Source organism: Carya illinoinensis, chromosome 1, assembly GCF_018687715.1.
Source record: "Carya illinoinensis cultivar Pawnee chromosome 1, C.illinoinensisPawnee_v1, whole genome shotgun sequence".
In the NCBI taxonomy this organism is placed as follows: Eukaryota; Viridiplantae; Streptophyta; class Magnoliopsida; order Fagales; family Juglandaceae; genus Carya; species Carya illinoinensis.
This window is the reverse complement of record NC_056752.1, coordinates 26490719-26562807: the sequence shown is the minus strand read 5'-3', so window position 1 is coordinate 26562807 and position 72089 is coordinate 26490719. Positions and strand designations below refer to the sequence as shown.

Below are 72089 nucleotides of genomic sequence, written 5' to 3'. Positions count from 1 at the left end.
GCAACATGTACAATGGTGGTGCAGTGGCTTAGACCTAGATGATAGAAGGGCTGAGGGAGAAGTTGATGATGGAGGCTAAATGTTGAGCGGCAACCCTAGCTTGCGGAAGAAACTGTTTATTCCAACATGTGTATATATATATAACTGCTACTGAACTAGTGAGAACAAAAACGTGCATGGTGTGAAGACGTGCATGGCATGGGGTCTGACCCTTGGTTCTCACGGGCTAAACTAATTGGAGAATTTATTGTAAGTCCACGAATAAAGGTTTTAGTTAGCTAGGATTTTTTAGTTAAGTCCAAAATATTAACCAGTTAAATGAAATTTCTACCTAAAAAAATTCATATTCCACCAAAATAAATTTTTGAGCACATGGCCTATAAAAAATTAACTTCCCATACATATTAACCTTACAATATTTTATCAAACTCGCGCTTGGCTTAGGCTGCATAAAATACTTTTGAAGATTACAAATTATTTTCGTATTAGTTTACACTTGAGAGTAATTAATAAGTCCCCTCTTTTTTTTTTTTTATGAACCGTCGTTGAAGTTCCCCTGTAGTTTTGCAGTTAATAATTCAGCATATTCTTTCATGAATTCTTTCACGTAATTCATGTAATCAGTATATCTTTTGTCAATTGGAGGATCCTTTTACATGATATGCTGCTTGTCACTTGAAATGCGAGATTGAACTTTTATAATTTCATGGAAGAGATGAAAATATAGCTAAATGTCTCTATACATTGAAAGAAACGATGACCAAATTTTTTGCATACGCGTGATTAGAGTTAAAATATCCAACAATTTTATTTTACTGCAAAGCATAAAGTGTTAAAAGCATTTTATCCTACAATATATTTTAATGAATAAAAGGAAAGAGTATAGTGTCTCCACAGTGCCATCAAAACAGCTAAAGTAATCCTGCCTCATAACAAATAGCAGAATATAACCCACATCACTTTAGAAATGATTCCAAAGCAATACAGAGCCACTTGCTCCATACAGATTGGTGGGGAATAACTGCAAACCATCTAAATAATTGAGAGAGAGAGAGAGAGAGAGAGAGAGAGAGAGAGAGATTGGTTTCACTCAATGATTTTGCATTGAAAAGAAAATCCCGACTTTACAGTGACTGGTAGATTTTTTTTTTTTTTTTTTTTTTTTTTTTTTTGGATTTTTTGTTTCAGTAAAAGAAAAGGGTCATATGATCAGAAATTTGCCTCATCTTCAGCAAATTTCAACAAATACATCAAAATTGAAGGCCTAAGCTGATCTTTCACTTTTTCTTTGGTTTCGAAAACACCCTTCATTATACGTGTGTAAAGCCTTTCAAGCTGTGGAACGTTGTAGTTAGCAGTACGCTCCAGAAAAAGCTGCTTGACGGGCTCCACTTGGCTTGAAATACCACCATCAGACATTGTAACTTCTTCGGATCTGCTCCCATCGGCATGACCAGATGGTTCGACAATAATATCAAGCTGATTACCATCAGCAGAAGATGTTTCGGGCCTCTCCGGATTTGTATTGCTTGTCTCAGGTTCCTGGGATGACTTTGCCGGAAATGAATCTTGATACCGTGACTTGTCTTCTGGGATTGAAGCTGATTTCATCAAGAAGTCTAGCATTAAAAACTTGATTTTTCTAGTTTACAGTAGTACTCGATTATGAGAAGTTAACTACAAGTGTTTCCTAGGACTAATCCAATGCTTTTCCATCTATGTTCCTAAATTTCTAGCAGATGCAACAAGATTTGTGAAATACTCAATATTCCAACCAATTTCATCAATTCCCATATCATTTACAAACACTAGCCCTAATTTCCAAAACCCTAGAATCCCCCCTTTTGATACTACACCATTCTGTCTCTGAAGAAAGATTTTCATTTCACAAGCCAACTGATAGGGGTCAGCATGCATGGTCTCCAAGGAAGAACGATATCCAGGTTGCGGATGGACACTGAATCAAATGTATCCATATAGTATGTATCAAAAGAGTCAAATTCAAAGGGTGGCATGAGAAATGGAAATAACAAACTAATGAAGAGCTGATTTCAATACAATGCACCAGATTTGATTCGTTCATAAACACCATGCATTGAGAGAATAAAGTGCATATCCCTCTATATTGACAGCAAGATATGTACTGGAACAGTAAACAGCACAGGTTCCAACAGAATATTAAAGTCAAAACGGACCATACAGCAAGAAGAAAACCAATTACAAAGCGTTTTTCAAAATAAACACTGAAGTGTGTGCGTGAGCGCTGATTGTTCTTTTTTTTTTTTTTTGGGTAAGTCATGACATTGAAGTAAGTTGAGGCATTAAAAGTACAGAATTCGATAAAGGTTTCAATACCTGCAGGTGCAGCATCAGCATTTTTCTTTGGCCGTTTAAGTACCTCGTAGCTTTGATCTAGATTAACCTCTGGCTGGACATTACGAAGTCGAGCACTTGCTCTGGTAACTGTTCCAAGTTGCACAACTGGGGTAGATGGGAAAGTAGATCCCTCCATATCATCTGGCATGTGCATAGGACCACCCTGAGCACCAATCTTGTCACAGCAGGCAACCAGTGCAGGGTCCATCTGTGATAGCATCCCATGCACCTGAGGGGGGGAAAGTAAATGAATAAGTTCATAGCATATAAGGGAGGCCCCAGAAACCTAAAAGCAATGAACAAATAAACTTACTGCATCTCGAAGTTCATAAGCTCTACTAACAATCCTAGCACCGTTGTAATCATCCCCATTATAAGCCTGAACCAGGAACAACAGAATCCATCAATTTGTCAAATGATAAAATCATAACACAACAACTAAAGCATGACTTTTGATAGGTAACTAAAGCATGATTACAATGAACTTTCGAGTTAGGTTTTTGTGCAAGATATTCCTCTGTTAGAACTTCAGACATTGACAGAAATTTCAATGGATCCTGTTTCTTTGTTCAGACTAGTTACAAAAAAAATGCAATAATCAGTCACAAAACAAAATCAATAACACCCAGTTTCTGTCTTAGAAATAAAGACATTGAAGGGACTTTTATGTACTCTCATGAGTGACTAAACATGGACACGTAACACGAATAAATTGCAATTCTCAAGCAACTTTAGTCTGCATTTGGTAAGGGTGATAGAAAAGTGGAGGATTACAAATTCATCAACAAGAGAAAAGCGAGAAGAAAATATTCATGTTATGCAGGTATTTGATAAGAAAGAAGAAAAAAAGAATAAATGGAAAGAAAAACAGCATTTATAATTTCCATTTTACCACCTATAAAATGATATACACAAAAAATAAAATTTTTATTAAGTATATATAGAAGGAAAAAGATCTCAATAGATAACACGTATATTTTGTGTTAGTCAATGTGTTACACCTATTCATTTTTGACAAACAAAAATATTCATTAAATTTTTTATAATGTTTTCTTTGAAGTTTCCAATGTTGCATCTTGGTTTGTTAAATTTTTAATTAAATGAGAACTTTGTGTTTCTATCTTCTCCAATTAGCTTAAGTTTTTGGGACGAGGAATTCCAAAGAATGCAAACGCAACATATCTTTTAACCGGTTAAACTCCCGACCTCGTGTAACACATCCCCATCGCACGAATCAAGTAAATCATTGGATTTTCACCAACGGTACATTCCCTAAAAATTGTTTTCACCAAAGTGTTCGAAGCTTCAATCTAAAGGGAACAATTATCAAGACCAAGCCTCTTACCACGTGAGCCAACCCTCGAGATTAACTAAAGAGTCAAGAAATCCACTTCAACATACAAAATATCAATCTCATTTGAAAATAATATAAACTATAATAAGATTCTTCTTTCTATATAGATCACTCCTGTATACTTGTTGTATACTTGGTTGCACCTTTTGCACTTTCTATATTAAGATCCTTCTTGCCATTGCCTTGCTTGAAAAATTTGTATGAACTCAATAAATGAAGGGAAAAAAATGAACACAAAAGCAGGTGAAAACTTGAACAACCCTAAGCAGCAAAATGTTAGTTTTTCTTCATCCCTCACTCCTTGCTCATTTCCTTTCTTGTTTTCCACCCATACCCAGGCAAATAAGAGTTGGTAGGCCTGTATGGATGATAACAATACCCTCATGACAAGTTGGCCTCGTTTTGGTTTTTTTTTTTTTTTTGATAAGTAAAAGAGATTATATTGATCCACGTAATAAGGTAAAGCCCAAGTACACAAGGAGTACATAAGAAAGAGCCTAATTACAAACTACATGCTACAGAGAGTAGAGTAAAAGTCATTAAAACTCGTTCCACTCAATACAATAGAAGAAGCCCAAAGCAACAATGTATGAAAGAAAAAGGTCCTAAAACCATCCAGAGAGCGTTTCCTATTGTCCAAACAGCGACCATTTCTTTCGTTCCATGTGCACCACATTAAGCATAGAGACACCATCTTCCAAACAGCTGCAATGTGACAATTACCCCGTATCCCTCTCCAGCATGACAATAAGTCTATCACCCTCCTCGGCATTATCCATGCAAGGCAGAGCCTCATTTTGGATTTTAAGATCGGCTCATTAGTGTTATTAAGCGACTTAGCCCATGAAATTATCGGCAAGCCTTAGAATTTAGTTGGACCAATTAAATGGACCAACCCATTTGTTAAGCCCATACACTGACCAAGAAAACGCTAGGACCTATGAGCATGACCCAACCCATTTGCAAGACCCAAAACCCATAAAAAGGGGCCCAAAGACCATGACCCATCATCTTGAAAACCCTAGACCCGAACACAGAACAGCCCTCAGAACCACATGTATATAAGCCTCCTTCATGCACGTAGGACATCAACCAAGGGCTGCCGCTCAACCTTCCTTCCTTCCTTCCTTCTCAACCCTCCACCGCATGCTCTTCCACGCTGAACCATACATTGGTCCGTCCAAAAAATGTCCCAACCACGACCAAACTGAGAAACAAGCTGCACCTCCATGGCACAACAATCACAAAGAGCCATAGCTAGGCTACGACAACAAATCATCACGTTAGCCAAGCACCCACGACAGCAAAAATCACAGAGCAACCCCACATATAGTAGCTCCTCCACGTCTCCTACCTCTGCCATCATGCACCACCGAACAACGCCATCAGAAGTCAGGCATCATGAGCAGACTTGTGTGCACCTGTTTGGTTGCACTCCCCGACAAATTGGGAAGCAAGGACAAACAGAGCCACCTCCCTCAGCCACAACACATGCTAGCCAACCACCAATTGAGAGCCACGTCCAATTGCAAATTAAAGCTCCTCCACGTTCAGCCAACGAAGCCCAAAACATGCCGCACATTATTCACGTTGATCCAACCATGAACCACAACACGGCGGAACATCCCTCACCCAGACCACCACGAGCCACCCACTAAGTCATTAGTATGAAAAATAAATTTTAGGGTTAATCCAATTTTAGGGGTTATGATGGCTTTAGGCTTTATGAAAAATAGGTCATTAGTATTTCAAGTTTTAATTACAAAGTACATGCTTAATTAGACATTTATTTACAATTGAAAAGTTACGTAAGTTACATGCCTATTTTATAGGTGACGATTGATATGCACTTGGCATTGTTGTGAGGAAATTAGAGATGTTAAAAGGTTCAGGCAAGCGGTGCTCCTATGCTAGACTTTGCCAAAGACTGATTGAGGTTGATTTTGTGAAAAATTTGCATATTTGTTTTGAAAACAGTCTTGATCATTTTCTGCACTACTCTCTGTATACGAATATTGCAACGTGACATTTAATCGTGACTAGTGTAAACATGATCAATTTTTGTACTCTATTTCTCTACTGCATAAAATGTGAATATGGTGTCAGAAATTTCTATCTGATTACATGATATTTATCTACTTAGTACTCTATTATGATATGACACTGCATCCGTAAACCCTAAGAAATAAGATTCTATTACTTTGGTTACAGGCTCTGCCACGGGTTATAATAGTGGTCTTTGGCTCTACCACGGGATATAACAGTGGCCTTTGATTTCTAACCCTGCCATGGGATCTAATAGTGGCCTCTATTTTCAGTGCACTCACTTTGGTGAGAAAATAGTGATTTATGTTTTGCAACCCTACCACAGGGATAAACATGGCCTCTATTTCTATTTCTGATGTTATTTTAGTTATGTTTGTGCCTAAGGTCTTTTGTGTGTGTGTATATATATATATTTCATCGATAAACAAAATTTTATTGATAATAAAATAGACAAAGGCCAAAGTATACAAGACATACAAAAGCATGACCGATGCATGCTAGTTTAACGATATAAGTCATGAAAAGACATGCCATTAAAATAAAATACAATCAACCAATAATATTGAAAAATAAACTTCTTAGCTCATCCATTGACCGCTTTCGATATTCAAAACTTCTTGCATTCCTCTCCCTCCAAATACACCACCATAGACAAATTGGGACCATCTTCCACACTTGCAGCCTAAGGGTTGCCCGAATGCCCAGCCAAGAAGCTAGGAGGTCGATTACCCTTTGTGGCATCACCCAAGCTAAGTCCGTCCCAGCAAAGAAGTCATTCCAAAAGGTCATAGCAATCTCATAATGAAGTAATAGATTACCTACGAACTCTCCGCTCTTTTTTTGCACGTACAACACCAATCCATCACTATGATGTGGTGCTTCCGTACGTTATCTATAGTAAGTATCTTTCCTAAGTCATCCATACAAAAAAACAAATTGCCTTCAGGGGAGCTTTTATCTTCCAAATACTCTTCTATGGGAATGGATTTGTATTATTGCGTGGTCATGGCTTGATAGTAGGAGCAGCGCCGGGGGGGGAAGCAGTGTCATACAAGTAGAGTACAGTACAATAACTCATAGAACTCCAAAAAAGGGCAACTTCCCAATCCTGTGCATTATGAGGAATGTGACATTCCATTGGAGACTTTTCAAAATTACCACTTTATGAAATTCATGAAAGACACCCACTATATCTTCTTTAATCACTTCCCAACAAGTTTGGATAAAAGAAATTGAAAACCCATCTGAATATGAAGCTTTGTCACCCACCATGCTTCTTCACACCTTTCTGATTTCTGTTTCTTCAAAAAGCCTTTCAAGCAGTCCTACTTCTTATGAATCGAGCACCAAAGTGAAGCCCATCGAGTCTCGGTTTCAAGAGAATTATTCTGAAAGAAAACTCTTGCAATAGTTGACAATGTGATATGTGATCTCAGTTTGGTTAGAAGAAACCGCTCCCTCAATCATCAATGTCTCTATTGGCCTATGGCATTGTTTCTCATATGCGAGTTATATTATCATTGAAAAAGAAATGTTCTTGAAAATATCACTGCTATATTTTAGAACTACTTGTTTCTACATTCTGTAACTAGCTCGTGCTTACACACTATTATAGATTTGCTGCATACTGAGTCTGTGGACTTACCCCTTTATGTCCACTTTTTTTCAGATGACTTTAGTGGTTGTGATAGTTGGAATAGATGGCACGTGACATAATTATAAGAGAAATGTGATATATATAAGTGTCAGGTGGCATAAGTGGATTTGTTTGAGTTAAGAGAAATTTTACTAGCATTTAGTTTATTTTACTTGGAAGATTTTTTTAGACATTGGATTTTGGAGGACTTTTGTATTTAAGTCCTTATTATTGTCAAGTTTATAAAAGGGTTCACCCCCGGGTACAGGGTGTGACAGCTCAAACCTTAGACATGGAGGGAACATACCACCAAGACCAAAGCTCTTACCACTTGAGCCAACCCCTATGAGTTCAATACCCTAGAATATTTAAAATAAAAAATAGAGAAAATGATTACTGAATGTGGTGCAGTGAAAACACAGCAAACTCTCACATGGAAGAAAAGGTTCTCTTTACACAGCGTCATAAAAGCAATCTATTTAAACAAAAAGTTCTGTAACTCAATAAATTTTGTATTGCACCATTTTTTTCCAGTAACTGAGAGCATAAGATATCTTTTTTTTTTTTTTTTTTGATAGGTAAACGATAGTATTAATACGAATAGGCATAACCCAAGTAAAACAAGAAGTTATACAAGAGATAAAACCTATCTAAGTTGCTAAAGAAGATAAAAGAAAATCGTGCATATTTTGACCATTAAAGTCTACAACAATGGCCCAAAGGACTATAGAAGTGAAAAAAATAGAGCGAAGCTCCACTAGTGTCCGCTCCTTGTCTTTGAAAATCCGCTCAATACACTCTCTCCATATGCACCACATAACACAGATTGAAACCATTTTCCACGCGGCTTTGATCTGTGGTAATCCACCCGGCATCCCCCAACTGGCCAATAACTCAGTCACCGTAGCAAGCATCACCCAGTTTAACCCGATTCTGTTGAACACTTCGCACCACAAGGCTCTCGCTGTCTCACAATGTAGCAGTAGATGATCCAAGGTCTCTCCGGCTTTCTTACACATACAACACTAGTCTGCAATAATTACCCGGCATTTTTGCAGAGTATCTGTCGTCAGAATCTTACCCAGGGCCGCTGACCAGACAAAAAAGACTGCTTTGGGAGGTGCCTTATTCCTCCACAATCTTTTTCCAAGGGAACTGACTATTTGGTGAGGTTATAAGGGATTTATAGAATGAGTGAACCGAAAAGTTCCCCTTACCCACAGGTGTCCACCACAACTTATCCTCTCGCATACCATTCAGCTTCGTGGAATACACTAAGCTGAAAAAAGCCTCGAAACTGTCTACTTCCCAATCTGGAGCTGCTCTACTAAAGGTGACATTCCATTGGACTTGATCCCCTGACCGAACCAGAAAATCCGCCACCGAAGCTTCTGGCTCACATGCCACAAGGAACACGATTGGAAAAGCATCCTTTAGCGCCGTCTCCCCACACCAGATGTCCCTCCAGAATTTTATACCGGTCCCTTCCCCCACCAAAAATCTAGTGCGGTTAGCAAACACTCCCCATCCTCGTCTAATGTGTTTCCAAATCTCCACCCCATAGGGGGCATTCCCATCTCTAGTACACCAACCACCCCATGTTCTCCCATGTCTGCGGTCAACGACTAATTTCCATAATGCTTCCAGTTCCATATTGTATCTCCAATGCCATTTACCAAGAAGTGCTCGGTTAAACGTCTTTATCCACCTGATGAGAGTGGTCTGCATACCTTGTCCCACTTAACTAAGTGGAATTTGAATTCATTCCCCATCCCGCTCCATAAGAAATCCTGGTAAAATTTTTCAATACGTGAAGCCACAGAGGTTGGGATTGGGAATAAAGACAAGAAATAAGTTGGTAGATTAGAGAGAGTACTTTTGATAAGAGTCACACGACCTCCTTTTGACAAGTATAGTCTCTTCCACCCTGCCAATCTTTTTTCCACTTTCTCAATAACTGAATCCCAGATTTGTAGGGATCATGAAGTAGCCCCCAACGGTAGCCCCAAATAAGTCACAGGGAGAGAACCAACCTTACAGCCCAAAGTGTTAGCCAATTGCTGAATAATATTGATTCTACCGATTGGCACTAATTCTGATTTATCAAAATTCACCCTTAAACCCGACGCTGCTTCAAAGCATATAAGAAGGGCCTTTAATGCCCTAAGATGTTCTTTATCTGCTTCGCAAAAAATTAGTGTGTCATCTACAAAGAGAAAGTGAGAGATAGAAATAAAGCCCCTATTCGAGTCGCCCACTGAGAAACCAGCCATAAAACCTTGGCAACCAGAGCAGTTAACATCCTACTCGGAGCCTCCATGATGATAACAAAGATGAGTGGGGACAAAGGATCTCCCTGTCTTAAACCTCGAGAGCTGTCAAATAAACCCTCCAGGCCGCCATTAATAAGGACTGAAAATTTTGCCGTTGAGATGCACCATCTGATCCACATGCGCCATTTCTCCCCGAAGCCACATCTCTGCAATAGATATAGGAGAAAGTTCTAGTTTACATGGTCGTAAGCTTTTTCCATGTCTAGTTTGCAAATGATCCCTACAATACTAGATTTTAGTCTACTATCCAGACATTCATTGGCTATTAACATGTAATCCAGAATTTGACGACCCCTTACAAAAGCATTTTGAGGCTTAGAAATGATTTTTCCTAAAACCTCCCCTAGTCTATTAGCCAACACCTTGGGCAGAATTTTGTAGATTCTGTTGATAAGGCTAATGGGCCTAAAGTCCTTCACTTCCGAGGCCCCAGATTTCTTCAAAATAAGAGCGATAAAAGTAGCATTCAGGCTTTTCTTGAATTTCCCAACATGGAAAAATTCTTGAAACACATTCATGATGTCTTCTTTCACAACCTCCCAACACGTTTGAAAAAACCCCATCGAAAAACCATCTAGTCCTGGCTCTTTATCTTTGTCCATTTTCCTAATCACATCATGTACTTCATCTTCTTCAAAGGCTCTTTCTAACCATGATGCTACTTGTGGTTCAATAGAATCAAAGTCAAGCCCATCCACTGTTGGCCTCCATCCCTCTCGTTCTGAAAAAAGATTTTCAAAAAAACTCACCACATGTTCCCTGATCACTAGAGCGTCTGTGCAGTCTCTACCATTGATTTTCAACATCTCAATGGTATTATTTCTCCTATGTGAGTTGGCCACACTATGGAAAAATTTCATGCTTCGATCCCCCTCTTTTAACCAAAGGGCTCTTGACTTCTGACGCCAAGAGATCTCTTCTAAAGATAATATTCTTTCTAATTCTGAAACCAGCTCTGTCTTACGTGATAGTTCCTCTGGGGTGAGGACTCTGTCTTCGGTGATTCTATCAAAATTCTGAATCTCCTCAGTCATGGTTTGCTTTTGTTCTCCCACATCTCCAAAACTTTGAGAATTCCAAAGCTTTAAATTGTTCTTTAGAGCTTTTAATTTACCTGCAAGAATAAAAGAGAGTGCCATAAACTGATAAGAAGACCACCAATGTCTTACCTTGTCCACAAAGCCTTCACTTTTAAGCCACGTGTTTTCAAACTTTAAAGAACGCCAACCACCTTGAATACCACCTCCATCCAGTAAAATGGGAAAGTGATCCAAACATAGACGTGATAATCTCTTTTGAGATACCTCCTGGTAATGACATTCCCAATCCGGCAAAATTAGGAATCTGTCTAGCTGAGAGTACGTCCGGTTGTTGGACTAGGTGAAAGGGCCACCTACAAGTGGGAGGTCCACCAAATTCAAGTCAAAAATACAATCTCAGAACTCAGTCATGGCTGGGCTTAGGAGACTGTCTCCCAATCTTTCACTAGGTAATCTTGTGATGTTAAAGTCACAGCCTATGTACCAAGGGAGGTCCCACCAGCTCCAAATTCCAGCTATTTCCTCCCACAAATGTTTTCTGATGTTGTCAGCATTGGGCCCATATATACCTGCAAATGCCCACATAAAATTGTCTTCCGGCAACTTAAAGGATACAGCCACTGAAAAATCCCCTACAAACTCCTCCATTTTCTCTATCACCCTCTTATCCCACATCACAAGAATTCCACCCGAGGCCCCATTGGAGGCTAAATAAATCCAGTCTACATACGGAAAATGCCACACACTTCTCACTAATTTTTTGTTCACCAATTTCAATTTAGTTTCTTGTAAACAAACGACATCCGCCCTCCATGTAAATTTCTTATGCGAAGGCGTTTATTGATCTCATTCAGCCCCCAAACGTTCCATGATAAAAATTTTGGCTTCATAACAAATCAGCATTACCCTTCCCTTTGATTCTATCACGGCTTGAGCTCCCCTCGTTCAACGACCAGTCAAGTCTCTTGAGCTCCCTCTATTTCTTGGAGCCATTTTTTTCGTATGTGCATGACCCACCTCTATTGCCGTGAGAAGCGCCATGAATTGTTCTCCGTAACCCACACACTTTATTCCCACAACATGTTGTATATCCTCTTACCTTTTCGAGGACCCAATCCGACATCTCAAAGTCTCTGGGTAATAAGCAATTCAAAGGGTAAGGGTTCCTGTCACCAACCTCATTATCATCCCCAGATAAATTATTTCTTCCCCATTCAATCATGGTGTCCACGTTATTATCCTCTTCAGCAGCAACCATTTGAGTATCTGGGACCATAACGATGTCTGTCTGATTTTGCGAGCTCCCTTCTGATCTATCCTCTCCAATTTCCAAGTTCCAGTCATCGCCACCTTCTGAAAAAAAATCCAGATGTTCACCCAAAATTACAGGGGCCTCCACTTGGGGTGACATTGACTCCTTACCCATATTCAGCATGCTGTGTGTTAAGGAGCTCACCCGAAGCCACGAGAGCCTCCATCTGGCCTTAATGAAGTAAGATGCCCCCTGTCGTTACGTTCTGTGCATGAAAATCAGGGAGAAACGTGTCAAGGAGCTCGCCCGAAGCCACGGGAGCCTCCATTTGGCCTAAATGAAGTTCGATGCCCCTTGTCGTTACGTTCTATGCATGAAAATCAAGGAGAAACGAAGAAAAATGCCTATTATCCTCCTGTTCGGCGTCCCTTGACAGTAAAATCTGCTCCACTGTGAGCGCTGGCGTTGTCTGTTCCACCTGGGTTGGGTTCACCATCGGTATCAATGCAACCGGTACTTTCTTCTTTGGAGCATGTCCGACGAAGCTAGTCGTTTTGGTGCAACCGTCGGTGACAGACGAAGCTAGCGGGTCGTCGTTTCGGATTCTCCATGTGGGAGCCTGCCCGCTGGGCCGAGAATTAAGGTTGGGTTGGGACTGGCGTATAGTAAGGTTGGGCTGGGACGGGCCTATACTGGGGTTGGGGTGGAGGGAACCCATATGTTCCGGTGTGGGTTTATCTAGTTGCAAATCAGATGCCCCATTCGAGCCCAAGGAAGGCCCATAACCATTCGGCCCCTTTTCTTTCCTTATTAAAAAGTCTACTTTAGCCTACAAATCACATAACTGAGCCTTAGCTTCCAGAAGAAGCCTCAACATCTCCCCTTTTGTCGCGCAACCTTCATTTCTGCACCCACTACCCTGGCAAATTGTTGGACATCTTTCACTGTCAGAAGGTTGTCCCGTATTCAGACCGTTGTATCCTCTCTCGCCTTTGTTTTCAAACCAATGTTCAATGGGTTGTACAACCATCAATGCTTCCCGATAGGAACAAGGTTGTGGCTAAGCTTCCGTATGTGTCCTCTTCACTCCTCCATTGCTATGAAAATTTCTGTTGCCGACTAAGGACTCCCGAAATGCCTCCCCCATTCTCCTCCATCCATTATCCTCTTCCTCTGGGATAAAGATAAAATTCCTCCTCCCTCCACCACTAAATTCCACCACAGCCAAGTAGCGGCCTCTTTCATTTGAGCACCGCTGGGCAATGAAGCTTCGGTTACCTTCCCTTATTGTGGTGTAGAAATCACTTTTCTTAGATTTTGAACATGAATCCATGGCCTTGGCCAGCCATTGTATCGAAGCAGGTCCCAGTGTAACCATAGCCACCACCTTCCAAGACCTTTCTGTGATAACCAAGTTGACCCCCTCTTTTGCAATTGTAAACTGCTTAAGAGTCAATAACTAAGGGCAGGTTTGGTAGATGAGAATTCTCATCTCAAACTCAAAATTCTCATCTCATAATTACTACTTTCTCAAATCCCCACACAAAATATAATAAACAATTCAACTTTTTCAAATCCCAAAACAATAATAATACTAAAAACAATATTTTAAACTAAAACTTAAACTTGAATGAGACCCATGAAGTGTGTTGCCCCCAGGATATTAAATAAAAAAACCGTCGCTAGCCACCCAAACTCAGCGGTGAGATTAAGTGTTATCATCGTCGATAAGAGAAAAGGTACAAGCTAAACTCGGTTGTTTGGTATTGACTTATCTGCTGACTGGTAGATATCTTATTTTCTTCAGCATTTAAATATAAAAAGACTCCCCTGATTAGCCCTCCATATCAAATCAAATTATCGGTGGCATTGATAATAATAGAAATAACAGACATTTCTTTTCAAAGCACAAAAAATTTCTTGAAATGATATCTGATTTTTCCAAACAACCAATTTGGTTCAACAATTCTAACCAATATTTTTTCATAGTCATTAATTAATGATATCTTTAGTAGGCTGGTTTTTTCACATAAAGAAGGTGCCAATTTATGCAATCCTTGACGGTAGTCTATCAAATATAAACTCAGGATGCACAAAATTTTTTGTTTTTTGATAGGTAAATTAATAATATGATACACGGTGGTTTTTTTCATTAGGTAAAATAATTGTTGTTTAGCAAACTAATATCATTTCGTTAAAGCAATTAGTCTTGTAAGGTTAAACACTGACCAAGAAAGGCCACTAAGTAGATAGAACATCCTTTTTCTCCTTAATAGGGGGAGTTATGCCACTATAAAATGAGATTATTTTTTTTTTTATCATCTCATAATTAATAATTTCATTTCCGAGATTATTAGTTATATTGCTTACAAAAAGGAGACAATGCAATGAACATCTAGTAACATGCATAAAAGCAAGGGCAGCACACCTTCGCATTGGAAACAATGAGGTCCACATCTTGCAAAAATGCTGAACATGTAATGTACTGCCCAGAATCAACACGCTGAAGTAAAGTAGCCATGTCCATAGGGTTTTGAATGATTGAGCGATAGTTTGGAGCATCCTCATCCATGACTGGATAATGAAAAGCACTAAACCTTTTATCATATAAAATCCTGCGAATACAAGAATAACAAACATAGACCGAGAATGAGCGAGAGAGACAGAGTAGTTATAATGTTTCTAATGCTGAAGTCAATACGCAAAATGCTCCTGATTGCGTGTTAAAGTCATAGCCTAGTGAAGCCAACTACAAGATATTAAATTTGGTTTGGTTGAAGTTGATAATATTTCTTTTCAACCAGAAATAAGCTAAACCATTCTTGCAAATCAAGAACCAGATTAACACTTTCCATTAGCATGAGCCAAGGCCTAAAAAAGAGTAGTACTTTTTTGGCATGAGAGTGAAAAAAATTAACAGAAATAAGCAAATAAGATCTCATTTTATTTTTTCCATTCAGCAAGTCAACATGAATCCACAACTTAATCACTTACATTATAAGATACTATGGGATTATTTTATGTACATGATAAGTGATTTCAAGGAGATGGTGTAGCTGTATAGCTTTTTATATCTCCTCCATACAATACTCAATATTAGCGAATGGTAATCATAAGGGTTTTTTACTTGTTCACGTGGTTTGTGTTGGTTTCTATTGTCTCCACTTCTTTTTGCCATTGTCATGGAAACATTTAGCAGAATGATTTCTAAAATTACACAACTGGGACTTATTATCAGGTGTTTTGTGAGAACAAGGTATGTAAATGGGTTGATTATTCCACTTCGCCAGTTCTATCCACAGATGTTAAGCCAAATTTAAGGCAAATCCTGATCACATTCTCTCACTGCAATGTTTGTATTTTGTGTTTTGAAGTAGTGTTTAGTTTGAGTATCAATTTCTCTAAATCTGAGCTGTTTTCCATTGGCCTGTAAAGAGTATTGATGGGCTGGCTAGTATCCTTGAGTGTGGGTTCTACTCATTGCCTATGACATGTTTAGCCCTTCCTTTGGGAGCCTCTTTTAAGACCCAAAAAAAAAACAATTTGGGATATTAATATTGAGAAGACGGAGTGTCTTTTGGCAGGGTGGAAGCAGATGCATTTGTCCAAGGGTGGAAGGATAACTTTGAGCTAGAGCACTTTGTCAACTTTACCCACATTTTCATGTCATTGTTTCCTCTTCCAAAGGGCATTGCTAATCATTTGGAAAATCCAGCAAGATTTCTTGCAAGGTGTGAACAATGAGTTAAGATCTCATATGATAAATTGTCTATGGCTTGTTCTCCAGCTTCCATGGGTGGCTTGGGGGATTTTATTTTGTGTAATAAGCCTGTTGGGAAAGTGGTTATGGTGTTATTCTTCTGTGTATGTGTGTGCACGAGAGAGAGAGAGAGAGAGAGAGAGAGAGAGAGAGTTTACAGAGGCTGGTGATGGATGCAAAATATGGATATGATTGGGGTGGATGTGCCTATCGAATCTTGTTCAATTGAGAGAAGAAAAAGAAGAGGGGGATGCGGTGGGCTCCATCAAAGATATTTGAGGTCAAATCACTTTATCAGGAAGGAGTTATCTTTTTCAATGGAAAGAATAAATAGAGTAAAGCTCCCTTGGGAGCAGCTTCCCTCACTTAGGTGGTAACATCAAGGAAAATTCTTACAGTGATTAATGTAAGGAAGCGAAAATTTATTGCAATAAATTGGTGTTGCATGTGTAAGAATAATTTCTATTTTAGACACCTTTACATTGAATGAAAGCATATTTATATTTTCCACTTTCATTTTTCAAGAATTTTTAGAACTATGTACTATTTCTAGCTAGGTATATCTGCTATATGCTCCTACTGTATTCGAATGGTCTTTGTGCCCATTGATAAAACTACCTTAACCAAAGAATTTACCCTTTACATTTGTAATTCATCATCCATCAGAAGGATTACCTACTACACAGCCTGTGTACTATTCGTGTCCCTAAGTATTCTTATTAATAATCTACTACTCACTCTATTTATCCAAAAATTACTAATCTTCTACTTGTCAAAAAATTATCACCCCCATTGCTTTCATATATGCTACACTTTCATTCACAGTGCTACAAATGCAATTGTAACAGATCATCATATTAATGCAATTCCTAACTTAAGCTTGATCGAGTGTAATATAATCTCATACTAGTGTACCAATTGACCTCATGATAAAATTGTCAGGGTACAATCTAGTGGTCAAAGGACGGTATTAGGATGATCTACAGACTCAAGACATGTTGGGTTAGATTCCATTTTAGAAGTGATGTTGGATTATCTGATACACGGTTTTAATTGATGGAATCATATATCCAGGGATGGCTCAGAAGGGAGCCCTGTCTTGGAGAGGTTCCACGTCATCAAGAAAAGATTGAGAACTTTAGGAGAATCTTTTATGAAGAAATGCAACTATATGTTAAATCCCTCATGTCATAATCTAAGAAAATGCAAGTCATGAAAAAAATCAAGACATGTAGTAGTATCAATTAAGAAATAACCAATCTTTATCGAATGGACTAGGTGTAGGAAAGGAAAATCTGACCGGTTGCAAATGTCTCTGAGGCACATCCGCAATCGGCGAAGGGCATGTTGTTCAGCTTCTAACTTGGCTTTTAACTCAGAGGCCTTTGGACCACTTGCCACTTTTGGGGCCCTGGGAAGTTCAGGAAGAGAGGCAGAATCATGGGATTTTTCGGTCACGCCATCCAACAAGACCGACAAAGCAGCTTCAATTAAGCGGTCAAAAAACAATGATTTGTCTCCATTAGACGGTTCACCAACTTCGTAGCTGACCAAAAAATAAAGCATTAGTCTATAAAAGTAATTTTAGCCATGAAAAGCATTTCAGATATGATAAAATTGACTTGTCAATTAAAGTTCTCTACAAACTAAAGCTTTGGGAAGACACTTCAGAACTTTATGTCCAATTCTGACCTCTATAAATTGTATTACATTAGAATTAGAACTATCAGTGTTAGAGTCTGCTGTGTAAGATTTTTTGAAAGACAATTAAAATCAATGGTTTTTGTACACAACAGCCCCAAACTTCTTTTGAAAAAAAATTTTTTGATAAGTCAAACTTCTTTTGAAAAATTACTCGTCAATGTACAGAAAATGCATCAAAATGTTAAAAACATCAGTTATGAAATTTGCAGATTGCTTACAAAAAGACTGAAAACATACACAGAACAGTGAGTAAATACTGAAGAAGGCAAGTCCTCAATTTCAGAAAGTGGGACTGCAGATGTCCCAAGTAACAATATAGGCAAGTCAGAAGGCAATTCTTCCAGTAAAGTCTGCAGGACAGCCCTCAATTGTTCATGTGCCTGAAATGTTAAACCTATCCAATTAGATAAGAGGAAAAGTAACAGAGTTAATGAAGGATTTTTTTTTTTAAAGTCAAATATAGATTTATGAAGCACACTTAAGAATAAAACATGGATTTTGAGCATGACCAATTTCTTGTTTAGAACTTCAATAGAATCAGATATGAAAAAAGCATGCACTCACAGTTTCCCACCAAATGTTGAACTGAGGCAAATAGAGTATTGACGGTGTTGTTCTTCTTGCTTCGCCAAAGATATGTACCAGTGCCTCCTCAGGTGTCTTTGCACTAGGATCTGAAAGAAGAGATGGCAGTCCTAGAGAATGAACAGGAAATTTCTCCAGTTCATGTAAAATTGCAGGCCCAATATGATCCTGTTAAACTGAACCAGTAAGTATATCTCATTTGCAGTTAATATTGTCAATTTATCAATATCAATATAAGTTCGATGATATTTACCAGCCCAGTACCTTCACCACCATGAAGCAGAAGCCGAGGCCTATAGACAAGAGGAATAGCAGAACCATAGGAAAGCATAGAAAGCTTGGTCAACTCTGATGAGACTGCAACCGCAGGGAATATATCTGATATAGTATTCATGGCTTTCAGGAGATGTCCCTGTAGACATGGTGCAACTACTGAAGACAGCGGTCTAGAGTGCACGAGAGCGCCCCGGTGAGCAGCAGGAGTAATTGTTGACATGGCTTCGACAAAGTGATACTTCTCAACCCTTACTGAATCAACATCTATCAGAAATTTGTCATCGCTAGTGTATACCTGAGGGTATTTTTCACGAAAAGCACGAATGGCAGCTTCAGTGCATAGAGCTTTTAAATCAGCGCCACAGTAGCCTACACAACTTGTTGCAAGTTCTAATTTTAGTTCCTTTGAAGGAGGATGCTTCCATTTGCGAGTGTGAATGTCCAATATTTCAGCACGAGCCTCACAGCCAGGCAAAGGAAAGTTAAATTCACGATCAAATCGACCAGGTCGGCGCAATGCCCCATCAATTGCATCAATCCTGTTTGTTGCTCCAATTAAAACGACTTGTCCACGAGAGTCAAGGCCATCCATTAAAGCAAGCAAAGTGGACACAATGGAATTATGAATTTGCTCTTGTTTGCTAGACCTCACAGGAGCAAGTCCATCAATTTCATCAAAAAAGATGATGGAAGGCTGATTCCTCTGTGCTTCCTCAAAAAGTAGTTTTAACTGTCTTTCAGCCTCACCAACCCACTTGCTTAAAACATCAGCTCCCTTGCGCATGTAAAAACTGACTTTCTGGCCAGCCTTTGATGCAGCACAGGCTAATGCTCTAGCAATTAATGTCTTTCCAGTGCCGGGAGGACCACATAATAGTACACCTCTTGGTGGGGTGATGTGATAACTTGCAAAGAAATCTGGATATAATAATGGAAAGAAAACCATTTCCTTCAAGGCATCAATATATTCGGAAAGGCCACCTATATCTTCAAAACTAACACTCTCATCAACCTGTAAAGGTTGGATGTCTGCCCCTCCCTTAGAACTTGGCCCAGCAGTTTGAATCCCAGAAGACAATGTAGCGAAAGCATCACCCTGATGACCCCAACCTGATGCAGCAATATTCAATCCCCATGCTGTTGTACCATGCATGTCCGGTCCCCCAAAAAGCCAAGGTGGTCCAGATCTGCCCCCACCTCGCCCTAAGGGAATTGCAGGGCCTTGGTCTAACTCATCCACAAGAAGAGAATCATCAGAATCTTCAGCTCTCGTCAAACGATGACGCTTATGTACTCTTGATCCACCCTTCCTTACATCCCTACCAACCTTAGGCCCCATTCCTTGGTGTAATACCCTTCGAGGAGATCTCGGTCTTGGCTTACCTTCTTCCATAGACAGCCTTCGAACATCTGCACGATTTCGAAGATCATATCGCCTTCTTCCCTCCTGTTCTTCACCCTCTTCATCATCACCATCTTCCTCTCCATCATCTTCACCCTCCCCCTCATCTTCTGCCTCACCGTCATTTTGCCCATCATCTGCATCATTATAGTCATCATCATTTCCATTTACCATGTCATCTCGACCAGCCTTCTCCAGTGAAGTACCTTGCTCATCATCAGACTCTAAACCCAATTGTTCTCTTGCAACTACTTTTGAACGACGTGGTCGAAGTCCCTCCCGCCGAGGTGTTGTTTTATTCTTCACAATTTTCCTACGCTTGGGAGACGATAACTCATCATGACTCACACTGTTGCCAACCTGGTTCCTCAAAGGTCGATATGCAGGTCTCTGAAATAAAATGGTACAATTTTAGCTCCCAAAACCAAATCATGTATTACAGAGCTGTTATATTGTTGAAACCTGAACCCTGTTGAAGCCAAGCTAATAAAATGAAATATAAAGTAGCATGTTTGACGGTGATAAACCTCACCATCAAATCCTCATCCTCTGTTCCAGAACTATCTGTGTAATCTTCCAAATTTACAGAAACCCTTCTCTTTCTTGTAGAACGCCGAAGATTGGTTGCGACTGACTGCAAATATACCCATGAAAACCATATATGAGAATTTCAAACCATGTATTTAGCAAAAATGTCATAATGCCCATGACTGAAAAAACCTGTTAAATTAATGTCTCACTATTATAGGGATGCAATGCCTTACAAGCATAAAAAATAAAAATAAAAAAATAGGAAAAGCAATTATCTTTTACCATCATAAAGGAAATTCAGAATATTGCATAAAGTCATGCTATCACTATGGTGGCCCACCTAAATTATATATATTCAGCTTCCTTCCTGTATTTCACTAACAGGAGATCTCCTATCAGCATTACCATGTCACTACCTTCTCAAATAAAGGGTCAGGACTAAAACCCAGTATAAACCGAAATAGGAGGCTAACACAGTTTCCTATATACAGTCAATTTAGGAGTAATCTTCTTTCTCATGCAAAAGATCAAAGAGAAAAGAAACAACAGTAGAGAAAAGAGATTGCCAAACCCCAACCAAATCAAATTGAAATTTCAATCTACCTTGTCACTTCATAGGATTTTTTCTTTATAAGTAAAGATATTTTATTGATATAGAAATAGACATAGCCCAAGTACATAGGAAGTATACATGTGATTACACCTTGTTAGGAACTAGCAACAGTTACAAGGAAATCATGAAAGCTGAGACCATTAAAGTCTATAATAACTACCCACATAAATAGAGTCTTCCAGAAAAAACTCTGAAACTCTTCCAAAGAACGCGCACGATCCTCAAAATTTTGGTCATTCCTTTCACTCCAAATACACTAAAGTAAATGGGAGCCATCTTTCACAAAGCTGCGATCTGTGGTGTCCCCGTGATCCCTCTCCATCTTCATAGGATATTTCCTTCTAACTCTTCTCTTTAAATATGCCCATAAGGTAGCTATAATCCATTCTTCCTTTAAGTTCTTCGATTTGGTTTCAAAGGGATGTCATGTAAATCTCTCTTGGAATGGCTTAAAAAAGTGTTTTTCATTGTGAGAACTACTGGTTGAGAATAATAAGAGAAGAAAAACAAGCAGCACGATAGTCATTTCCAACAAGTTTGTAGTTCATCAAAAACCCACTAGGATCCCATTGGTACACTAGATTGCAAACAAGCAACACGATAGTCATTACAAACAAGTTTATAGTTAGTAAAAAGTTCAGAAAATTCTTGTCGGTATAATTATCCCAAATTTCAGTGAAAAGTTCTATAAAAATTTGAAGAGGACTGTATTTCAACCATCTAGCCTAAATCATTGCATCCGGAGAAATGATGCCAAAACAGATGCTTGAAGAATCAAATATTTTGTTTGTAATTTTTCTCTTTTTTGTTCTTCCCCTCTCTCTCTCTTTTGCGTGCTATGCAATTTTTTTTTTTTTAATGAAATAAGATTCTTTATGGAGTATAGCTCTTCTTTTATAGAAGTAAAATTTTTTATTGTCAATAGGTGTCGCCCTAGTACAATTGACGTATACAAGAGAAACCAACTAGCTAGGATCAAGTATAGTTGGTTATGAGGACAGATATTGATGCACGCACAGAGTCGTTCTTCAATCATTCCTGTTTCCATGCTGCTCTTGGGGCAAACAATGCTAAACTTTAGAAAATTTTGAATGAATACGTTAACTTTGTGTTAAAATTTACAGGAGATTATGTGTTTTAATCTTTACCCTTTATATGAAAACAAAATAACATGGAAATGATAACAGAAGATGATCCTGTTAGTGAACAACTGGAGGCAAGCCGAACACACACATAATTGACCCAAAAAAGTACATAGTAGAACTTTGACTTTGAGGTGCATTAACACTGGTGGTTTTCCATACGCTAAAGCACACCAATCACACTGCCATCAACAAAATGAAATTTCAATAGATTATGAAAATGTTTAAAAAAAAAAAAAAACCCTCTTGAAAATCCGATGAGGTAATTGCATTTTACACCAAACAAGAATCCGTACAAATTTGTCAGTCCATTTTTCCCTTTAAACATTCAATTAAACACGACACTAGAAGAAGCTCTGACCACAATGCTGGTTAAGAAGTATCGCATTATGCACAAACCACTGTTTCCAAATTCAGGTCCTGTCTTTAAAATAAGTGACATATAAGAAACACACAGCCTTAAAATGATACTTGCACCCGATAATTATGGATAATCAACAACATCCTCCTCGTCCGTTGCTTAATCAAATGTCCGAAAAATCAAATTAAACAGTATTCAACATACATCGCATAAGAAATGTTAATAAATATCACTTACATCACTGTTCGGTGCTCGCACGCACAACATCTTGGCAATCTGAGAAGCGGCGGTCCTGGTCTTGCTCTTGCCCTTTCCTTTCCTGGTGCGAATGATGTTGGTGTTATAATACAGGTACGCCCGTCCATAAATCTTTGGCCGTCTCCGAAGCCTATCGCTGGTGCGCACCGGCCTCGCCTCCGCCTCTCCATCCCCACCTTGCCCAGTTTTCTTCGAACTATGCATGCCAATATGATCACAACAACCAAAAAAGATCTAGCTCCGCTCTTGATTGCACCAATTCTGCTCCATACACTGCACAGAGATGTTTTTGTGTTAGAACAGCCATCAATTCCACCGATTAACGGAAAACTACGCATGCAATGCAACTTTTCAAAGAGAGGGTAGATATGAAAATGTAAATCGTTTGAGCTTTGTACATGGAGAAGGCAAGTGAACGAAGAAGGTAGAGCTTACCTGAGGAATCTTTAACATTATTGCAAAAAAAAGAAAAAAAGAAAAATGGAAGGAACCTAAAGATACAGCGTCGTGAACATCGCAATGATAGGGAAGCGGACGTTGGATATTTACCTGATTAGAGATCTGGCGGTAGCAGACAGCTGAGCTGAGCTCAGAGAGCCAGAGAGGTTGAGAGAAAAGGGCTAAAACCCCAACTATGGCAGTGAAGGAGCTGCAGACATATATATATAAAACCTAAGGGTAACGAACAGGGTGAGCCGGGAACGAGTCGGGACAGTGCGAGTCACGAGGACGAGCCGGTGTTTTCAAGCCTCTGGGACCCACTCGTGTCTTCTTTCTGTTCGCCACGTGTACAAACAATGAAGTGTGTGCGCTAATTCGTATTTTGCCACATCAGCCAAAGTTGGGCGTTTTGATCACGTTGGAGTCCGTAATTTTTGCTTACGTGGCGATTCATTATTGGGTTTTTCTGTAAGAAGGTTTCAGAAGTCGGAGAGATCTTTTGTTTTTCGGTTTTTCTCGAACTAATTACACACAATGGCCGAGTTTTTCTTTGGATGTCACCTGTGTTTTTGTTTTCACCAAATTTTTATGTGTAGTTATTTTTATATATTTTAATGATATAATTAGTTATATATTAAAAGAATTAATCCAATCAATTATATTAATAGAATATAAAATATACAAAAATGATTGTACATATTATTACTCTTTTCTAAACCTTTTTAAGATTAGATTTTGAAAAATAAGATGGAAAATTTTCAATAATTTTTTTATGAAAAATAAGTTTTGTAATAGAGTTTATGAAAGTTAATTAATATAGAGAATTAAAAATTTGGTTTGAATATAATTTTTTAAGAATATTTTTATTTTGAAGTTTATGCAAAAGTCACATTAATTTTTTTGTTTAGATAATGATTAGGTAATAAAACTCAAATAAAAAGTTTTTTAGATTTAATCTCCAACTTTTCTATTTTTTTAATTCTATAAAAAGTAAGGGTAAAAAAAACCTGTGAACTGGTGGGTTTGATTCGGTACAGTTTTATTTTTCTCAAAATCAGTTTGGTTTTAATTTTTTTTTTAATACCGAATTGGACTGATTTATATATATATATATATATATAATTTTTTATATATTTTTTATAAAATATTTTTATATAATTTTTTATATTATATATATACTAACTATATACATATGATAAATTACTAATTAATATAATATTAAATTTTAAAATCCTATATAAATAACTATATATTAGCACTATAGTCTATTATATTAACAATTATACTAATACTATCTCATTATATAATATATCACTATAGTCTATAATATAATTATGATATATATTATAATATACTACAATATATTCCTACCAAAAAAATATACTACAATATATTATCACTAGATTATTATATATTATATTATATATACTATATAATATACTGAAAAAACTAAATCGAAACCGATAAAACCAGAAGTACATGTTTAAGGGTGTAATCAGTCTGGTATTGGTTTTTTAAATCTCAAAATTGGTATATATCGATTCAGTTCTAAAACATATCAAAACCAGACCGAATCATACCAGTTACATCTCTAATAAAGAGAATGTACATATGGAACTTAGAACTCACAGTCTCCTTTGCTAGTATAATCTAAACATATAATTAAACTATATAAGTCAACTAATTATATCTTAATAATCTTGAAAAATGAATGTCAACTCTAAAATATAAAAATTAAGACGAGCTAGTAATTGCAACAAATCTCTACTCAATTTCCTTTCTTATATTTTGCTAAGATTATTATTTTTTAGTTAAGCTTTCCTTTTCACCTTCTAGAAAATAACTCAAAAGAATCTGTCCATCCACACTACTTGGAGCTACCTATCCCTTGTGGGTTGGTTGTCAATCTGTAGTTTTTTTAATTGATATATAGTAGGTAGTCTGTGAAAATCTTTCCACTGGTTACTAGTGTGTGTTGGTTGGGCAGAGCTGCCCACTGGTTGATCTTTGGTTCTAAAGTTTATATTATAATAATAGATTTTTTCTTATATTCCACTTCTTGTGTTTTGCAAAAGATTAAACAATACCTCTATCGTGTCAATTTGGGTTAGGTATAGCTTCATTAACTGCGTATACCATTGGCAAGAGGTTTCGAGTATTAGAGGTTTAGAAAGCATATGATGAACTTGGGCAAACGGTGGTAAAAGAACTTCCATTTCTTACATTAATTGGTGCTGTCGAATGGGATTTTATGATTTTTTTTAACAGTTTTGGCTTTGTCAGCAAAAGAATTTTTTCTACAAATTGAAGTTTTTCCAGCAGAATTTGCATTCCTCCATAAAGCACCATTGAACTTGGGCAAACGATGGAAAGAAACAAAAGCATTTCTTGCATTAATTGGTGCATCGTCGAATGTGGGTTTTATGATTTTTCTACAATTTTGGTTCTGTCGATGAATGCATGTTTCTACAGACTAAAGTCTTTCCATCTATACTACAGTTTTTTGTTCTATCACCAAAAAGGTTCATTTTTCTACTGAAATTACATTTTTATTCCCGTAGTTTAAGAATTCGGTGGACAAAATTTGAAATAATTGAGATCAATCTATTAACTTTCCTGCAGTTTTATATCCATCGAAATTGCGTAAGTTTTGTTGATTTTTTTTTTTTTTTCCACCAATAAGAATTTGTTCTTTAAAAGCAATCAAATGGCCTAGCTTTTGAAAGTAATATTACAATTACAACCGTTTGAAGTTCCATTTAACATTCATTATTATTGGGACTACCAAATAGCTATACAAAAAAAAAAAAAAAAAATCAAATTTTCAGAAATATCCTAAAACTATATGTAAGTTACTATTTCTGAACCTTTCAAAAAAAAAATTATCATTTCTGGAAATTTATAAAATCCTATGGTATGAATTGAATTTCTAAAAAACAAGAACTATTTCAATATTCATATGGTACTCTTGTCTCGTAGCCCACATTCCCCAATCCAAAATCATGGTATGGTTGTACATTATATAGACTGAACTGCACATCATTATATATTAGAAACTGCACAAGGTACTTAGTTCTCCAACATATACACACATCTAAACTTATAGCAGCATAATGTTTTTTAGCATATTCAACTTATATTCAAGGGCAACATAACCAGTTTGTACTTGAACTAATACATGGAGTAGTATATATCGTTGTTGTAGGCAGCTTTTCAAATATTCAAGCTGTTGCATAGGCAAAAGCATAGATGGAGGTAATTGAGTTGTACGGGCAATTTGGTCCAACACATTCAGCTCAATCTCATCAATTATCTATAATAATAAATGGCATAGTCATCATTTTCCAGTAACCAAGATTTCCTATCTAATATTGGTACGATAACAATTAAATACAAGCCATAACTCTTGGATTAAAAAAAAAAAAAAAAAAAACCATAACTGTCAATGCTATAGACTCATTTATGCTCTATTGATTCTATTAGATGTCAACTATAGATAAATAATTTCAAACAAGTATTCTCATCACACATCAATTCCATGTGTATAATATTTATACACATGCTTTTGCTAAAAACAAATCTGAAAAACATGCATTATACTAGTGCATTGACCACTTGCAACTAAGGTTGATTAAAAAAAAAAAAAAAATCCATCAGCAGGATAACTCAAAGAATTTAGTCCAATTCAACTATAACATCATACTTCATTATACTCCCTAATTATATCACAACATAACCTCTCCCTATATGTTATTTTTATAAATATGTATCAATTTGCCTATATGAAAATAAAAAATCCATTGTTTGGTAGCCATGCACACTCTGAACATTTCTAAACTACACAAAATTAGAAAATTGGATATATGAATCCTACAATTAACTCATGTCCTCATTGAACCACGTATTTTTAGTTTTGATAAAAAAAAAAACACCAACTCTAACTACAATTCGTGCTAAGTATAAACCATAACCCATCATATATTTAATATAAGAGAGACAAACAAACATTTAAACCATGATTTTATCTAAGTTTCTGAAAATACTAAGTCAAGTATATATGTGTGTGTAATTAAAATTGAATTTCAGGAACTTTTTCCCTTGAGAACATCTTATCATACCCAATAAATGAAAACTAGTAATAGAGAAAAGCAACTTCACATATGGTCAAAATAACTATAATCTACTACCATGAACATATTGGATACATTACCTCTATAGGCAAGTACTTGATGTGTTGCCTAAAACCCAGCTCTTTATTCAAACGAATTGACCTTCTTGATTCCAACAACCCCACAATGCACAAAACTATGCTAAACAAAAACTCTTTCGTCTATGTTCCTTTAAAGCTCAGAATTTCATCATGGCACAACAACAACAAAAAACTCCTAGCAAAAAGCCTTCCAAAGGCAATGAACACCTAAATGACTCCCAGAGTGTCTCTTTGAGACTCTCTTTCTGACCTCAGTTTTGACATATTTCTGATTACCTGTTACTCAAACTCTAACATGTGGGTCCACATAGTCAGGAAGTTCCATTCCATCTCCTCAACTCATTTCTTTTATTCTTCAGCATTATTCTTTCTTTTTTTTCTTTTTTTTTAGCAAGGCGTTCATACTCCTCAATGCTTATCTAGGATGATGGAACTCCTTTATGAATAATAGAATGGCCCAACCCATGAAAATAGCCTGACCGATGCCCTAAGACATCCTTGAACACAGTTGTTGCTGCATCATCAGTACGACTCTCTGAATCTTTCTTATTCAAAATCAAAACCATCTTGTTCTATAATCCAAGGACATTAAACCATGAATACTTTGCAATAATCTTATTAAAAAAATACTTTGTAAATACTCAACACAAGAATGATGCACTTACTATCTACTAAATTCAAATGGTATACAATAATTTCATTGCTACCACATGGGTCATGTAAATGTAAGCAACATTTTACTCTAGCAAGTGGAATATAAACGATTTCTGATCCTTAGTAATGAAAGTAGGTTTTTGACATACAAATAAAATTTAATCTCTCAAGTTATTTTAACTCTACCTTGGACATCTATTTAACTAGTGGCTATGGCTAAAACATATAACAATGATTATTCAATCACAGCTACAAGAAATGCCCTCAGAAATATACAGCATTTGGGCATACTCACGTAATTTTCCTCTATAGTTGGTGTGATAAATTTTTCCTTCTTCTTTGACCAATGTACATCGTTATAGAAAAGACACTAAGTGTAATACCCGAGTCTTACTACATGGGTCTTTACATCATTTTATTTTAATCCTTAAGTTAAATATTTTCATGTAAAGATTTTATTATTTTATTAATTCATTTTATTCTATTTTAAGATGTGTGTGTTTTTATTTTATGTGAATTATTAAAATTTGTTGAGAGCATATTTTTATACCTTTAATATATTTTCTTTTAAGTCATTCACTTTGAATTATTTATTAATTGGCCCATTGAATTTACACCATTGGATTGAGGTAGGTGCAAAATTTATCTTCTTAGGCTTGACTTAGAACGTTCAATATTCATCTAATGAGGATAAGCTTTGACCAAACTTCTTTCCCTAAGGAGTTCCTGTCGGTTAGAGGCCAAAAGGCTTGTAATTTCTTTTCACTTCTTCAAGCCAACATCTATTATCATTTCCTCTCATTCTTCCTTCATCTTCTAATTCAAGAGAAAAACCAAGATTTCTTCCCATCATTTAAACCGTGTGAGCTCCCAAAAGGAAGAAAGAAATTTATTTTTTCCAAACCGTGCCCTATATCTCTTTCCTTACCACTTTGAGGTTGCTTATAGTTGGGATTTTCAATTTGCTTTCATCTTTCAAGAAGTGAAAAAATTGGGGGTAAGAGGTTCCTAACTCATCTCTTTGTGTAGGTGATATATGGATTTTGAAATACATGAACCATCTTATATATGTGTATGCGGTTTTGAGGTGTTGTTAAGGTCAACCGAATCATGTGTGGTATTTGTGTCAGTTTTTGTTTTATTTTTATCTCTTTATGTTGTGATTTGGTATGTATATATGTGCATGTGTTCTGTTTTACTAGCCTAGTGTATATAAGGTTGTTTTAAGGTTGTGTTTCGTGTAAATACATATGAAAAACTGTTTTGAAGTTTTGGTTCGTGTATATACTTATATATGGGACTGTTTTAATGTTCTGTTTTGTGTGTATATATGTTTTGTTTTAAGTGATTAAATATATATGGGGTTGTTTTAATGTTCTGTTTTGTGTGTGTATATATATATACTCTGTTTTAATTGATTAAATGCATATATGAGGCTGTTTTGATATTGTGTTTTGTACATACATATATAAACTCTGTTTTAAGTGATTAAATGCATTTATGGAGCTGTTTTGATTTTGTGTTTTATATATATGTCCTGTTTTGAGTGACCAATTATGTATGGGCTGTATTTTGTAGTGACTTTCATATATAGATATTTATGGACTGTTTTGGGTAACCAATTATATAAGGAGATTTTGTTGATGTGTTGCTTTTATGTATATTTGAAATAAAGGAGAGTTTTTAATAAATGAACTTATTTAAAGTCTTAAATGATTCTTGGAATAAATTGGTATAAGTATTTGTGTAGAGGGTTTGTTTTGAAAATGATGTTATGTTCCCTTCCCTATGAGATTAAAAGTGTTAGATTATTTGGATTATATGTAATCTTATAAACTTGTTTTAAAAGAGATGTTAAATAATCTAATTATAAACTTTGAGGTTAAGGATTTGAATTACTTAATAGGCTATTTTAGTTATTTCCTATGTTATGCTTTACTAAATAATGTGTTAACTAGGTTAATTATTTCCTTATGTTACTCTTGTAAGGATTAGTCGAGATGGTAGTTATTTGAAGTAACGTTAAGGGTAGAAAACGACGTTAAATTTATAATATTTTAGTTTATCGTTAAGAGGAGGTTTAAAGGATGTTGGATAAGTATTAACACACTTGTTATTTATTAGATTAGGATTTACTAAAGTTAAAGGGATTGCAACGGATCGAGGTAAGTAGCTATGACCATGCTCCCACGCTAAGTTCTCTTGTGAAAGAAAATATCTCTATCTCTTTCCAAACGTTCCTCTAATTAAAGAATAAATAAATTTATATTATGTATAAGCGTTTCTTGGTAGCCTCTGTTAAGCGCCCTATCGATTATAATTGTTTGTATGTGTATAAGGTAATGCATGCACGTAGATTCTAAGTCATGGAATTTTCATACATGCTCCTTGAAATAACTAAGGTTCTATTTATATGTAAGCATCACATAAAATGTTATTTTCCAAAATAAATCCATATGTATTGGACTAAGAAAGATACTGAAAATGGTTGATTTCAAAAAAAGAAAAGATATGAATGAAGGTTAATGTATGAAAATATGTAATGGCCATATGAATGGAAAGGGTACCAAAGAAATGGGCATATTACAATGCTGGGTAAGTAGTACTGGTAGTGCACCCAGTGCTGCTCCCTGACAGAAAGGGGTTCCTAACCTGTGGCCACGAGTGGAATCCAGGTCCAAAAGGACCGCTAACCCCAACACACGGGACGTAATAGTGTGCCGGCCAAAAAAAAGTGAAAGATGAAATTAAGTGTATGCATGAAAGTATGATATATAAGTATATATGAAACTAAGAAATAAAGATTATGCATGAAAGTATGAAGTAAGTATATGCATGGTAGTAAGAAGTAACTGTGTGCATGAAATTATGAAGAAATCGTATGCATGAAAGCATGATTAAACTTTTAACCTATTTATGAATGAAAGTATTGTCAGAATTACTAATGGTTTATGGATGCATGTTTTCAAAAGAAAATACTACATACTTATTAAGTTAACAACATGGTGTACTACGTACTGAATATTAGACTCACTTTATGTTTATGTTTTAAACATCCAGGTACAGACAAAACTGCTGAGGAGCTGGGTAATACTAAGGAGGGAGGGGCCGATGTTTAGTAGTCCCTGGGTAGTTTAGTTTCTTTCGGTGACGACATATGTTTCTTATGTTTTGATACTAGACCCCAAATAGGGATGTTTGATTGAGTTAACTTTTAGACAAGATACATTCGGGTATAATGTATATTTTATGATGGGGTGATGAAAACCCCTTCTGCTTTAAGTTAGTTTTCTTTTGTAAAGACTGTAGGGACTGAGACCCTTTTTGTTTAAAATAGTTACGTTAAATGAATGGATGACGGACTTTGAGAGTCCTTTATAAATGAATGTAAATGTATGTCTATTAGGTGTTTTTTTTAGTTTAGAAATCTAGAGTTTATGCGTGATGCGTTCGAACCCGTCACGTATTATCTTAAAAAAATACTAATAATAATATGGGCATTTATTTATAATAATAATATACAGTTATAATAGGGAAAAGAACATGTACGGGATCACAGTCTCACTCTTGATAGGGTGGGGTTGTGACACTAAGTTGGTTGTTTTCTGTACATTCATCAAATACCCAAATTAAACTGGCTCTTTGAATCATAAGATAATAAGCACACATCAAGATGCAATAATATGTTGAGAAAAATTATGGCCCTATGTTTCTTTCCATCAATACAACAAATGATGTCCTTCCACCTGTGTGGCATACTCGTTGGTTACGCCTATTTTTAATGTTTTGTGCTGATAATTTCTAAAATTTAATGAATACAAAAACCAAAGTTTATAGTTAACCATAATAGAAAAAATGGGACAGTTGGTTCAATTCTCCAAAATGGAATTGCAAAAGACATGAAAGACTGATATCATTAAAAGAATCTAATATCATCCACAAATTTAGAATATTGGTTACCTTGAAATTTTCACTTGCCCATCATTTACATAACCATTCCCAAACTGGCTTCCTAACCAATGTTGTCCCATCTGCCATTGCCTCTTCATGGCTTGCATATCTCAAGTAGATCCCATGTAGCTGGTAATGAAATGCATTGTATACTTGTAAAAGTTGTTTTGTTACTATTGCCCGATAATTTTTTTTTGTCCACTCGAACACAAAGTCAGCCTATGGATATTGTAAATTTCAAAATTAGACTCTAAAATGAATGAAAAGTCTATGTTAATGAAATATTACAGGTTTATTTCTTAACCCATACTCGAATATAATCAATAAGCTCATCTTGCTCCTTGACATCAACATTCTTCCAGCTTTTGTGCCTCATTTCTACATAATATTTGACAATCCATGTGACCTTTGTTGTAAATACAACAACATTCTCGCATAAAGGAGTTGTCTTTCCATTTTTTATATCCAATGGTATCTTCCCCAATCTCCTAAGCCTATTAAACTATGTTCCCTTTGCTACTCCCTTACCATGCTTTTGTGCAAGGGGAACTATATTGCATAGAATTAGTCATCAATTTCGATATACTATAGGAATAAATCATTTTTGCATTAAGTACCAATTAGTTTATTGTGTAAAGAGTACATTTATACAAGGTTGAAGATAATTACCTTCTCCTTGTGCGTTTGTATGTGCTTGATTAGCAGAGTTATCAAACTCAACTTCAAATCCATCCGATTATTACGTAGAGTCATCCGATGAATGTTCAGTTTCATCTTATAAATGTAAAGTCCATGCAGAGGATTGTGATGGTGGGGCTCTTCCTATTGGACCCAAGTTTTGTCGTGAGCGTCCACCTTTACCTATCCCTCCCCCTCTTACATTTAGGGCCACGTTCAACCAAATGAAGCAATTTAATGTTTTTCTACACATAGGTGGCAAATAAAGAACACAAAAAATCAAAGAAACCTTAATTCTCTATTAATATAGGGCACAAGGCAACTTAACTAGCAGGTTTTCTGCACATACAAAAAAGTAGTGTACTAAATTTACAAGAAGTAGTGAACTAAATTAATTTTTCAGCAACAATTAACTAGCATGCTTGACACCAACTAAAGATGTATTTTGAACTGAACATCTTTTGCCATGTTCAACCATAGCTGTAGCTTGATTTTTTTTATAAGTTGGCTAGCTTGTGAATAATTACTCACAAAAACACCTATTTTTATAGTTTAATTCATGTTAATACAAGTTGCAAGGCGACTTAACACACATATTCCTGGATAGTAAGTTTTTTGTACATGGTTGAGAACAAGTAGTGTACAAAAGGAACAAGAAGTAGTGAACTAAATTATTTTTCCTGCAACAATGAACTAGCATGCTTTGACACTAACTAAAGATGTATTTTCAACTGAACATAGGCTATGAGGCATCATATTGAGCATCTGGTTATACCTTAACTTGAGCATAGACACTATACTCAAAAGCATTTACACATTTATGAACATTGCACAAAATATTCATATGTTTTCATCTATACGTATGAGATAAAGAGAAGATTTCTAGAGGGAGAGAGAGAGAGAGAGAGAGAGAGAGAGAGAGAGAGAGAGAGAGAGAGAGAGAACTTTGAGGTATTTCTCTATACAGAGATTTGAGTGAGAGAGATTTCCACAAAGCCTACCATTGTGGAATTACCTTATTTGTTAACTATTGGTTTAATGTTGAATTGTAGGAAGCTTAGAAATAACTCATAGTCATTGCCATTAGTTCTTCCTCAGATGAAAAGCTTTGCTACTGGCAAAAATTTGGACCATGAGGAAGAGAGTTAAAGAGTTGTATAGGGGCAAGTTTTAAACCTCGGCTTAAATCATGGACACAAGATTTTTTGTGGTAGACTAGACAAGTACAGGGGCATGTGTCTCCATGCTTTTAGCTTTGTGAAATTTTACATAGGAGCTCAATTTTGGTGCCTCAAAGTTTCAACTCCCACTCACAAAATAAACACACCTAAAAAGCCCTCTTGGCAGAACATGGTTTGCAGTTGGATTCAACAACACTACTTATACAGCTAAGTCTACTACATCAAACCATCACTTCAGAAAAATTAGAAGCTGCTAATTAAATAAAGTACTGATTAGGATATACTTTCAGCTCATATTTGGCAGTGGACTTTACTATTATAAATTAAATAAAATACTTTATAGTAAAAGATTTTCATCAGCCATAAGCTAATGTTGTTGGGCATGAGGACTTGCAAGCTAATGTAAATATGTATGGGATTAAGTAAAAACCTGTTGTTTCAATTTCTCTTTGCATTTCAAACCTTTTATATATGACCAATTTTTAGATTTTATACTTTCCAAATTTCTTATACTCCCTGGAAATTGAGTTTGATAAATATTATGTTCAAGCAACGCCATAGCCAAAGGAAAATTTCAAGATTATTACTATTATTCACCTAAGCATATTAAACTCTCATCTCAACGTTTGAAATGTTGAAAAGATATCATGGATGTAATTTTTAATGAACGGGTTTTTTAATGTGTTCCTTCATTCTAAATGGTTGAAATAATTGTAATTTTACGGAAGGCCTTATGGCTGATATGAGCAATATTTGTGTGACCATTTCATTCTATTTGTAAAAAGATAATATATACTTTTCTGTATTAATTCCCTACACAGATGTCAAGGTGTGGATATTCTTTAATTAGATGCTTATTATATTCTTCCCTGTAGGCATCTATTCCAATTTTAGATGGGACTATTAGAATGGTGTACATGCAATGGTAGGACGAAAAGGCTCCTACTCAATTACTCCCCAATAATAAATATTGAACCAATAAATATTTACATAAATTCCATCATCTGAGTTGTACGAGCAATATTATATCATTATAATATGGTACGTAGTAACTTGTAATACTCCCCTTCTAGGATCACAATGTTGTTGTACTACATATAAGGTCATCTTTACTTGATGTTGTCTACTACTGCCAAATAAGTAAGGGCTTTGAATAGCTTGTAATGCAACTCTTTTATTAACCATTGCACACATTACCAAATAAGTTAAGAAAAGAAATAGAAGAAACGCCTCTTTTAATCTTTGATGGGAGAATGAACTAACTACATCTGTTTAAATTACTATTATAAATTAATATTTAACAATATAAGATATTGCCTAAACAATAGTAGATAAAGAGTCACTACACAAATTTCCAACTTCCATGTGAGCTAATCCCAAAGTTGCCACCTAAGTATTCTCAAATTCCTCAGACCCTGCGACATGTAAATGAGTAAAATGTCATATCAGGCTAACCATACCAATTGAGATGTGAAAGTAAAAAATGACCATATTGTAGAATATGAGAACTAAGAAAATGATAGTACATAAAACCAAAATGTGGGAATGGTTGCAAAGACCCCATTAATACCTTTATTGGAATCAGTATTAAAGTTCGTGTCAAGGTCATCTTCGCTTGTATCTTCCTTTGGCTTATCAGAATCGTCCCCTCCTTCATCCATGTAATCATCATTAATAAAGGGCTCATCTTCATGATTGGGAGCTGCAAGTTCTAATATTATGGATGCATCAATGTGGACCGGTTCACAATCTGATCTATGCAATGAACATATCAGGTCACCATCATCAACAGCCATGGATGTCCCAACGTAGGAAGAATCATTCTCTTGGTATGCATCATCATGCTCCCTAATTTCATTGTACTTGTCAAACATCAATGGTATTGATGGAACATTGTAATTGTTCCTAGGGGTTATCTTTTGAACCACTTGCCAATTACTACCCAAAGCAGTATCTCTATGGTAAAAGACTTAACATGCAAGGACGAACGGCTCATCTTTATACCATGTTCGAGCTGTATTGACACTAACGAGGTGGTCACTAACACGTATCCCTCTTCTCCTATCACAGACATCAAACCAATCACATTTGAATAAATATACATTACGCCATCCCATGTAGCATTATTTCAATATATCAACCAATTTGCCATAAAAGTCAACAGGCATTGATTGGTGTTCTCTAGTAATAACCACTCCACTGTTTTGAGTTCGATGATGTTATCCACGATTCTCGGTGTGGAACCTTTAATGATGCAACCAGAGTAAAATGTAACAAATGGGTCTAGTCCACATGGAAGCGCATATATTTCATCAAAGACTTCATTAGGCTTGGTTGAATGCAATTGCATAATTTGTACTTTTAAAAAGTTGTTAGGCTTAGTAGAAGGAAAAGTGTTATTATAAAGTGATTTTCTTATGAGATTAGAGAAGGAGAACATGTGACGCCCCCAAATCCCCATGCACGGATACGGAAAAATCGAGATGTCCGGATGATGACATCACGGGTCATCATCCTATCGACGTGTGCCAAGTGTGTGCATAAGCGACGAATGTGCACGAAAAATACGCAGCGAAAAGCAAGTCAATAACTAAGTACTAGAATTTTTCTTGTTTAATACAAAGCTGTTCAAACATACATAAATAAATATTACAAGACACAAACATAATTTTAAACTAAATACAAAACATAAACTTCAGCATCCTGGCGGAGCCGCATCCTCGGGCTCAGCCTCCTCCTCCTCATCCTCGATCTCTGCACCAAAATCTACGGTACCAAAAATGGTGCCGCAAGTAAGTAAAATCCAAACACCACCAGATAAAAATATATAGAACTCAAACAATATGCATGAAGTGATGCCAATGCCCAAAACCCATAAAATCATACTTTTCCACACACGCCAAAAATCTCATTTGGCCCAAAAACATAACCTTCCCAAATATCACGCCAAAAGTCATATTTGGCCCATATCAAACTCAAACCGTTTACCAATTAAACTGTATGCACCATGACCTCCCCTAGGGGTCATCCGCACACCCTGACTCCAGTGCCACACCCGCAGGTAACAACCACGCATGTGACACCTAAACGAGCGATGCCCAGTTCCACGCCCCGCGCGTTTGTAGCCAAGCATCCTCTAGCCCTCGCCAGCGAAGGGCCACGGAGTCGGTGCGTAGAGCGATGCCTGGTTCCGCGCCCGGCGCTTTCGTAGCCAAGCATCCTCTAGCCCCCGCTCCCGTCGTCGTCCAGCGACAACTCAGGGGACGTCACTCAGTTTATTACGCTCCCGAGTGACCAAAGGAGCTCCACCAGAATAATACCTCATCCCGGCTTGGGGTCGTGATACACATGCACCCGAAAATCCACTTACGTCAATAAAACAGGATTTTCTCAATTTAAATAAAACGCACACGCATGCACCATGTAAATGCGATTTCAATGCACAAAACAATCAACCAACCATAAATCAATAAATCAAGCAACTCCGTCCTCCATCCATCCGACCCCCGAACTCCTCGGACTCAGTCCGGAATCAGCCAACCAACAACAATTAATTATTGAATGAGCAAAATATATTTAAATCTAAAAGTAGGGTTTGTAAAATACTTACAGCGCTATATGGTATTTTTAGAAAACACGCGGCGTTGCAAACGGCAGAAGGAAAGCAACGTAACAGTGAAATTTCACTGTGGCCGTGGGTAGTAAAATACCCACTTTTAAATGGGGACAAACCAAGGCTCAGGATTGATGGGGAAGAGTCTAAGGATGTTTATGAAGCTAGTGGAAGTGGAGTTTGGCCGTGGGTGGCGGCGGAAAAGGCGGAGGAAGGGTCGAAATGCCCAAAACGGAAACTAGCTCGTGGGAGCTGTTCCGGTGACTGTTAGAGACCGGAAATGGATGGATTAGGACGGCAAGGAGTCGGTGATGAAGTGGTGAAGAGGTGGTGGCCAGAGGTGGAGCGACAGTGGCAGATCGGAGCAAAAACTGCTCGGCTTGGAGGTGAATTTCGGGCTAAACGGCGGCTCCGTTGGTGGTGAAAATTGGTAGGATGGTTCACCGGAAGGAGGGGAAGATTTTGGTGAGGGTGGTGTTCTGCACGGTGGCCAGCGGTGGTGGGTTTGGGCTGATGAAGTTTCCGGCGTGGGAGAGGAGAGAGAGAAGAACGGCGGGGGTTACGCGCGGGAAGGGGAGGGAAAAGGAAGAAGAAAAAAGAAAAAGAAAAAAAGAAAAAAGAAAGAAAAGAGAAAAAGAGAAAAAGGAAAAAGGGAAAAGAAAAGATTGGGGGAAGAAATGAGGTCCAAACCTCACTCCAGAAACCAAAACAGATCCGCCGAAAACGACATTAAAAACCGTAAAATGACTAAATAAATTAAACACCGCATCAAATAAATAAAAACCAATTAAAATACATTAATTTAAAATAAATAAACCAATATATTAATTAAATTAAAAACAACACTTCAGTGAAAATACACGTAAAAGCGGGTCATCACAGAACATACATATTCATGAAACCAATTTAGGAACTCAATCTGATGTCTGCGCTCAACATTCATAGTATTGCTCTCTTTGATCATGTTAAAGTGCTCTCTACATGATAAAGAGAATCAAAGATCAAGAATAATAGAGAAATGCACTGACGAATTGAAGACATCTAATCTATTTAATACTTACTGTACGTATTTGTCGATTGCTGGACAATTATTAAGCACATACCATTTAGCCCTTGCAAAGAGAACATCATCTAATTTATAGGATGATGGTGTCCTGAACATACATATTTTCTATGAGAAAATAGACAGGTCCCTGAGTTATGTGCATTATCGTCTTTGTTTCATTCCTCTCAATGGTATCTAGTCTCAATATAGTGAAGATATATTGAGCAAAAGATCAAACATTCAAGATGAACGTAGGCCTCAGCAATTGAGCCTTCTGGGTGGGCTTTATTTCGGACGTAATGCTTATATTCGTCCAGATACCTCTCAAAAGGATACATCAATTTGTATTGTACTAGTCCTCCAAGAAATGCCTCGTGGGGTAAATGAATAGCGATATGAACCATAATATCAAAGAAGGCTGGAGGAAAAATCATCTTTAATTTGCAAAAAATAACCTCAATGTTAGATTGCAGTTGCTTCACCACATCTAACGTCAATGTCCGTGAACACAAATTCTTGAAAAAAGTACTCAGTCAATGTAAGGCGAATATTTGGTTTTAAATAACCAGCGATTAAAGTTGGCAGTAATCTTTACATGAAAATATGACAGTCATGACTTTTCATTCTAGGTATCTTTCCATCATACACCGTAACACATCTTGAAATATTTGAGGCAAACTCATCAGGAAATTTCTCATTTGCCAACCACTGACAAAATTTCTCTTCTCATTTACATCTAACATGTAAGTGCCAATCGTCATGATGCATCTACGACCATCATGATGTAAATGTAACTCCTTTCTTAGTCCAAGATTGGCCAAATCCTTATGTGCATTGGGTGTGTCTTTGGTTTTTTCATCAATATTCAATAATATTCCCAGAATCTTGTCGCAAATATTTTTCTCAATGTGCATGACATCTAAATTATGTCTCAAAAACAACTTTGACCAATAAGGTAATTGGAAGAAAATAGAAGATTTTGTCCAATTCAACTCCTCGACTACGCGCTTTCTCTTTCTTGAACCTTTACTGAACTCAGTAGGTATAATGTTCCATAATTGCTCAAGTGCATCCTCTCCCATGACCTCACATGATGACATGTGATTATCTTCTCTACCATCAAAAGCGAACTTCTTCTTCCTCCACACGTGCCCAGTTGGCAAAAATCGACGATAACCTATATTACAACCACATGTAATCAGTATTAGCATTACATAATGAACAAGCAATTTTCCCTTTATACTCCACCCAGAAAGATTGTTATATACCGGAAAGTCATTAATTGTCCATAGCAATAGCGTGTAATTGAAATACTTGACCCTTCGAGGCATCATATGTCTCTACACCTATTTCCCATAACTCCTTTAATTCCACAATCAAGGGTTACAAATAGACATCAATATCGTTTCCTAGTGCTTTAGGACCAAGAATGAGCAAGGACAACATGAAGTAAGGGTCTTTCATGCATAACCACGGAGGCAAGTTGTATGGCACGAGTATCACTGACCATATACTATACGGTTTGCTCATATTATGGTATGGATTAAAACCATCACTAGCAAGACAGAGCCTAACATTGCGGGCATCTTCAGCAAACCAACCATGGTCTCTATCAAAATCTCTCCACATCTAGGAATCAGTAGATGTTTCAAAGTACTATGATCATCAACACATTGTTCTCGATGTCATCGCATGACTTGTGCTGTATTCTTTGACATTAATAGCTTTTTCAGCCTTGCCTTTAATGAAAAGTATCGCAAGAACTTTTGCGAAAATTTTTCCTTTTTACTAGTGGTTAACACCCAACGAGATATATTTCATTTAGGATACTCTTATTTGTTAGAATTAATTTTTCAATATAAAATACAATCATTTGGGCAAGTGTGGATTTTCTCATAACTAAAGCCCAAGCAACGCTCCAAGCGCCGCGCATCATTATATGAGCTTGGTAGGGGAATGTTAGGGAAAGCATCTTTTAATAGCTTAATAACCATATTAAATGACTTGACACTCTAACCACTAATTGTCTTGATATGAAGTAGTTTAACAATAAATGAAAGTTGAGAAAAATTCTCACAACTTGAATACAATGGACGTCGAGCCTCCTCTAGCAATTGGGCAAAAGTTTCAAATTGATGTTGGCTGAAATTGTGGCCTGAAAGACTACTATGTTCCCTGCCCATATGGTTCATAAATGTTCCGACCCAAATGTTATCAATCATCCAATCCATATCATCAATGTAACCATCCCCATCATCTTCATCGGATGAATTGTGAATCGATAATTCAGGCTTCCCCCGTGAAATATCCACTTTGTATAAAGTTTGGTCAATCCATATAGTGAACAAATGGTCTTCCACATCACTTACTGCTATGAGAAGATCATTCGACATCTACAACATGGACCATGGTTTTTAAAATCGTACCGTACTGGCCGGTACGGCATACCGGCCGTACCAGCCACTGGACCGGTACAGAAATGCTAACTATTTCGTACCAATCCAAATACCGGTCGTACTAGCCTATGTACCAGCCCGTACCGGCCGGTATTTCAGCCTCAACTTCAAAAAGCATTAGTTTATGATATTTTATGGTGTTTTTTCTCTCACTTTCCAAAATTCACTAAAACATTTGAACTTAAAACAATTTTACTATTATTCACAATATTCTGAGATACTCCAAGTGTCCAAACTAGTCTTAATTAATGTTTCTTAAGCCTCCATTCTTTCCTGGCTGTATTTCCCAGTTCTAATAGTTAGAGCCATGTGCCTACAGATCAATTCCTTGATGCCATGGTGTTTTTTCCCCTACGTCTACACAGTTGTGGCATAAGAATAACAAGAAAGGAAGAAGGAATATCTTTGAAATAATAAATTGAAAAGGTTACATCTAATTTACATGGAATAACTTGAAAAGGTTACATATAAGCATGTAAATCAATATTAACAATCCTTGCCAAACATCCAAGTACGTTTCTGCCAAAGATCAACTATTTTCTCCAACGCTCTTCCTGCTCATTTCATCAATTTTGCAAATATGGTACATTAAAATCTAAACAAACTGGAAAAAGTTTTATAATTACTTCTAAATAATGCAAAAACTGCCAACTGCACGGGGACGAGAAAAGAGTAAAAAACAAACAAATTGAACCAATTTCCCGTATATGTTCTCATTGCTATTTCTATTAGCATCCGGCCGCTTTCAAGAATTTGTCATAGGGGCTTGAAGGCGGTAATCTGAAAGAATTTTGCTGATACTCGAGTGAGCAGAGGACAAGCTGATCATATCTTTGAACTGGCTCCTTATTCATCAACTTTAGATCCTCGTCTGATGACTCCAAAGTCTGGAAAAATGGCCAAGTAAGAACGGTTCAGTAATATTTTCTACATGTATATCATAGCATTTAAGATATGCTCTACCGACAATTATCTTAGTAACAAAATCATCCACCTTTCCAAGCCTAGATGTGAGAACGAGATTCGTTTGTTTTCACAAACCATCTCAACTCATCTCATTATTACAACTTTTCCCAATCCCCATATAAAATAAAATAAACTTTTTCATATCCCAAAACAAAAATCATATTAAAAAAACATATTCTAACAATATTTCATTCAACTTTCAACTTTAATCTCAACTCATCTCATCTCATATTTGAAAACAAACGAGGTAGCCCCAACTTTCTTTTTAATATCACACTAAATAAAGCATAACATTTTTTTTATAAGTAAAACTAAAACTTAGTACACAGGAAGTATAAATTGAATATACCTAATAACCACTAAGCACTAATGATGGATACAAGGAAATTATGAAAGCTGTCCCCATTATAAACAATAACCAAAGCCCATGAAAATATTGTGTTAAAAAAAATCTCTTCAGCAAATAAAATGTAACATATCGGTGGCAAAAACACATTATGAACCAGGATAATTTATTTCTTTTATTTTTTCTTTTTTTCTTTTCAACCTTCTGTATGAGAACCACCACAAAAATTTCTGAACTGGCGGCAATGACACCAATTCTAAGGTTGGCATTACTCAATATGTGAAGTCAGTTTTTCCATCTTACCCCCATAAAAAAATGTCTTTTTTTTAGCAGAAAATTTCATTTGACACAAACAAAAAATTTTACTTCAAATTAATTTCCTGTTTCCATGACGAATTTACTCACCCTGATTGGTAAAACATGGTATTTCTTTTCATTTTCACCAGACAGAACTATTGCATCGGACTCTTTTTGATCTTTGAAACTATGAAGCACTGACATCTTCTGCTGTTTCCCCGTTACAAGAGCTTCACACTGGCTCTTCATTTGGTCATAAGGTATGGGTGTCGAGGAAACTGGGACACTAGCAACTTGTCGAGCTGTCTCCAAAACCTGTGAGTAGTATAGAAACGAGTTTAACTGAAGGAAATAAGGAATTTAAACTTTATCTACATGATTAAATGTGGATTGTAGGGTCAATCCTCTGCTCCGATGGGTAGAATTTAAGACCTTCCCCTTAGTAAGGGAAGAGCGGTAATAGTAGGGTATAGCGGCAGTTAAACTGTTACTTGAAAAGTATGAATGATAGAATAGCCTTGAATTACATAAACAACTAAGGGCACTTACTGAAAACTTAGACATGCAAATGAGGGATGGAAAGGTATCATATCTGCCATTTTTTATCCAATCTTTCACCACCTTGAAAATGCCAAGCACATCTTAACACAATCCATTACTTTAATTCTTCTGAAATATTGAGTGATAGTAACTCTGAATTCACTAAGATCAAAAGGGTGACGGTGAACCTAAATTTTTATTTTATTTTAATAGTTATATTTTCATATAGGCCAGTAGAGTATACAATAAAATGTTAGCTTTTATAAGCACATAGTTGCATTGATCAATGTGGTGTGAAAGTCACAATGAGCATGCTAACTTGTTAGATCATGTACGTGTATCTTAAAAAAGTATATAAAATGCATGACAACAGAAAAGGACTTGATATAGATATATATAATAGAGGTTCAGTCATCAATAGCCACATTCATACTCTCTAGTTCCCTAACACTCTCTCTCTCTGTCTCTCCCCTCCCCTTGCCAACACTTCTTGCTTCACTTTAGAATTCACATCTAAAATAAGAAAACCTAAGACTGTAAAAAAATTTGAATAAGCCAATTAGAGATCGGATTTTGCAGACTTTTAAAAAAACCAAATCTATTTTCCCTAATACTGTTTCTTTGATAGAGAATCATAATAACAAGCATAATAAATAATAGTTGAAGACTTGGCTACTTTTACAGTTGGCTCTTTTCAGTAATGTAATGCAACTAATATGATTTTTAACTTACTGATTCCAAAAGCTGATTAACATTTATAATGTCAATGGTATTAATGGAGAGAGATGTCCTGCGACCCGACTGACTTCCACTTGTTTCAGGAAAGGCTTCCTCATCTGTCAAGGCTCCAATGACCTGAAAGTGAGGCCACTATTAACATGGAATAATTGCTTGAGCCATGAAGGTGAAAATTCAATCTATAAATTTTACCTCATGGATATCACGATACTCCATCTGGGCAAGAGGAGAACAAGGCCGTGGGGTCTCCATAAACAATAGGGGCCCTAAGGGATACGCATCATCAGGGGAAAATCCATGTAAAAGTTCATCCTTTATGCTTGACAACTCTTCCTGGGGAGAAAAAAGATGTTCAATACCGATAAATTCCAGAAATATATACCCACAGAACTATACACAACTCAGAGAATTAGAAGACAATTACACATTTGGTGGAACTTTAGACCAAAATCTCAACAAGTTTATACTTGGGAGTTCAACTGTAGACCATGTAATCTGGCAATCCATTTCTTTTTTTTTAAGAAACTCCAAAAGGATTCAACCACCGTAGGTGTAACCAAGAAGCAGCCCAAACCCAGGCTTGCTAGAGACTATGAAATCCATATAAGAGGCTTGTCATAGTAACCCAGTAACCTAATCACCCAGACCTTGTTTTGGACTATGCGCATTCCAACTTAGAAATTCAGGCTAAATCGCATGTCTTCATTCAAAGTGATGTCACAGAAGAAACAAAATGAATTCAGAAACTGGGTGGCACTGGTCCCAAGATCTTCATCCTTTGTGCATTTGTCTTTTTGTCATTGATATGTGTATATACAGTGTGTGCACGCTCACATCCATGATGAAGGTAAATTTTCAGTGATGACAAAAAATAGAAGATTCTAGTGTAATCTTTTGTGTCATATATTTGTTCTCAACATAATCTATTTGTTTATTGACCAACCTATTTCTTCAAGGTGATCTTCCTATGCTTGTCACTTTTTATATTTTTTTTCTCTGCAATTACTGGAAGTAAACAACACTTGCTACATAATGATCCTTAAATTGCAATATTAACAATTTCCTGACCCCAAAATAAACTTATGACCATGCAAAACAAATCAGAGGCTTAGAATTTGATAACTGTTACAAACTTGATATGAGCAGAAATTAAAAAAAAAAAAAAATCAACCAGGAAAAAAAACATTCTTAAGAGAATGCAATAGACAGAACTGGTATATCACCTCCGACAATTTTGCAGATTTAGACATGAAGTGTGACATAACAGTTTCTTTCAACTTTTGATCATCTAATTCGATAGCTGCAAGAGATCTAGATGCAGCAACTTCATCTTCCTGTGATCCATATAATATCTTCTCCTTATCAGACTGTACAGAGACAGCATGTAGTCGGATATTGTCAACCAACTCCATGTAAGGATCCACCTGTCAAATGCATAAACTCAATAAAATGAACTAGGAGTATTAAATGAAGCTTGAAAGGAGTTCCTTCTCAAAATGAAGTGTAGGTCTAGGTATTAACTGTTTTGTCTTCCAAAGATTCTTTAACAATGGGAATTAGCTCTGGAAGATTGCCTGCCTGGGCCAAAAATATAAGCATTGATGATGCCAAGGTAAAGAGACTCCTTCGGCGAGATGGTCGTAGACCTCCTTCAAAAGTGTGCACGAAACATATTAGAAAATTTCACCAATGAAATACTTGATTCGCTTAAACAAAAAGTTGAACTTCCTAAACGCAAAGCGATTTAAACATTGATTGTTTTGTCTTGATCTTCCTTGGAGCAATGACTTAATGAAAGGTTGCCAAAAAGGTCTCAAGCCAAGTATGCTGAATGTTCACAAGAGTGAGAAACCTTTAAGGCAAATCAAATGCTTATAAGAAGGCACCCACATTTCTAGAGCTATTTATATCTTTCATAATATCAGAGATGCACTTAGAAAATTCATTCTTCCTCTTGGACTGAAAGAGTGAGAGAGAGAGTCAAGCTCGGGAAAGTTATAACATCATTCGAGCATATTAAAGTTTCATAACAAGCCTGCTGTTTGTACATGGTCTACCTTTGTTAAACCACATTTCTGTCCACTCACTAGTCCATACGTATTTGACTATTGCTATTAAAATGAATAGACTGAAAAATATTTTCAATTGTACATTCCACCTTACCTTCTTGATCCAGAGAGATGCTTCTAAGGGAGAATGCCAGCTGGAAACATCTTACTAGAGCAGCATGACCGGAGGTCTGTTTTAAAAGCAAATAAATCATCACACAAATTGAGAGAAAGCTGTTGAATACAAAACTTTGAAATTTATGGTTTATATATAACATGTCATCTTAATTAGTATTAATGATAAAATAAAATTGATATTTTTGGTTTCTATGGAAACTACTCTTTGGGACACTTTTCTTCATAATCCAAGCCAAGAACATATCTACCTGTCAGAGCACTGCTCTCTGCCAGCTGAACATTGAATCCCAGTTCACCAGTTTTTTTGGTCTCATCATGCAGACTATAGTCATAAGTCATTTTATTTCTTCTTACAGTAAGGAGTCAAGATCCAAAAAAGGAAAGAAAAAAACGAACCCTACATACCTTAGATCGTGCAAAAAGCAAAGCAATGTTAAATGCATGACCCATTGCCACAAAATTTGCAGGGGTGTTCTCTGCAGATGATGCCTGAACCCATATCGATGAAAGCAAAAGACTGACTTGATGACTGCTCAATCGAAGGCAGATTAGCTCCTAAGCATGCACAGATAGATAAGATGAGATATTTCAACATTACTTAAGAATAAGAACACCCTATTATAATTCAACTAAAGTGCTAAATTAAGAGTTGTAGTTTCAGAAGATAAGGGTTGTAGTTTCATACTGTTTTTCCATCAGTAAAAGCACGCTTGAAGCTGTAGGAAGGATCATGTGATAGATCAATTACAGATTGTTTCAAACCTACATCTGATACTTGACTCACTTCCTCCCCCACGTCAACATTCTTGGGTTCATTGGTGTCTGTATCTTCATCCTGCACGGAAAATCTTACGCTCCTTTCCTTCTGCAATGTACCAACAGAGGGAATCCTAGAAACTGCTTGTGAAGGTTTAATATTCTGGTCTAGCCAAGGACAAAGAAGTGATGGCATAAGAACCATTGAGAAAACATTGTGTGCCCCAACTCGTGTTTGAGGGTCTGGGTGGGACATTGCTAGGAGCAGTTGGTGAAACAGAGCTTCAGGAAAAGCCTGAAACAGGTCATAAGTATCGATTCAGAAACTTGGATGATTATACAAGATCTGAAAATATGCTAACATGGTACAATCCAAACAAACGCACATGCCTTCTTGTGATATGAGACATTAGGGATGGAGGAGATAATCTTTGCAGTCTGAAGTACAGCAGAGACCGTTGTTCTAGCCACAACAGCAGCTGTTGGGATATTCTCAAGCACCACAGCCATCATATCAAGAATGGGTCCCACGTCTCCGACCTGTTAATCACAAATGTAACTGCAATCCATCAAGAATGATTCCCACACCGAATCAAATCAGTGACACAGAAGCAAGAACTAATGATTTAAAAAAAAAAAGGATTTACTGCTAAGAAGGTTAATCGAGACTAATGATGACAAAGATTACAAGAAAATGTAAGTTCAAACACACAGTATAAATGAATATTAAAACATGCGAGCCGGGATATGTATGCAGGGATTTCCTCCACAGTGCGCTCCTTATTAAAGCATCGCTCATTCCTTTCCCACCAAATACACCACATGAGACAAGGAACCATCTTCCACACTGCAGCCACTTGTTTAGAACTACGAAGCCCCATCCAGCACCCAACAAACTCTATTCCAACTAACAAGGTGGATTTTAGTCTCCTCACCCATTCCTCCCCACAAAAATGTATACAAAATAATTTTTCAATTCAGTTTCCCACCGCTGCAGGTAAAGTAAACAAAGAAAGATAATAAATTGGGAGACTTGAAAGAGTACTTTTAATGAGGGTGATTCTACCCCCTTTTGATAAGTTTAACCTCTTCCAACCCACCAACCTTTTCTCAATCTTCTCAACTACCCCATCCCAAATAGACTTGGCCTTGAAAGACACCCCCAGTGGAAGGCCAAGATATTTCATAGGTAGAGCAGCAACTTTACACCCCAAAAACTTCGCCAAACAATTAATATTCCGCACCTCTCCCATTGGAACCATCTCCGACTTACCCAAATTTACCTTAATGCCTAATACAGCTTCAAAACATGGTAAAACAGCCCTTAAGACTTGAATCTGTCCACGATCAGCATCACAAAAAATAATAGTATCATCTGCAAAAAGAAGATGAGAAAGTGTGACAAAGCCATTGTTAATATTTCCCACCGTAAATCCAGAAAGAAAACCCCCCCTTACAACAGCCTCCACCATTCGAGTCAAAGCTTCCATGATAATGACAAAGAAGAAAGGGGATAACGGATCCCCCTGTCTCAATCCACGAGAGCTATGGAAAAAACCACAAGGATTTCCATTAACTAACACTGAAAACCGAGCAGTAGAGACGCAATGTCTAATCCACGCACACCACCTCTCCCCAAAACCACATCTCCCAAGCATATAGAAAAGAAAATCCCAATTCACATGACCATATGCTTTCTCATATCCAGCTTACAAATGACACCCGGGACACCCTCCCTTATTCGGCTATCTAAACATTCATTAGCAATCAATACAAAATCAGGTATTTGCCTACCCCGAACAAAAGCATTTTGGGGTTTAGAAATAATTTGTTCTATCACCATACACATGCGATTGGCAACCACCTTAGAAATTATCTTATAAACCCCACTTAACAGGCTAATAGGGCAAAAATCCTTCAACTCAGTGGCCCCGGCTATTTTAGGACTAAGAGAGATGAAGGTGGCATTAAGAGACTCCTCAACTTTTGATAGTTGAAAAACTCCCAGAAAACCCGCAACACATCTACTTTCACAACATCCCAACAAACTTGAAAAAACCCATATGGAAAAACCATCCAGGCCAAGGGCTTTATCTTTGACCATTCCACAAACCATCTGATAAACCTCATTCTCTCCAAACAGTCTTTCCAACCAGCTTGCAGAAAAGGAATCCAATGAATCAAAAACCAAACCATCAAGATTAGGTCTCCAATCAGCCAGCTCGGTTAGTAGAACTTCATAAAACTGCACAGTATGATCCTAAATCTTGAAAGGGGAAAAAAGCACATTATTATCAAAACAAAGCATCCCAATGACATTACTACGCCTATGTGAATTAGCCACTCTGTGATGTTGTACATTTGTCACCCTTTTTCAACCAAAGGGCCCTCGAATTTTGCCTCCAAGATATCTCTTCCCTCAACAAAATTCTTTCAAGCTTGATCGCCACCTCTTTCTTCCTCAACATTGCCTCCTCATTCATAGCCTCAATCTCCTCCCCATCCTCCAAAGCATGCAACTCCTCCCGAAGGGAATTTTTCTGATTATCAACATTCCCGAAAACTTCAACATTCCACTTCTTTAAGTCATTTTTCAAGGCCTTTGGTTTACTTGCAAGGATAAAACTAGGAGTTCCCGTAAATTGATAAGAAGTCCACCAACTCCTAACCCTATCCTCAAACCCGTCAGCACCAAGCCACATATTTTCAAACTTAAAATACTTTCGACCCCCATGTACACCTCCACAATATAGCAAAATAGGGAAGTGATCTGAACAAACCCGAGGCATTCTCTTCAGACATAACTCAGGGAAATGAATCTCCCAAGATGAAGAAACGAGGAATTCTATCCAATCTCGACCAGCTCCTACTATTGGACCAAGTGAGTGCTCCCCAACAAGGGGAAGATCAAAAAGATCCAAATCAAAGATAAATTCCGAAAACTCCTCCATAGCCGACGACATACTAGTGTCTCCTGAATGCTCACTAGTGAAACGAGTTATGTTGAAATCCCCACACATGCACTAAGGCAATTCCCACAAATAATACAAACCTGCAATTCCTCCCACAAGAAACATCTATCCCTGTCCAAATATGACCCATATACTCCCGCAAAAGCCCACTTAGACCCATCTTCAATATTTTTAAAAGAACATGCTACAGTAAACCGTCCAATACACTCCTCCATCAATTCCACCACTCTACTATCCCACATCAAGAGGACACCACCCAAAGCTCCCAAAGAAGCCAAATAAGCCCATCCCACAAAAGAACACCCCCACAAACTACTAATAATACATCCCGTTATGTAGGGATGTTCATAACAGGGTGTTGCTCGTCTTGTTAAATAGGAATAAGCGTGAAGAGCTGCTTCCTTAGTGTTGCATAATCATCATAAACTAATCAAATTCAGCAGTTTACAACTATAAGTCCAACAATGCTATATTAGTCTACGGCCATTAAAATGAATAAAAAGTGAATTAAAAAGAACCTGGTCCAAGTATAGACAAACTTCCAAAGAACCTCATATCTGGCAGATACTACAAAGAATAACAATATTAATATAACAATTCTACAACCTATAAATGTGACAGCCACTTCATTAAAAAAACCAAAGTTTTTTTTAATTTTGAATTTTACATATGTCCTCTATTTAAAAACAGAGTAGCAAAAATTGATGTATGTGCATCATTACTCCACAAAGTATTCACATTTGTTTAAAACAAGACTGCAAAACAATCCCAAACCTTAATTGACAGCTGTGAAATGCATTTTTCTATAGCCAAATGAAGATCGGTGTTCAATTTATCTGAACCATCTCTACAGCTGGACACTTCAGCTGAATTTTGAAGGCACTTCCGTAAATGTTTGATCAGGTCCGATATTGCACCAATGATTGCAACCGAGGCCTGTTGCTTTGCTTTTTTTGCAAGTTGAGTGGTGACATTGACAATGTTTATCTGTATGAGAGGTTGTTTGGCAACATCTTTGTGATCCAAGTGCTTGATCAGGATAGATAATAAGAGATGGGAGTTATCTCCTGTTGTTTAACAGTAAATATGAGCTACATTAATTGTGCACAAATGTTTTATTAGAAAACTAATTATATGAAGAACAGATAGAGTACTAAAGATTTATGTGTAACCTGATTCCTCCAAAAGTGACTGGAAATACATCAAAACAGAACAGGCAACTCCTTTTTCTGGGGACCAATGGTTATCAACATCAAAACTATGAAAAAGGGGTTCGAGCACACGCCGCACTGTTGTGGCTTCCTTCGCCAATCTGGCCATATTGTACAGGCAAACCCTTGACCAGTAAGCAGGATTTTTAGAAGTATCCCTGTGAAATGCAAATGGAATGCAAGGATGTTAAGAGGAATATTAATTATTTCTCAATAAAATGATATGGACCAAAGGTGGTTTTTGAAGACCAAAAATGAAAAGCTTTACATTGTAGGGTCTAAATGAGGGTTAGCCATGAGGTTCGGCAACAAAGGAACCTTCTTACTGATATCAGGGAAAGATGAGCCATGTTCCTCGGCTTTAAGTACTCCCTGAACCCACTGGTCCTCAGATTGAGAATATTGTCCGTCTTCCTTTGTATTGGTGCTATTTTGGAGATCCATGTAGTTCTCCAAGGTCACTGATATGATCTATTTCAGAACCAAATCAAATAGTAAATATGATTTCATATTTATGTAGAATGTCCAAAAGCCAAATGCCACACACTTGTCACTTTAAATCGAAATGAAACCTAAATTTTTTTACCAAAGATTTACACAATTAGCTCTCACTTATTTTGATCTTAACTTATCAAAAAAAAAAAACACTTATTTTGATCTTATAAGGTGTGTATGTCTAAAATATTAACAATAAAACTGACAAGAGGCAAAAATACTCACATTATCAAAGTCCATTGAGATGTGGGAGTGCTCACCCATGAACGATACCTAGCACAACATAGTGGATAAAAACAACAAAGCAAGTCAAAGAGCGTGGGAAAAGCATAAATCAAGATGTATTAGACAGATGGCCTTGATCAAGGGAGTTGCGAAAGAAGAGGAAACATGAAAAATCTAAGATACTATAAATCACAAAGTGATAAATTAAACCTCCAAGGAGAAGCAATTATAGAAGGAAAAGAAACATAAAATTGGACAAAACATAAATTTCCAAGGAAAAATAATAAAATAGTAAAATAATAAAAAACATTTGACTCCAAAAAGGCATCATTGAGAGGGATGAATCTAGTAGCCACTCCTACCCTGCTTCAGAAAAGCTCCGCTAATACTTCTGTAGAAAGATAGTGACATTTATATGGTCCTCCATTCACCATTCTAGAGAGAATCTGCATATAGTGGCGCTAGTTCATTGCCCAATGAATCTCACAATACCAATAATTTTCAATAGGAAAATGCTAGAAAATACATTACTATCTCATTGTTATCGTACTCTACTGACATGATTATACTTATTGATGCTTGGATCAATTCTTGTCAAAAAAATAAACATCCAAAGATTACTAAGTACTATCATGCCAGTAGAGTAGGATAATGGTGTGATGGTGTCGTAGTTTTCATCATTATTCTTTTCGGTATGGTTTCAAAGATTTAGATGTATTATCATTTGCTGTTGTTTCCTAAGATCACTTGTGCAAAAGAAAATTAAGAAAATAATTCCAATATGAGTTAAAAACTCATACTTTCAAGAAGCTAGAGAATGTGTTAGATTGAACTTAAAAGGGGTTTATATAGGGTAGAACTATATTTAATGGAAAGCGCAAATGGCATATTTAATGAAAAACGCAAATGGCATAGTCCAAGTACATAGGAAGTACACAAGAGAGACATCTATCTAAAATGAGCAAAGGATATAATAAAATCGTGTAAATTTAACCCATTAAAGTCTATAGAAACAATCCAAGCAATTAGGGCATGGATTGAAAAAATGTTTTGAGCTCCTATAACATCTTTTCGCCATCCTCAAAGATTCTACCATTCCTTTCTTTCCAAATTACCAGGCAAACAAAAACTATCTTCCATATTGCCACAATTTGTGAGCTGCCACCCAACCTTCTCCAAGAATAAAAGTAGATCCAGGACTCTTTTGGGCATGGATCAAGCCATTCCAACACAACTAAAGAAGCTATTATTCCACTTGTAGTCTCACAGTTAAGTAGAAGATGATCAACAAATTCCCCACTCCTCTTACACATACAGCACCAGTTGATCACAACCATGTGCCTTTTCCTTACATTCTCCATGGTGAGAATTTTCGCTAGAGATGTCGTCCAAGTAAAGAAAGCAGCACTCAAGGGAACTAGGGGTGTAACCGGTCCGGTTCGGTCCGGTGCTAGACAAAATCTAGGACCAAACCGGTAGGCACCGGTTTTACATTTTTCAAAACCGATTACGCACCGATTACCCTCCTAAACCGGTATTCCGGTTTTACCGGTTTCCGGTCCGGTTCAGTCCGGTTTTCCGGTTTTAATAAAATATATATTTATTATAAAAAAAAATCTATTTATAAAATAAAAAAAAAAAAAAAAAAACTGCTGTGTCAAAAAATTCTACTTAAAAAAAAACTACTATATAAAAAGACTGCTATGCAAAAAAAAAAAAGTGCTATGTAAAAACTTTATGCTATTAGTATAGCTTTGGTATGGCTTTATATAAATTATATGCTAATATATATAATTTATATTTATCTACTAATGTCTTATGTACTTATCAAAAAAAATATAAAGAGTTTTAAGTGTATTAGGACATTAAAATTTAGTAATAATATTTGAGTGATTTTCTTTCTTTTTAGGTTCTTACTTCTTATGAATCTATGATAAAATGTTATTAATAAATAATATATATTTATAATATTATATATTTAAAGCATATGATCAATTAAATTTTCATGTTTGAGATTAAACTTTTATTTTATAAATTAAAATAACACTATCTTATATATAATTATAATTTATATTATTATATATTATATATAAAAAATTATATATAATATAAAATATATAACATATAACATTAAATAAATAAAAAAATATACACATATTAAATAGTACCGGTCCGGTCTAAAAATGGCCGGAACCGAAACCGGACCGGTTCCGGCCGGTTTTTCATTTTATGAAACCGGTTCTGGACCGGACCGGTTCAAAACCGGCACAACCGGTCCGGTCCGGTCCGGGCCGGTCCGGTCCGGTTTACCGGTTAAAATTTACACCCCTAAAGGGAACCTTTGCTCAGCAAATATTCTTCAACGAAATGGATTACTATCTTGATGAGTAAGGATCCTATATAAAGAATGAATGCTGAATATCCCATTTTAAAAGGGTCCAAAGGATCTTCTCTTCAGCTTCTCTTCTAATTCTACTGGAATACAACATATTAAAAATTTTACAAAAAGCATCAATCTCCCAATCTTGAGCTGCTTTGATGAAGCTAGTATTCAACTGAAGAATCACTTGAAGTCTCCATATTGTCCAATATTGAAGCCTCCTTATAAAGCGCAACACTATAGAGCTCAGGGAAAGTTTCCTTGAGGACCCTCTCACCACACTACAAATCGTGCGTAAATCTACTTCCGGATCCATGTCCCATCTCAAATACTATATAATTAGAAACTTCTGTTGTGCCCTCCGGCCTGTCAAAAAATCACACAAGACGATAGAGAGACAATATTTAAGTGGTTCGGCAATTTGCCTACGTCCACTGAAGCGGAAAATCAATATTTTCAATATGTTTGTACAATTTTACAAACACTCATAAACAACTCTCTATCTCTCTCAAATGGCCTCTGTTCTAGGTTTCTCCAGAACCTATTTTCGCCCTCAACCCTCTGCTTGATCGCTCACCGCAATGAGGATGATTTTAATGTTCAGCAAATAACCTCCTTTTATAGAAGGAGCCATGGGAGACAAACTCCCACAATTTTTGACCAAGAGGGAGGCTTCTTTCGGTGCACAAACTTGCTGCAGAAATCATGTGGGTGATTTGGTGGCTGCAGTCGGTGCCTAATACAACAAAACACCAAACGGTGCATGTGCAGCAGCTATACATCATCTGCATTCACACTTGGGTTGATTCAACAACTTCCCCAACATTTCCTTATATTCTTCCAAAGTTACACCTAGTGAATTCCTTGGAACACGTCAGAACACCACTTACCCCACAAACATCCATACTTAGAATCCACTACTACCCTCCACAATGCTTCTCTCTCATGTTGGAACCACCAAAACCACTTCCCAAGTAATGTTAAACCCGAGCGTATCCCAAACCCCCCAAACTGCCCTCAGATATCAGCGATTACATCTTGGCTCAACTCACTAATTGATATTTTTGTTCTTCCCCTAAACACCTGTCCCCAAAAAAAAGAGGATGTCCCTTTGTAGGTTCACGTTATGATCAGTCATGCTAGAAGAGAGTGAAAAAGGATATGAAATACTTAGACGAGGTTTGAAAGAGTGCTTTTAATAATTGTAATCCCATCACCTTAAAAAAAAAAAAAATACATTTCCTTTCTCTGACCAGTCGATGCTCAATATTCTCTCTAACTTCATCATAAATTGTCTTTGCCTTAAAAGTGGTCAAGCTCTCAACATTGTCAACATGCCCCCACAAGTGCAACTTCCATTGTAGCCAAATTAATCTTTCAATCTGGAAATGGCATCAAAGCATAGAAATTATAATGACTAAATGAAGGACTGAGCCACATTAGGACCTATACTCCAAAAGACTAGCTAATGTTAAAATTGAAGTTCCTTACAATTATTTAAAAGGGAAAAAACTTCTCATTCCCAAGTACTGTGGGATCACATTCACCACCTTCTCAAACTAAGCCTGGGATATTACAAGAATAAAGCACACAAACACCAAAGGTGATTTGTGTTAGCCTCACAGAACGCCATATTATGGTCTGCATACAAGAGATGCAATAAATTAATAACACCAGTATTTCCAGCCCCCAAAGAAAATCCTTATATAAAACCCCCATCAACTGCAGCTGAAAACATCCTACTAAGTGCCTCCATGACTATAAAAAAAAGCATAGGAGACATCGGATCTCCTTGTCACAATCTACAAGCTGCTAAAGAAGTTGTATGGGCCATTCACTAACATCGAGAAGCACACCAAAGGTATTCCTAGTTGACACGATCATATGTGCCACCATGCTCAGTTTGCATAATACAGGATGCACTACAAATTTCAGCCTACCATCCAAGTATTCATTAGCAATAAGAATAAAGCCTAAAATTTGGCCACCTCTAACAAAGGTATTTTGTGGCTTTAAAATGATCTTTTTTACCACCCAACCCAATCTATTAGCAAGACCTTAGAGATGATTTTGTACACCCCCATTCACTAAAATTATAGTATTGTAATCTTGTAGATCCACCCCCACCTAGGTGGGGAGGAAAATCTCCACCCCGCCCCTGTCCCTGCCCTTAAATCAACTCGATCATACCCGTCGAACAGGCTGGTGGATTACCCAACCCTCCATGTGCTCGCCCTGCCAATCAAATCTATCAAACCATCTCTGCATTGCTTTACAAACCAAAATCGAGATTTTAGACCACAAACCCCAACCTTCCAATCAAAGCAAACGATTACACTCAAAATCGAAAGAAATATAGAGGATGAAACAATCACTGGACCTCATGAGACCCACGACCATAGTCGTTGGTCTCTAGACCTTGAGAGGCCATCGGCCATGAGCCCCATGAGAGAAGAAGCAAAGAAGAGAGGAACAATGAAGAAGAGAGAAGAGAGAACAAGAAAGAAGAGGAGGGGAAGAGAGAGGTGTGGCTGGTGAAGATATAAATTAGGTGAAGTACTAGGTTTCTCAGACAGTTCTAGGCCTTGCTCCCTCAGTTCTACATGATTGATAGAATCACCATGTGGGGGGTCGGTCAACTTGATGCGGGAGAGGCATGAGTGCAGTTCGATCTTGTGGTGTATTCGTTTGTAGTGAGCCTCTATTCGTTTGTAGTGAGCCTTTCTGTCCATTATTATACCCCAAGAAGTGGAAAGAATTACAATTCCCATCCTGCCTTAAATTCTAGGAATTTGTTGATAGTTCGAATAGATTCGTAGACCTTCCTACAATTATTTCTAGTATGGAATGAGTCAATCATCCAACACTAAGCAAACAAATGGATGGGGTGCCCACCCGCCACCCGCCCGCTTAACAAGAGAAAAGCTTAATAATCCAACCACCCGGGCTGTTGGGTCGATGGATTAGAGGGATCAAGGCAAGTTCAGGAGACCTGCTCCCAGCCCTAAATTGACAATCATGAAACACTTGCACGATATTGTTTCCAATCACATCCCAACATTGTTTAAAAAGGGGCATGAGAAATTATCAACGCTAAGAACATTGTCACCATTCAAAGCTTTCACTACTTTACGTACCTCCATCTCGTCGAAAGGCCTCTCAAGCCAATAACCTCTTCCTCCCCAATGGATTCAAAAAGCTTAATCGAGCTATTTAGAAAATCGGCAATCATAGAATTGCACAATAAGGCTTCCAATCACTTGTTGACCAGTATATATTGAGCCATTAACTACTCTCATCTCAATAGAATTATTTTCAATTTACCTATAAAAAAAGAGTTATTACTTCAATTTGATTAGATGGAGAAACAAAAACTATTTCTATTGCTACCCTCCACATCGTGATTCCCCTCAACAGTTTTTCTGTCCATTTTCAACTTTAACCTGTTCCCTTTTATCATAATAGGCAAAGGTAATTGAGTATGCCCCAACATCAATTCTTCCCCTTTTTTAGCATTAACGTCCACCCACCCATCAACTCTTGCCCCTTTTCAGCATTGAGTAGACCCCAAAACGACAATGAGAAAGACAGAACAAAAGAAAACGAAAGCTGTCCAACTAGATAATGTAAAACAGTGAATAAGAAAATGGCATGGGAGATTACTTCTAAAAGGGAATAAATAATTGTTTGGCCAAAGGCAGAGACAAACCATACACAAGTTGCACATCTAAGTGCCATGTACATAGAGAGGTCAATCCTGTAATACAGTATGACAAAAAGATTGAATTGATACAGCTTTCAATCTGGTGTAATATAAGGCTAATAGAATCTAATCATATTGATCCCATAACTTGACACAATAGGATTAATTGATGCTACAATGTGGTGTAGCATACAATTATCATGCAAGAAATAAAGTGATCATCATTCCAGTGTTCAAATTTTACCAACATGAGTGTTATAGTACAGACAAGTTGGTAGCATAGCTGTATGATGTTAACTTCTTTTCCATGCAAGACTCGTTTAGGAAAAAAAAAAAAAAAAGAGCAGGTAATGAATTGAATAAGTTCAAATGTACACACTACACATAGGGATATCTCAAGTAAGAAAAGGTTATGGGCAAGAAAAAGAAAAAGAGTAGCCTGGAGATGTATGGGCATATGCCAATACAAGCTTGAGCAATTTTTTTTAGAAGTGACATTTGATTGGGAAAAAGAATTGTACCATAAAAGCCAAAGCTTGCAGTCCTGCTGAACGTAAACGTAGAGCTCTTTCACCGTCTCCAACTTCTTGAGCCAATTGACAAAGTTTGGGAATGAGCCCCTCTAAGTTGAATGTGTAAGTATTATCCATCTACTTTTATTTCGAAATGTCAGTATCAACTAACTAATGACAAACAGATAATGTCATATGCGATGTAAGGCCTAACTTATAGAAAGAATTAACACGGTAAATGTAAGGACTAAAGCAATATGGGGAGCACCCAACAGATCCCCCTGTAGCATCAGTAGATTCCAAATCAGATATCCAATCTTTAGCCATTCATTTCAACCAATCCCATTTATTATCTTGTCAATGTCAACAACATTAAAAAGTCTCTGCAGGAAAATTTACAATTTTCACTAACAGGGTGGTAAATTCTGTCAAGAGGGGCCCGATAAACGAGTTCCCCATATGCACTCAAACCAAGTGCATAAGCCACGTTATTAATAGATTTATAGCTATGTCAAAATGATTCAGATCAAAACTTCATCCTTCTATCCATTACGTACCTGGCTATTTATAAAGTCAACTAGAGTATTGCAACCTGAAATCTGCATTTCCTCCTGTCGAGTTTGTTCTAAAAGAGTACGAACAATCCCTAATAAACTGCTAGCAAATAGTGGCCTGCACATATTGAAAGCCTCCACTCAATATCAGCACAAATAATACTTCATTTTCAAGTGGAAAGTGAAGAAAGAATCAATTAACAACTATACAGGAGCAATCAAGCAAACAGAATATTCAACAAGTGAACTTTCTCGCTATAAGACTTCAGTCTGCATTTCATGAGACTACTCTACTGCAAAGTAGCAAGGATAATGCAACATTTCCTGAGACGTATCACCAACTCTCTCTTTCCCTTAATCTTATAAGTCCTGGTCTCCATCACTTTCCCTTCCCACTAAAGAAGTTGTGATATTTCTAAATCACAATAACAACAACCATTTAGTCCAGGAAAGAGCCTCCAATAACACTTCCTAAAAGTTATGTTAAAAATGGGGGGTTTCTACAATTAGTTACCACAAAGTGGCCTGAGCTGTCTCTAAACTCAGACCCAAACATGCTTCTCTGGCAGATTCTTATAGAAAAAGAAATATGTACAAACGTAATAAGCAATGATAAAGCAGCATATTAGACTATTAGTAGACATATGGACTGCCAAAATTTTAGCAAATTTACTCTTTGTATATCATTATTGACTTTGTAATGAAGAAATACTTAGAAATGCAACAAACCTGCCCCACCTCCCGCCCCAAAAAAAAAACCAAAAATGGGAGGTTCATATGCTGAGTCCATTGAAGACTCACTTCACTGCAGTTTCTTTGGTATAGGAATATTTTTTTTTTATAAGTAAAAGGTTAAATCATATTAATACAAATAGGCATTTCCCAAGTACACGAGGGGTATACAAGAGTTAACACCTATTTAGGAGGAAGAAATAGAAACAAGAAAAACATGAAAATCGAGGCAATTGAAATCTACAGCTTTGGCCCAAAGAAAAAAAGTTTCAACAAATAGTAATCTAATGTCCTCCAATGAATGCTCCCTCCCTGTCTTCAAATGTCCAGTCATTTCATTCCTTCCAAAAGCACCATAGAATACAGATAGGAATCATTTTCCACATAGGTGAAATTTGTGGAATGCTGCAGAGGTTCGACCAACATGCCAGAAGCTCAACCACTGTAGCAAGCATAACCCAGACTAGCTCTACCCTTCTAAATACATCGACCTATAATGCTCTAGCAATCTCGCAATGTAGTAAAAGATGGTCCGTAGTCTCTCCACTTTGTTTACACATATAGCACCATTCCACCACTATCACCCCCCGCATTTCAGTAATTTATCCTTTATCAAAATCTTCCCTAGAGACATTGTCCACGCAAAAAATGCCACCCTAGGAGGGGCTTTCTCCAAATTCTTCTCCATGAAAAGGATTATTCTATGGTTGTGTGAGGGCCTTGTAGAAAGAACGAACTGAAAATGTACCTTTCCTGGTACCATAAAGTATAAGCTCCTTGAGTGCTTAGTCTCATGGCATATAAGAGCTGGAAGAAATTTTCAAAGTTGCTGACTTCCCAATCTTGGGCTGCCATAGTGAAGCTCACATTCCACTGGAGTATCCCTCTCTATGAGCTCTGCCACTGAGGCTTATTTCTCACGTGCAAGTATGGACGCTAGCAATACTAATCACTAGAAAATTATAAGGTTCTTTGTCAAGAGTTTTTTTAAAAAATTTTGCAACATCACTTAGGCAATCAAAGTAAATATCAAAACATAAGAAGTTATATACTATTTGATTGAGTCGCCTCTCATGTAAAAGCCAAGCAGAACCACAGGGAGGGATTGATCCCTAGCAAAAACCTCTTTCAGGGTCAACACCCAATAGTTTGCTAAATACAGTGGTCTATTTAGTGCAGAATTTTCTTCATTAGTATTTCACGTTTCCAAACTTTCATTCCCAAGGAAGAGTATCTAGAGACTAAGGCACCTTTGAAAGCATCTTTCTTTGTATGGACAGCTTGCTTGGGGAAGATCCTCACATTTGACAACCTACAAAGACGCCGGATCATCAAGTCGAGTGGTGTCGCATGTGCAAAAAAAGTGGGCAGAATGTGGATCATTCACTCCTCCACTGTGAGGTGGCCATGATGAGAAAGGTAGTTGGTTTTCTAGCAAGTTGGAGGGGCTTGCATGGCGACTCGCAAATCTCAGCCATATGGAAGATAGTCCCCATTTGCTTATGGTGGTGTCTTTGGAGGGAGAGGAACGATAGAAGCTTTGAAGATTGAAAGCGGTCAATGGATGAGCTTAGAGTTTTCTTTTTTAACACTTTATTTCATTGGTCAGTTGTATTAGACTTCAATGGTCTGAATATCCATGATTTCCTTGCATCTCTAGTCACTCATGCTTAGGTGTTGCTCTTGTATATGTCCCACGCACTTGGGCTGTGCCTAGTCCTCATTAATAAAATTCTTATTTACACTAATTAAAAAAAAAAAAAACTACATTTCCAAGCTCTTGTCCACCTACCCTCAATGGTTGAAAAACTTGAATGAATACAACACATTTCGTTTATATCCCAAATAAACTTTTTTTATAAATAATAAAAAAAATCAATTAAAAAGTACAAAAGGCGGAATCAATGTACAGAAATTATAAAAAAGAGATCCTATCTAGAAAGAGAAAACGACACAAGAAAATCATGGAAATTAAGCCCATCAAACTAAGACTAGACTCCATCAAACTTACATATTCTCCTTACATGACGATAGCAATTTCCTATAAATGCACAACACAACTTTCAGAGTTCCAAAGTTCTCACTCCGCAAATCCTTGTAACTTCTCTGCTCTAGTTGATTGGTAATCTGCGGAGACAAAACACTAAAAGACATGAGTGAAGCTAATAGAAATTCTTCTTTTTGTGATGGGCACCAACACCTTGACATGATTATGGAAACTTCAAATGCTGAAAACCTCAATCATTTTTCATCAAGTTTGACCTAGGCATAATCTACCCATTTGAGACGATCAATAATGCCAAAAATTTCTGGAAAATGTGAAATTTTTGGCATAATAACACAGCCCATCTTAAATAAGCAGGACAACCAATGAGAAGAAAGAGCATTAAATTATTGATTTAAAACTAATTCAGCAATTGGAAAACAACATGAAAGTGTAACTAATGATAGCACCAGCATGTAGCAAACCTAAACAAATATTTGTAAAAACAGATGGTTTATGAAAATGAGCATAACAGCCAATAAAGAGCATGCGTTGACTTCAAGCAATTTCTAATAAATATGAAAGAGAATATTGTAAAATAAAAATACACAATTGAAAAAAGAACAAAGAGTCTTACCTTGGGGACACGTAATGGGTTCTTAGAAGCATATTCACAAAGTTTCCCAATTTTTCTATCACTTGGTTCAGCGTCCTGCCATATACAAATTGGAAACAATAAGCATATCAGAAGCATGCTTTTCTTTTCTTTGCTGAGTTAGGGTGGGGGGAGGGGGAATGAGGGTGGCTTGGGGATCATAAGTAATTGAGACCACTGGAGCTGAAATTTCCTGAGCCTCCCTCCTCTAATAACGATCCAAAAAGAACCAAGACACATTCGGACCTATATTCTAAAAAGACTAGTTAATGGTACAATTGGAATCACTTGGAATCATTATAAAGAACAAGAACTTCTTCCTCCCAAGCAATGTGGGATCTAATTCACCACCAACACTCATTTGGACCTATATTCTAAAAAGACTGGTTAATGGTACAATTGGAATCACCTGGAATCATTACAAAGAACAAGAACTTCTTCCTCCCAAGCAATGTGGGATCCAATTCACCACCAACACTCATTCAATATGGGGTATCAAAATCTAACACCCCCCCACCCTCTCAAGTTTCCAATGTCCTTATCCAAACTTAGATGGCACAGCCCAAGTTCCATAATTCTGGTTAGGATTGGCTTTAATACCATTTGTAACAACCCAAAGAAGTCCAAAGCCATATTTGGGCCTATATTCTAAGATTAGCCAATGGTACAATTGGAACCACTTCAAATCATTATTAAAAAAAACTTCTACCCCTCTAATAATGTGGAATCTCATTCACCACCTATATGCACTTAATATGGAGTATCACACCTCTACTTACTTCCCCAACAAACTCTTTACAAGATTTACTCATAAAAAGGAATTCCCTACTAATAGTAATAGTCTAAGAACATTTCTATTTATAGTTAGGCATATTCTCCTCTTGTATGTTTCCTGTCTACGTGGTATATGATGCATTTTTTTTAATAATATCTACTTATTAATATAAGTAATAATATAAGAATGTAACAGTAACAGTGATGAACCTTACAATGTCTACACCTTCATGATTAGGCAACACAAAAATAACTGTAAAGGGAAAAAAACTTCAGATCCAACTAGTGCTTGTGCAAACTCGGTTTTAGTAGCACCAAGACCAATTACAATCATAGATTTGCCAGGTCAACCCTTCTTCCAAACAAACAAAAATATCAATAAATGAGCCTCTGAAGGATATTAATTTGAAGGATAATGGTGTTGAGTGGAGCAGAAAAGTCACCTTCAATATATCAGCAAGCAACTTCTTGTACCGTTTCACTGGCTGTCTTGACCTTGCCCGCAGCGAAGGACAGAAAAAACAGAGGTTGCCACAGGCGGGCACAACCCGCCTCGACATAACCCCCATTTTCTATGAAAACCCAAAACTCCGGCCCTGAAAGTCAATATCGAAATTCAGATTGGAAAATTTGGCATAATCTTCCAGACACAACCGATCAAAACAACTTAAAATTCAAAAGACTATCCAAGAATTGTGCACTTATGGTGTTTCCAGGAACTGACTAGTCGAACATCCAAAGACCCCAGTTGAGAATTTAGCAGATTCCATGGTTTTTCCGACAGTGGAAATGTGTTGCCAATGTTTTGACGAATCAGAAACAACAAATTTATGAGGACCCAGATTTAATTAGCAGATTTTAATTTTTAGGAAGTCTACAGAAACAGAACCCAACAAAAGGAAAAACAAAACTATATCCACCAAATTGAAACCAAAAATCTCAAATTTAAAGATATACCCACGAATTCAAGATACAGAAATTCAACTTCTGGGTACAACCAAAGACCCGAGACTGCGATCTGGACCACTCTCAAAGCCGAAAATATCAGACAGAAGCTGTTTAAAAGACTGCTTTAGAAAAAAGAAATCTAAAAACCTCATAAGATTATAAACCATGACAAAATTTCCAAAGGAATCGAATTCGATTGATTGATTTTACCTCAGAATATTGACAATGGGGGACGGGGCAAAGGGTTGAAATTATTCCCCCCTTGGCCTTTTTCATCTACAAGTTCATTATTAATATGAGAAAAATGAAATACCCGTTGAGCTCCAAATAATAAGCAAATTATAATTTATATTAACAAAAATGAGTTTTCAGATAAGATGCACTATAGTTACGGGCGGGTCGTTATCGCATTTGTCAGGTTGTGGCTATTCTGTAGACCCCTCGTCACGGCTACTCCTAATCCTAGTAGATGTCCCAGAACATTTTATTCCGTGTACGGTGGATAATGGTGCTGTGATCGATATTTTGTTTAACGTTACGTGACTCTAATTTTGCCGAAGAAGAGCATGCAATGAAATTTCCAGTTGTCTCAATTGCCAAAAGCCCAAAAGTCCACCCCAACGGTCCCGAGATTTAAGGGCGATTTGCTGCTTTTTTCGGTTGCATGACAGAAATATCCCTCCACTATTTACCTTTTAACCTACACAATTATTTCGCTTTCAACTTTATCAACTTTTTAAAAAAAAATTTAAATAGGTTTGATCTCAATTCAGAACTCTATCACGGAAAATGATAGGTATACCCATATCTCTATCGATTAGAATTTTCTTTTTAGGATTTATATTTTTTTAATTTTAAAGAAAAATACATAAAAAATAATTTTAAAAAATTATATTATCAGTATAATTATTTTATTTTCTCGATAATTCTAACATTATCTTTCTAATAAAGGAAAACGCTTCTCCTATTTATAAAAACCAACCGACAAAATCTATTAATTTGATTTTTTTACTTAATGATTAAGGAAGTATTTTTAATAAATTTAAGATTTTTTATATTCTTTTAAAATGTTTAAAGTGTTTTAAAAAATATTTTTAAAAAATTAAAAAAAAATAATTATCGTTGGGTGAGAATCACCTTCAATCAAAGTCGCACCTAATTTGATGGGCTAGTTACTAACTTACTACGCAATCATCACGTTGATCATTATTCCGCATGTTTCTCTCCTTCTCATTTCTTTTAAAAGGTTTGTAAGAGTTTACATAATATAAAACTATTATAATGTTATTTTACCCTTGAATAATGCTAGGTTGAACTCACTCAACCATTTTCATAAAATAAATTGCTAGGTTTACGTTAAGATCAGTTTTAAGATTTCAATGAGTTTAAGACAACCAATCTTCTTAGATTTGGGTTTATAATAATAATAATAATAATTATGAGTAATAATTTATATAAATCTCAAATATACAAATTTTGCATAAATTCTTTATAAAAAATCGGACCCTACCATAAAAAGAAAAAGGTAAAAACTCACTTTTTCTTGAATGATTCATTTTAACGAACAGCTTGTGCAAGACTTGCACAAGTTTTGCATAAAATAAAAACTATTTAAGATACAACCCCACGTTAGATTATTTAAAATAATAATATAATATTATTTTTTAATAATAATATTTTTATTTCCTTTTCATATTTTACAATTATATTAACCGTATGTTAATTAATAATTTAACTTTCAATTAAATTATTATTTTTTAACTATTTTTTTCAATGTAATTATACAACATAGAACACATCTAAATATATATAATCAAATGAGAGAGAGAGAGAGAGAGAGAGAGAGAATTTTGGAATCAAAAATTAATTTTGTCTATGAAGAGTAACTCGCCAAACTTGGTGGAGAGTTTGGAGTTACTGTAACTCAAAAGCGGAGTTGAGGAGTTTTGACTACTCCAATACAAACCATTTCAATCATAATTAGGCAAAATTTAAAGATGCACCGACATTTAACTAAGCCAATGCCAAATGCTCTAAGACTTATGCGTAGAGTTCCATAGAAACTTCATTAAAAGATGAGGACTTTTTATCGAGTTTTTATTTTTAGAAGAGATTTTTCTTAGTGATTACATTTTTGTGTTAGTGAAAAATTAAGAGCATGCGTGCACCACAAGAGAAAATATTTAACTATATATATATATATATCTATATATAAATTATATAGATGCCAAATTTATGGATGTGGTGATCAACAATAATGGTATAGTTTAAAGATGACAGATGAACAATAATCATATAGACAAGTAATGGATCTGAAGTTTAGATTTTGGTATACAATACATGTTAGGGTGTACAGAAAACTGAAAAACCGGTCGCCACCGATGCCTACCGATTGACCGTGTCAGGAACCGGTGGTGAACTAGTCGGTGCACAGTAGAATTTATTTAAAACCAACCAATGTCAGTTCGGCAGCAGTTTGACCCTAGTTGAAACCACTGAACCAATTGAACCAATAATTTTTTTTTTTTTAATATACATACTCAAAATGACGTTGTTCTACTTAAACTCGTTCTAATTAAGTTTAAGTGAAATTGCGTCGTTTTCTATGTATAGTATATAATAGATAATTGAAATGACGTCATTTTATATAAGATGTATGAAAAAAATATTAAATGAAATGACGCAGTTTAATTTTAAAACAAACGGCATCGTTTCAAGATGAAATCATTTTCAACCTCCAGCTTCTTTTTCTTATGTTCCTCGCATCCATTGCACTAGCTCTCTCTCTCTCTCTCTCTCTCTCTCTCTCTCTGTGGCAAACTAAGCCGCAAGGGTAATTGAAAACTGGTCGAGAACTGACGAAAAATTGCCGGAGTCGATATGGCTGGTTTTCCTCTTTCTCATCGATCGGTTATGGTCGGTGGCTCTTCCCTCTTCAACAGCATCGATTGACATCGGTTTTACCCAAAAACCACGCCGAATACATCGGATTTCACCCCTAATAAAGGTTACAAATGAGCAAATTTAATATAAATAATATGAGATTATAAAATATCAAAAGCTCTATGTACAATCACTTTTACGTATTTATTATGCTTTTCACTAATATTATGATTGACTACGTCACTTTTTTTAATATAAAATAAATAATTTGACTAATCATATAAATAAAATATACAAAAATAATTATACATAGCAGAACTCTTATAATATAGGACTTTCAAACTCAACACAGTTATCGTTTTATTATTCCAACTATTGTAGTCTCTCGTTCTTCGTATCTTACAAAACTTCTCTCTCTCTCTCTCTCACTCATTAAACTTATTTTATTTTTATAAGTTAAAATTATTTTATTTTTATTTTGGTAATTTTCTTTATTGTCTATTAAAATCATTTCAACGGCCTTTTGTGTTTATTTTCCTATTTTCAAAGAAGGGTTTATTCGTTCCATTTCCATAAAAATTTACTGCTCGTTTGAAAAAAAAAAAAATACAACCAAATTTCAAAATTATGAAACTATTGCAAATCAAACAAACTTTTAACAAATTTCTCTTTTAGAATACCTTTGCATGCCACATTCTTATTCCGCTTTCATTCTAATGCTACATAAAATATGACATGCCTATTTACTTTTAGACAATATTTTTATTAAAAATTTTATGTGCAGTCATTTTTACATATTCTTTTATGCATTTTATTGATGTGATTAGTTATGTATTAAAAAAATTGATACAATCAATCATATCAGTGGAGTGCGCATGGAGTATACAAAAATAACTATTTGTAAAATTACTCTTTTTTTATTATTTTACATCTCATCACAGTATGATGTAAGTGGTATAGCAAAACTCTGATCAAAATATTGAGGTTGAATAAGTGCTAAATTCATGGCTTAAGAAAACAAGTCAATTATTGCAATTCCTCAAATAAACTTTTTACAATACAAGAGTGATTTTGAATATGGAGATATTATTTAGTTGTCGTATCGAATTAGGTGATTAAATTTTAGAGAGATAAAAGACCCATTATATAAGTTCTATACACTTAGGTCATGTTTGGGAAGTAAGATGAGTTGAGACTATCTCATTTCATCTAAAACTATCTCATAATTTTATTTACAAATATTACTAAAATATAAAATACTTTTTTATTTCAATTCTTTAATTTTTTTATTTAATCATTATAATTTTTTCAAACTTATAAACAACACATAAAAAATAATACAACTTTTTCAAATTTCAAAACAAAAATTATATTTAAAAGTTATATTCAACTTTTTTTTCTTTTTCATTTATCAAAACTCAATAAAATATCTTAACTCTACCAATTTAACTATTATTTATAAACCATTTGATTAGCATTTATAAAAAATTTAATCTCATTTCATTATTTAAATATGTCTTTTTCTTATTTTTCTAAACAAGCAAGTTTACAGATAAAATAGATGGTTACATGATATAAAATTTAATGGGGTGGGAGTCCCAATAATCATCATAAAACAAATAATGTAATACCAGTGGAATAAAAAAAAGAGGGATATGGAGCCAAAAATTGGCTTCCATCCATTTTTCATAAAGGAAAAATCGCTTGAAACAGTTTTTGCATAGTCTGATAAACAAACTATAAAACTGTGACTAAAAGGTGCAATGAATCGTTGTGTTTTGCATCTTGTTTTTCTAGATTAGCTATAGCAGAATTCAATGACCACCTTGTCTTCATCATAGATTAGAAACATATTAACATAGCAACCTGAAGATGCGTGATACGTTGACATAGGATTAGAGGCGCATGTGGTTCAGCGCCACTCTAGGAAATAAGGTGGTGGTCGGATATGAGATCGGACGCCGGAGAGTCTATTGCGTGATGGTCGTAGGAGGTCAGTGGTAGTAGATTGGTGCATCTTGATGATACGAATGGAAAATGACATAAATATTGAAAAAAAAAACACTATAGACATCTCTGGTGTTGGCTGGTTAGGAGGAGGGAGGGAGGAGCTGAAATTCCAATCCTCCTCTAGGCGGAAGAAATAGAAGGATGCCCAAAACTTAGATTAAAAAAAAAAAAAAAACTGCTACATATACAAAATAATTATCTAAAATAAATTCATAAACTGATGTGATTTCATAGAATTTGTTAAATTTATTTTGAAATAAAAATAACTTTACGATCTGACGTATTATATTAAATCAGATCAGTTTATAAATTTATTTTAGTATAATTACTTTATAGTTAAAATATATATTTTTTTATTTTAAAGAAAAAACCTCTGAAGAGAGAAAACGCTGCGTCTTCTTCCCTCTCATCCAAACATGTCTTATGTCTTTAATCTTTTGAGGCATAAGATTTTTGAGTAGTATAGGCTTTATATAAATATTTAATATTTTGTTTATGGACTATTCAATTTTAAATAAGATATTAGATAAGACATCAGTCGAAAAGGTCTAGGTTATGCCTTTAACTCGCCTCGTTATGATAAAAAAACCACACAATGATTGCTATAGCTTTGTCTTTTTGTAAGATTGAAAGCGAAGGCTGTAGCACATGCTCAAATCCTCAATCTGATATATTTTCCCCCCATTAAATTCTATTTGTTGAGGAAATGATAGCCTCAGACCTTTTTTGCCTTAAAGTTCACGGTCATAGGCAAAGTTGGTGGGCGGCTCTCGCTGGCAATGACCTAACAGTTTTGTCCACCGAAAGCAAAATTAAAAGTTTCCCGCTATATCGATTGGTAAAATATTTTAATTATAAAAATATTATATAAAAATAATTTTATAAATTAATATATTTTAATTTATCTCGTTAAATTATAAAATTATTTTTATTATAAAATAAATTTAAATAATTAAATAAAATCACATCAATTTATAAAATTATTTTTATATAATTCTTTTATAAATATAATAGTAATCTATAAATTGATATAAATGCTTTATATAATATATTTGTGTGTATTTTTTTTTAAATATAAAAAAACACATGCAAATACACAATCAGTCACTGTCTTCCGTCAAATGCATCTGACTACATTGCATTTTTCAAATTAAAATACATTATATAATTGGTTTTAACTCTACATTCTTTGGAACCTTTTGTTTTTTTTTTTTGTTTTTTTAAGAAAGACCGTAATATTCTATAGAAAAGTTGTCACACTTGTGATGCAGCATGGTGAGTGTCCTTACTAAATTATATTTGTTAATTAGATACTGAATTATGTTCCTAATTCAATACTGATTTTGTTGCTATAATATACATCCCATTTACATTTCGTTTGAAATTTAAACTGAGCTGCTAAATTAAGTATAATATTTAAACACTTAATTTTTAAATCATTAAATTTATGTCAACTCAAAATATATTTACACATAAAATTTATAATTTTTTTTCGAATCAACACATAAAATTTATAATTTTTTTTCGAATCAACACATAAAATTTATAATTTTTTTCAATTTTTATAAATATATCTTAATATTTAAATACATTTTAAATAATTCTATAAAATTCAATTCATTATCTCATCTCAATATCCTATCGTACATTCGTAGAAATCTCGAGCTTTATGTAGAAAAAGTGGTCACAGAGAATGCTTCTAGTTTCCTTATGTGAAGGAAAGCTTACCCTTTTTTTAGGTCATTCAGTGTCATGTGTATTAAATGCCTGTATGCATTTAATGCCGATCTCGCATGCAGTTCGACAGTGCGTTATTTTTGAGCTGGAGATGCAGACATATGATGAAATAGAATTTTGAAGTTCTACTTTAATGGTACTAGATTACGTTAAACAGATAAATCAAATAAAAAATCACGACTTTTATAAGCCAGCATTTTGCATTTTAACTATAATTTTTATTCTAAGTATTATCATGCATGAGATGCTAATTTAAAAAACCTCTTACCAACCCACCTTATGATCTTAATTTTGTTTGGCACACATTCTACATTGCAAAATGAAAACCACAATACTTTTTTACAATATTTTACATAATTATATATTAAATAAGAAATAATTTTATAAAGTAACTTATCTTAAGATATAATAATAAAATATAATATGAAAAGTACGATATTGTTACTCTTTTGCATTAGAGCGATGCTATTTTGTCGCTCAAGCTAACTGTTAGGTATTTTTTTTTATCTTTTTTTATTTTTTTAATAGATTTAAATATTTTAAAAAATATATATAAGTACACTTAAAATTATTTTTTTAATTATTAAATAAAAAAAATTTGATCAACAGACGCTTTAAACGGTCAAAGGGACTTTAAGGGAGGGGCGTACAAGCATCTCTCTTTGCATTAACTACACCGCACTATCAACAACAATGGTCTTGTCCCACATCTTGTCACTCCCTGCCTCTTGAGCACTCATCTTGAATAGGTCCGGCTATTGCTCCGTAATGTTAAATATAATTATTATATATTTAATTTAAAAAGGATAAAATATATTATTAATAAATTAATTATTTTATGAGAATTTTATATTTATTAAGTTTTTATTTTTAAAAATAGGATTCTTATATTTATTAAGTTTTTTTAAATAATACTTATAATTGGATATTATATAATTATTATATATTTAGTTTAAAAAAGATAGATATATTATTAATAAATTAATTATTTTATATGAATATTATATTTATGAATTTTTTTAAAATAATACTTAATATTTACATATTATATAATTATAAATATCATTTCTTAAAAATATAACTCCCAACTCTCTTTGTCAAGCAACAAATATTCGTAACTTAGGAGTCTTTGCAATTCTCTATTCTTCAGGTTTTTCTCTCCAATGACCTGAAAATTTTTTATGCCTAATTTGTTTTCCTAGTTAAAATTAGATGAGTTGAGATAAAAGTTAAAAATTAAATAAAATATTATTAGAATATATATATTTAATATTATTTTTATTTTAAAATTTTAAAAAATAAAACTGTTTATTTTATTTTGTATAAAAATTAAAAAAATTATAATAATTAGATGAAATGAGGTAATAATAATAATTGTAAAAAAATGAGATATATAAATATTAATGGTGAATGGAGTTTAATACTTTAATTATGATACTGAGACTTTTTTATGACTGGAAAAGTATATTATGGGAGAAAATTAAATCAGAAATTAAGGAGTTGTTTGGATAGTGAGATAAAATGGGATGGTTTTAGATGAAAATTAAATTAAATATTAGTTTTTAATATCATTATTATTTAAAAATT

General features: G+C 35.8%; 2 protein-coding genes across 9 annotated transcripts; both read right to left on the bottom strand.

The window, feature by feature from the left end:
• Positions 1-1084: 1084 nt before the first annotated feature.
• Positions 1085-23383, bottom strand: LOC122314229 (ATPase family AAA domain-containing protein At1g05910). Of its 2 annotated transcripts, none has more exons than XM_043129681.1 (11): positions 23219-23383; positions 22649-22942; positions 20297-20398; positions 18340-20154; positions 18066-18254; positions 17739-17881; positions 17098-17343; positions 14466-14652; positions 2690-2755; positions 2356-2605; positions 1085-1601 (listed from the first exon to the last, which is right to left on the bottom strand). In XM_043129681.1, the coding sequence occupies exons 2-11, from the start codon at positions 22871-22873 to the stop codon at positions 1210-1212; spliced, it is 3615 nt and encodes a 1204-aa protein (XP_042985615.1). In that variant the 5' UTR covers positions 22874-22942; positions 23219-23383; the 3' UTR covers positions 1085-1209. The 2 variants fall into 2 exon arrangements, with proteins under 2 accessions (XP_042985615.1, XP_042985626.1); XM_043129692.1 differs by lacking the exon at positions 23219-23383 and adding an exon at positions 21073-21356 and having other exon boundaries at positions 22649-22774.
• A 17952-nt stretch (positions 23384-41335) lies between these two features.
• On the bottom strand, positions 41336-64225 carry LOC122314196 (protein SEMI-ROLLED LEAF 2). 7 transcript variants are annotated; one of them, XM_043129620.1, is made up of 21 exons: positions 64083-64225; positions 63882-63979; positions 63368-63520; positions 62133-62207; positions 61523-61638; positions 58783-58897; positions 58235-58363; positions 51631-51678; positions 51179-51381; positions 50872-51068; positions 50474-50766; positions 47118-47267; positions 46657-47022; positions 46377-46526; positions 45949-46024; positions 45307-45434; positions 45009-45209; positions 43978-44118; positions 43780-43902; positions 42616-42822; positions 41336-41785 (listed from the first exon to the last, which is right to left on the bottom strand). In XM_043129620.1, exons 3-21 carry the CDS (start codon positions 63491-63493, stop codon positions 41627-41629), a joined length of 3003 nt encoding a protein of 1000 aa, XP_042985554.1. In that variant the 5' UTR covers positions 63494-63520; positions 63882-63979; positions 64083-64225; the 3' UTR covers positions 41336-41626. The 7 variants fall into 7 exon arrangements, with proteins under 7 accessions (XP_042985554.1, XP_042985568.1, XP_042985561.1 ...); XM_043129634.1 differs by having other exon boundaries at positions 63886-63979; XM_043129627.1 differs by lacking the exon at positions 63882-63979 and having other exon boundaries at positions 64083-64218.
• Between the last annotated feature and the right edge of the window lie 7864 nt (positions 64226-72089).

Excerpts from the sequence above, each read along its gene's own strand:
- LOC122314229 (XM_043129681.1), bottom strand. The coding sequence starts at position 22,873 with ATGCATAGTTCGAAGAAAACTGGGCAAGGTGGGGATGGAGAGGCGGAG. Across the intron at positions 17,344-17,738 it reads GTATTTACTCACTGTTCTGT|CTACGAAGTTGGTGAACCGT; the intron begins GTATGTTTTCAG and ends TTTTTTGGTCAG. Across the intron at positions 2,606-2,689 it reads CTTATGAACTTCGAGATGCA|GTGCATGGGATGCTATCACA; the intron begins GTAAGTTTATTT and ends TCCCCCCCTCAG.
- LOC122314196 (XM_043129620.1), bottom strand. The coding sequence starts at position 63,493 with ATGGGGGTTATGTCGAGGCGGGTTGTGCCCGCCTGTGGCAACCTCTGT. Across the intron at positions 51,679-58,234 it reads TGCAAGCTTTGGCTTTTATG|GTATCGTTCATGGGTGAGCA; the intron begins GTACAATTCTTT and ends ATGTTGTGCTAG. Across the intron at positions 42,823-43,779 it reads TTAATCAGCTTTTGGAATCA|GTTTTGGAGACAGCTCGACA; the intron begins GTAAGTTAAAAA and ends TACTACTCACAG.